Here is a 72,089-nt window from a genome sequence, read left to right on the forward strand (position 1 = left end):
CATTCTTCTTATTCGCCAAATACTTGGGGCAGTTCCGCTTCTAGTGTCTAGTCCCTTTGAAGTAGAAGCACTCAGTTTCAGGCTTAGGTCCAGGCTTGGGCTTCTTCTCGGGAGTGGAAACTTGCTTGCCATTCTTCTTGAAGTTCCCCTTCTTTCCTTTGCCCTTTTTCTTGAAACTAGTGGTCTTGTTAACCATCAACACTTGATGCTCTTTCTTGATTTCTACCTCCGCAGCTTTGAGCATAGCGAAGAGCTCGGGAATTGTCTTATCCATCCCTTGCATATTATAGTTCATCACGAAGCCTTTGTAGCTTGGTGGCAGTGATTGAAGAAATCTGTTAATAACACTATCATCCGGAAGATTAACTCCCAGCTGAGTCAAGTGGTTATGGTACCCAGACATTCTGAGTATGTGTTCACTGACAGAATTGTTCTCCTCCATTTTGCAGCTATAGAACTTGTTGGAGACTTCATATCTCTCAACTCGGGCATTTTCTTGAAACATTAACTTCAACTCCTGGAACATCTCATATGGTCCATGACGTTCAAAACATCTTTGAAGTCCCGATTCTAAGCCGTAGAGTATGGCACACTGAACTATAGAGTAGTCATCAAACCGCGTCTGCCAGACGTTCAAAACATCTACATTAGCGGGAGGGGGCTTTTCACCTAGCGGTGCATCAAGGACATAATTCTTCTGTGCAACAATGAGGATAATCCTGGAGTTACGGACCCAGTCCATGTAGTTGCTACCATCATCTTACAACTTAGCTTTCTCTAGGAACGCATTAAAATTCAAGGGAACGGTAGCACGGGCCATTGATCTACAACATAGATATGCAAAAACTATCATGAGCGTGTTGCATGTAACGTTGGTCCGGGCCGCTTCATCCAACTAGTTGCATGTCTGTCGGTGAAACCGGTCTCATGAACGTGGTCATGTAAGGTTGGTCCGGGCCGCTTCATCCAACAATACCGTCGAATAAAAATAAGACATTGGTGGTAAGCAGTATGACAATCACCACCCACAACTCTTTGTGTTCTACTCGTGCATATCATCTACGCATAGACCTGGCTCATGATGCCACTGTTGGGAAACGTAGCATGCAATTTCAAAAAATTTCCTACGCTCACGCAGGATCTATCTAGGAGATGCATAGCAACAAGAGGGGAGAGTGTGTCTACGTACCCTCATAGACCGTTAAGTGGAAGCGTTTATCACGCGGTTGATGTAGTCGTACTCTTTGCGATCCGATCATGATCCAACGGATCTAGTGCCGAACGGACGGCACCTCCGAGTTTAGCACACGTGTGGCTCGATGACGTCTCCTCCTTCTTGATCCAGCAAGCGGGAGAGGAGAAGTAGATGGGATCATAACCAACACGACGGCATGGTGGTGATGGTGGTGGCGGAACACCGACAGCGCTTCGCTAAGCGTCGCCGGGACGAGGCGGTGGAACTACGGCGTAACGGGAGAGAGAGGGGCGCCAAGGGCTTAGTGTGTTCTCTTGGTGCACCCCTCCACTCTATATATAGGTGGAGGGGCGTGGTAAACAGCCCCTCCAAGCCATAGGGCGCAGCTAAGGGGGAGAGGACTTGGACTCCAAGTCCAATCCTATTCCTACTAGGACTCCTTCCTTTTTTGCCTTCCCTAGCCACATGGGCTTTTGAGGACCTGGTGCGCCTAGCCCAATAAGGCCAGGGCGCCTCCCCGCAGCCCATGCTAGCCCTTGGGTCGTGGTGGAACCACTTGAGGACTTCCGGACCCCTCCGGAATCCTCCGGAACCTTCTAGAAGCTTCCCGATACAATACCAAAAAAACTGCATCTTTTTGCGGAACCCAAAATATGACTTCCCATATACAAATCTTTACCTCTCGACCATTCCGAGACTTCTCGTGACGTCCGGGATCTTATCTGAGACTCCGACAACATTTGGTTACCACCCAGCAAATATCCCAATACTACTCTAGCGTCAATGAACATTAAGCGTGCGACCCGCGGGTTCGGGAATTATGTAGTCATGACCGAGACACCTCTCCGGTCAATAACCAATAGCGGAACCTGGATGCCCATATTGGTTCCTACATATTCCACGAAGATCTTTTATCGGTTGAACCTTTATGACAACATACATAATTCCCTTTGTCTGTCGGTATGTTACTTGCCCGAGATTCGATCGTCGGTATCTTCATACCTAGTTCAATCTCGTTACTGGCAAGTCTCTTTACTCATTCTGTAATACATCATCCCGTAACCAACTCATTAGTCACATTGCTTGCAAGGCTTATCATGATGTGTACTACCGAGAGGGCCCAGAGATACCTCTCTGATACTCAGAGTGACAAATCCTAATCTAGATCTATGCCAACCCAACAAACACCTTCGGAGACATCTGTAGAGCATCTTTATAATCACCCAGTTACGTTGTGATGTTTGATAGCACACAAGGTGTTCCTCCGGTATTCGGGAGTTGCATAATCTCATAATCAAAGGAATGTATAAGTCATGAAAAAAAGCAATAGCAATAAAACTTAATGATCATTATGCTAAGCTAACGGATGGGTCTTGTCCATCACATCATTCTCCTAATGATGTGATCCCGTTGATCAAATGGCAACACATGTCTATGGTCAGGAAACTTAACCATCTTTGATTAACGAGCTAGTCTAGTAGAGGCATACTAGGGACACTTTGTTTTGTCTATGTATTCACACATGTATCAAGTTTCCGGTTAATACAATTCTAGCATGAATAATAAACATTTATCATGAAATAAGGAAATATAAATAACACCTTTATTATTGCCTCTAGGGCATATTTCCTTCAAAAAAATCTTCAAAAAGTTTCGCTGCTTTTGGAATCCGTTTGATAGGGATATTCCGCGAAGTAAAAACAAGGAAAGAACTGTAACTAACACTGGGCACTATGTCAATAGGTTATTCCAAAAAATGATATAAAGTTGCTATAAAATGATTGTAAAACATCCAAGAATGATAATATAATAGCATGGAAAATAAAAAATTATAGATACGTTGGAGACGTGTGAGTCTCCTCGTGTGCTCCACTCGAAGAGAAAGGACAAGTGAATGTGTGAGGACAAGAGAGTGACAAAAGGAATGGACAATGAAAGGTATATATTTCAACGACTAGGCAACACAAACAAACGAAAACGATCCAACAAAATACGGGCCCCAAATCACAAGCGAAACAAATAGACAAAAAAGAGAGACGCACGATGCAAACGGGCCGAGACTGAATGGGCGAACTGGGGCGAGGTCGGGCAAATTGCGCGTCGAAGGTGGACATGCAACTAAGTAAGTGTCGGGCGCAAGTGGCGTGCAAAGACTGGACATGCAACTGGATCAATCGAGCTGCAAGTTAACGATGGATATGCAACTATGTTGGAATCGAGCAAGTTTTGTTTCTGTGATGAATATGTAGCCGTGGTTGGGCAAACCGGCAAAGTCACATGTTTAGCGTGTACATGCAACTATTGATTCGAGCAAATTGTGTGTTAAGAATGAATATGCATATAAGTCAATGTAGATAAACTGTGTGTCGAAAGTGAACATAGTTAGGGTATCGAAAATGAACAAGGAACTTCCATTCACGGAAATAGTTACAACACGCATAAAAAAGAATGTTTGAAAAACAAAATGAAAAAAGAGGATGGCTAAATGGATACTAACTGATTTATTTTTAGTTTTCTAGTGCATTGTTCTTCCAAGTAAAAAAAAAGGACACACCAGCCCACAACTTTGCTTGTGTTACAAACAGTCCAAAGCGACAAGAAGGAGATAGATCGCGAGAGCTATATCTCGCTTATAGCTAGAGGGTAGAATCTCTCGCCTGAAGCGACTACAGTAATGGACCGACCCATTACAACACACTTAAAAAAATAGAGTAAAAAAAGTGCATGCGGGGACTGAGACTAGGATCTAATGGTTGCTACATACCTCTGCTAGCCACTGAGTAACCACCGGGTCCATGTTAAATTAGTAAGGCGCGACAAACCTGAAAGGAAAGAGACAATTTTCATTGGTCTTTCGGTTTCTTTTGTTTTTTCACCGGTTTTCTTCGTTTCTTTCTCTGTTTTTATTGGGTTTTTCTCCTTTCTTTTTTTCTTTGTTTTTCTTCGGTCTTATTTGTTTCTTTCCTGGTATTTGATGCCTTTTTTCCCTCTCCTTTTTACTTATTTTATTCAGTTTTGTTTGTTTCTTTTCTCTTTTTTCATCGGTTTTATTTAGTTTTCTCTCGGGTTTCACTGTTTTTCTATACACAATTTTGGTATACATCTAATTCATTTTTTCTAATACATGATTACATTTTTCAAATACACGATTAATATTTATTAAGTAAATGGTCAATATTTTTTCTATACACATTTAATATTTTTAAATGCTTGATTAAATTTTAAAAATAACATATTAATATTTTTCATACATGGCAACTTTTTTCTATACACATTTAATATTTTAATGAAGTGCTTGATTAACATTTTTGAACACAAGTTTAATATTTTTAATACATGGTTAACATTTTATATACTTATTTAATATTTTTCAAATGCTTGATTTTTTTAAAAATAGATTAATTTTTTTAAATACATGTTCAACAATTTTTCTGTACACATTTAACATCTTTTTTAAATGCTTGATTGCTATTTTTCAAACACAAGCTTAACATTTTTTATACATGTTCAACATTTTTTCTATACACATTTAATAATTTTCAAATGCTTGATTAACATTTTTCAAATACTTGTTTAAATTTTTTTCAAATGCTTACATTAACATTTTTTAAGTACATGATTAACTTTTTTCACACACTTTGTATATATTTTACATACATTTTTTGTATACATCAGAAACATTTTATCTATATACATTAAAAAATTCAAGTGCGTGATTAACCTTTTTTGAAGTGATTTATGTAAAGATTTTTTAAAATTTATTTATTTAGAATAATTGAAAGTATAAATGAAAGTACAAAAAAAGAAAAACCAAAAACGTGAAAAAAAAGACGAGGCTGTGGCCTTCCGTGCGCCTGGGCTGGCCCATCTCGCTCCCTGCTTGACACACAGGCCCACGCTGGGCACACAGGGGGGCGGAAACAGCTGCAACTGCGACACACGACCAAGGGGCCTGACAACGAGACACAGGATGCACGTACGAACACAAACTTTGCTAAAAAAAATGTACGAACACAAACAATTTTTTTGCGCGAATCTTGCAGCTTTAATTGTGTGATGGACAACTTAGATGTGACATAATTAAAAATCATCTAGATGAGATTTAGCAAAATTGTTTTTTCATGCCTACTTGTATGATGATCTGGCATCTTTTTTTAAATATAAATAATTTTATTCCTCATATAATAGCCATGTCATTTATAATATGTGAAAGAATAAAGTCAGGGGGATTGGAGTCCCAAAATTCAGATAAACCAATACTAAAGCAGTGCTTTGCTAAACAATCAACAACAAGATTGGTTTCCCTTCCGGAAAGAACAAAGCTGACATTTGAAAAGTCCATCACGAGCAGACTAAATAAATTATATAGAATCACCTATTTAATTATATAGGAATTCATTCAATGGAATGTTTATTTCTTGGCAAAACAAAATAGAATAATTGTTTTTTGTTCATAGGTAAATAGCTTATTTCAACATTGATTATTTTTTGTAGAGAATGGTATGGGTGCTATTACACGACATCATCAGTTGTAGTCATTTGTTCTCCTGCGGTGCGGTGTACACGAACGGTTCTACAACGCCATCTTCCATGGCAAGCAACGGCTCCAGGGCCTCCAAGACGGCGGACATTTGAGGGCGAGACTTTGGGCTGACGCTTAGGCATCGATATGCCATGGCTGCAGCCTTCTGGGCGGCCAGAGCCGAGTACTGCCCGTCCAGGTTTCGGTCTATGGCACGGTCTAGCCGACGGGGTGAGTCATGGAGGAAGTACGGCCGCGCCCACTCGACGAGGCTCTGTTCCCGTGTCGGCCGATTCTTGTCCACCACCTTTCGCCCCGTCAAAAGCTCCAGTAGCACCACACCAAAACTATACACATCGCTCTTCGTTGTTAGATGACCTAGTAAGAGAAAATAAGACCATTCCCCATGTTAAAAATAATGTATATTAACACACAACTTTGGACAACTTCTACTTAATTTATCAAGTCTATGTACCAGTCATGATATACTCTGGTGCAGCATAGCCCTGTGTGCCCATGACTCGAGTGGAGACATGTGTCTCGTCTCCGTCGGGCCCATCCTTGGCTAGCCCAAAATCAGAAAGCTTCGCTAGGTAATCCTAAAAAAATTTAAGTAAGCCGATTAACCACTAGTTTGTTGCAATAGAAAGTAATAATAATAGTAGTTTGTCACAATCGAAAAAAGAAACTATAGCAAGAGTTTGCCATGAATGTTGTGATGGTAATGCCCTTCTTGCTATAGTCAACTAACTATAGTCGTAGTTTGTGACATGACTACATGAGAACCAAGTGTGTACCGAGTCGAGTAGTATGTTGGAGGTCTTGAAGTCACGATAGATGATGGGCTTGGCAGCGTCATGGAGAAAGGCCAGACCTTTGGCAGCTCCAATGGCGATCTTCAGCCTTGTTGACCACGACAATGATGCTGTGTACCCTGCAGTTTCCCCATTCGCAGAAGCTCGTTAATTAACCACATGATCTAAGCTATGGGTCGGTGTTAGTATCACTATGTATATTGTTGTTACAAACACATTAACATTTGACTTTGTTTCGGTGTTAGTCTTCTTATTTGTATACATGTAATAAACAACTACTAGAAAGATTATTTAGACGAAGAAAAAAAGAATATGAGGCTGTAGAATTTGGCATACTCTTGTAGAGATGCTTCTCTAGACTGCCTCTCGCCATGAACTCGTAAACGAGAAGCCTGTGCTCATCCTCGCAGCAGTAGCCAATCAGCTTGACCAGGTGTGGATGCCTCAGTTGTCCGAGAAGAACGACTTCAGCCTGCATCACTCCGCCAAAATCATGTGTCCACATTCAGGTCAAATGCAACATTTGTATATTCATTGTACTGGGATAAGAGCTTTTGATTTAAAAAAGTCTCGCTGTTTAACATGATTAGTTGACGAAGTTGTTAGAATTTACACGATTCAAACATTGAAGAAAGTAGATGGAGAGACGATATTTATTAACGAGGTTCAACGAACATTAGATTCCCTGAGCATGATTATGGGCGCTCCCATGTACTAAATCAACATAGTACAGATCGACAATAAGTCTATCGAGGCCATGAGACGCATATCGATCATCACACTACGGCCGGTCCAAACACCGCTGCCACAGGTATCCGGATCATCGGTTTCGTGATCTTGTGTCTTCCGGATCAACTTGGTGTAATCTATTTTGCTTATCCCGCGATGACTTTATATGATAGGCATGGTTTACACCTAGCCTTCCATATACATAGAAGTTTAATTTTCTCAAAAAAAGGTTAGAATGGCGGGCCTCTATATCATTGCAATGCACACACCCATCTTTTATTAAAGTTGATGCAAGGCAACAATGCCAAAAACCTCAACAAGTTTAGTACAAGACTTACACAATTATAGCAGACACATCGTAAGATATGAAATTGACAACTACGACTAAGTCGACTTCTTCCACAACAATGCCTTCATGAAGGGATACCCGCCCTCATATGCGGCTAGAGACGGCAAGGTTAAAGATTTTCATCTTGATTGCTGAGACCAACCAATGAAATTCATTATAACAGGAAGTACCACGCCTTCAACAAGGTAATGACGCAAGTTTGTGGTGGTTAAGTTTGGACAATGAAGCCTAGAACAGGAGTTCACACCCAGGGCAAGAAGCGTGCTCCAATTACCATCTTAAACTCGGATATGTAGCCCTATACATGTATTCGACAATAATTCCAACAAACGCCACCTGGCGAATATGTCCTTAACCGTCTTGAACTTGTTGTCTTCACTCGAACAAATGTGTATGATTAGACTTCGGTCCTCTCTTGTTTGTTCGCTTGCTCGAGCCGGTTGCTAAGTTCTCCACCTCGGACTTGGTAAACTCGACTGATAATATCGCCACACATGGTTTCTCCTTAGCTCCACCTTCAACGATGGTTAAATTGTTCTTGATCCTCTTTCCCTTTATCACAAGGTACTTGTCCTTCTTACTCCTCATAGTCTTCTTGTCTCTGTCCGCCTTGTAGATATAACCATCACAATGAAGTTCGCCAAGCAAAATTAGATTTCTCCTAACCTTTGGCACGTGTCTAACATCCTTGAGCACATGTTCAACACTATTTTTGACTTTGTTCTTGATATCTTCAATGCCCATAATGCACCGAGGCACATCTGCCTTGATAAACAACTCCAAAATAACTAGACTTGTAGGAAGTGAAACACTCTTTGTTAAGCGTCACGTGATAAGAGCTCACTTTGTCTAATATCCACGCTTCAATTGACTGTTCTTTTGAGAGGCTAACTAGGTCATCACCAAAATCGTTGTGTTTAGATGTTGCCAGACGACGGTACCTTCCATGTTTTCCCATGTTGGACACTCCCTCCTTTTGTGCCCCCACTCATAGTGATAACACTTTAGACTTTCTTATTTTTCTTCTTCGCCTTCTCCTTTTTCCCACCTTGATTGCATCTAACTACCATGCCCATACCTTCAATGCTTCAAGCACCATATCCATGCCATTTCTTCTCGCATTGATCATATGATAGCAATGACACAGTAATGTCGCTTCGAGTGATGGTATTCGGGCCATGTATCAGAGTAGTGATGAAGTTTGCGTAGGACCATGGTAACAAAGTGAGTAGAAATAATGCCACGTCTTCATCCTCCGCTTTGGCATCTACCCGAGATAGACCTGTGAATACCTAGTTGAAGACATTGATGCTCTTTGTACAGTCTACCACTCCCGCATCTTCAACCCAAATAATTAATGTTTCAAGCTCACTGAGAAGAAGGTGTGACTTGGTATCGTGTTGTGCTTTGTCAGGCCACCACCTCTCAAATGGAGACTAGCCCTCCCCCCCCCCCCCAAAGAAGTGTCGAGGATAAATCTTTGTCTCCGTGTCTTCAGTTAATTCTACCGTTTCTCTTTATTGCGCTAAAGCTAATTACCTTGCGAGTTGTTCTTCATATAGGGTTCTCACTTAGTTGCATATCTAAAGATCTTCCTTTATCCGCGCTACCATTAATTTCCAAGGAAAATTACTAAAATTTGTAGTCGCTTAATTTACCCCCCTGTAGATCCTTCAAGATTAATGAATTTGAAGAAAGGAGAAGACTCTATCTCCTGAAAGGTACTACCGAACTGAAAAAGAATTTTGTATCGTTTATCACCCTCATCATAACGTGAAAGAATAAAATTACTATGGGCACTGGAAGTTTGAATTGTGAGAGTTATAACTACAATGCAATTTTCTCACCTTTAAACTACGACTCTGTTATAGGAGATGTAACCATCGGAAATACCTGGATTAGCCCACATACTATTTGATGCAGTAATTTTCATCTACATTAACCCTAGTGCTTGTTTGGATGAAGCCTATTTCATACAAAAGTTATAGTAATACAAACTTCAAGGTATTTGGGGTTAAGAAGTAATGCAGTGACTAAAGTGAAAGTTGTGGTATACCAACATTTCAAAAATATAATCAAAAAACATGTTTTTAGAGAAAAGACATTAAACTAATTCTGAAATAATGAATCTCAAATTGGCTACCGAAAGAAGCCGAGTAACCAAGTTCCAAGGCAGGAAAGAAGACCAGGTGTGAAAGAATAGAATATAAGCTCAACTTGAAACACCAATAGCCTCAACGGATGCATGTCACATATGCTGAATTAAAGTGGTAAGGGCGAGGGAAATAAACATATTTTTTAAAAGGAATACTATCATTTTTTTGTGTGAAATAAATATTCTTCGTCTATGCAAAGGTGCTAGCCAGCCAAAACATGACCCCACTCCAACACGGAGGGCGCCAACCTATGTTAGTAAGAGAAAAAACATGTGCAAAATACTGAGCGAAAATATATGATGAACCACCAAATAATAGAAGCACTTGTTGCCGCTGCCCCAAAGATGAAGACACGCGGGGTTCTCTGGCGGGCGCCCACCATGCAGCAAGAGCACGATCCACACCCAAAAAGTTCTGTTTTTGAAAAAACTGGCACTTTAAAAAATTGTAGTACCAGTTTTCTAAATTTTTTGCTGCAACTTTTAGAATTTGAAACTTTCAAGATTTTAGAACTTCCAGAATTCCAACTTTTGGTATTTTGAACTTTCTGATTTCGGAACTCGAAGTTTAATTTTTTTTACTTCCAAAAGTTTGAAGTTTTGAAAAAAAATAAACTTCAATTTTTTTGAAAAGAAATTACACAAAAGGAAGCTTAACAAAATAGAAAACTCATCCCGCACACATGCATCACGTGGGTGACCCCCAACACCAGATTGTGAAAGCCAACATGTCGACAACCCGCACACAAGAGCACTCCACGCGTGCTTTGCCCACGCAACCATGTAGGAGTCTGTTCAGATGGAGAGACCATTCCACAGGACAATACTCCTACTAACTGGCAAGATCCAGAGGAGAGAAACAAGGTATCGTAATGATGCCTCCGTGGAAGGGAACATGTCCCAAGGATGTTATCGTCATTAGCCCCGACAATACACCTTCCTCGTGCACCACGACGGCTAGGTTGCCACAACATGTTAAATCAGCCAAGGAGAACCAAGAGGAGTAGACGAATCCTTGACGACACATACAAAGTGGGGACATCGCTTAGGGGTGCCACTCTTAATGGACCAATAATACCGGCAAAGGCATTTGCGCAGACATCCCGAGCACCCTCGGACAAATGCCACCTCACTTGCTCTCAACCCTAGTTGTAACCAATGGAGGACAACCAATGCACTCCATTGAAAGCATTAGGTTCTGCTTCATATTTTTCCACCAGACACATCAGGTTTTCTTCTTGTTAAAAATATGCATGAGACTTGAGTGCCTTTTGTATTAAGATAGGAGAAGGTTTAACATGAGAAACATGCCAGAAGGTCACAAGCTAGCATCAACCTCCCCCCCCCCCCCACCACCACCACCACACACACACACAACTCCTAAGATATATGGCGCAAATCCACGTTTTCTGCATATGCTTCTAGGAGGAGAACTCAGTGTACTAATCCAATACCAGAGACCGTGCAACAACCAAAGATGGCAGAAAAGCGATCTTCTCAAACACGGGTTTGTTACGTTCTAATCAAATGAAGCAGAGAGTAACCAAGGAATTCACCTCCTTACAACAGTGGGGGCAGCGTCATGGTACTTCTGAGTCCGCACGTAGAGAGAATACAAGGCACCGTCGTTTGATAGGAAGTAAGATACGGTACCAAATCTCTCACGCAAACACGCACTTCAGAAGCACATGATCAACATCCTCTGACGCCTAACAACAAAGAGCATAGCATGCAGGGTTCGGCAGCGGCCTCCTTCCCAGGTAATCCGAAAAAGACGATTCTTGAGCGCAAGCCTCACCAATACTTTGATGCCGAGTGGCGTCCAAGACCCCCATAACTTCATTGCACACTGCCCGAACTCCGCGTCAAAGAGGGAGACACTCTAGAACAAATGCCCTCACTACTTATCATTCTTCGCGAGCCGCCATAGGAAGGAGTCCGGGCAGTGTCAAAATTGATGAAAGTTTCACATTAGAAGCAAAATTTACACTAAGTGCCAAGCAGGGTAGATTTTTAGGGCTAAATAGGGAAGCACAATTTAAAAGACTGTCAAATACGGAATAATTCTCTCATATATGCTTTCAAGTTGCTACTCCTCTAGGCAGATGGACCCATATATATTATATGAACCAAAAAAATAAAAGTAAAATGATCGACTTACCAGCCACTCTTTGTGTCCTTGCGAGCCCTCGAGGTCGAGCAGCTTGACGGCGACTGCCTGCGCGCGCACGCCGGGCTTGAGCCGCTCGTCGACATAGCCCTTGTACACCGGCCCGAACCCGCCCTCGCCGACGAAGTTGCTGGTCGAGAAATCCCGCGTCGCCGTCTGGAGCTCGTCCACCGTGAACGCCTCCACGCCGGACCCCGCAAGCGACACGGACAGATCCTCCGGTGACGGCGTCACGCCGTTGCCTGTCTTAAGGCCGTCGTCGTTAGGCAGCGGCGCCGGCCTGGGCGGTCGGGAGTCGTCGCTGGCGTGGTCGCGGTGGGAGCTGAAGCAGCCGAGGCCGAACAATGCGCCCCACGATGTCTTCCCCATGCGCTGTGCGTGCGTGTGCCCGTGGCCAACGGCTTAGAATACATTGTTGGCTGGGGCGGGTTAATAATAATACTCCAGTCAAGGGAATTGTAGGAGTGGTTGTTGTTGTCATCGACATCAATCAAGGGAATTGTTTGGTTTGGTTCGGTTGGGGGAGAGTAGAGTATAGTAGCTAGCCAGGTTGGCCTTTTGACCCCCGGGGGGAGAATGAATGATCCAGCTTGCACACATGACCGCAGGTCGGCATGCACATCCCAAACTAAGCTAGAAGCCTATTGTTACATTGGTTGTTTTTCTTTTGAGACTACAACGATGACTAATTCTTCATTGAGCGGACGAGGAAGAGTCAATGTGCAAGGATTGCAAACTTGAGGGATGGTGATGCAACCATCAAATTCTTCGGCATGAGGACTATCTAATTCTTTAGTTCAGTATATGCACCTCCAATATTCAGTGGCTCAACTCCGCCAACGTCGTGTTCTTGCCAAAAAAGAGGGTGCGGAGGGCATCTCGGACTATAGGCCCATCAGCCTTATCCATGACATCGATAAAATAATCGCCTATGTCCTCTTCATACGCTTGCTCCCCACATGGATGACGTTGTCTCCAACGGCCAAAGTGCCTTCATCAAGAGGAGAAGCATCGACGGCAATTTCATGTATGTCCGAAATTTTGCCGGCAGGCTCCACAAATGCAAGACCCCTGCCCTCCTTTTCAAGCTTGACATCAAGAAGGCTTTTGACTCGGTCAAGTAGGAGTACTTCTTGACCTCCTTCAGCAACTCGGAAAGGTCTTCCTCATAAGATTTGCGGGTGTGGGGCAATGGTGCGAACCTCTCTATATGCGGATGACGCTGCGGTCTTTGTGGCTCCTATTAGGAGGGAAATTGTCAACCTTTCCTCCATCTTGGGTGGAATCGGGGAGGTGACGGGGTTATGCACCAATTTCAAAAGATCTCGGTTGTGCCAATTCAATGCAATCTTCCAAATCTTGACCATATACTACAAGGGGTGCCGGCAACGAGAGCTTCTTTCCCAATAAAATACCTAGGCCTGCCACTTTCGGTATGGCAACTCAAGATGGTTGATTTCCAATATCTTGAAGATAAAGCGGTCGACAAAATGGTCACTCGAGAAGGTTAAAAAATCACCACCATTGAGCGTACGGCCCTAGCCAAATCGGTCGTCTCCTCTCAAGCACTGTACTCCACCAGGGAGAGCTGTCTCGCGGTGGTAGATCTGGACTCAGCTAAGACCATTCTGAGATCGGAAACCTTGAACCCCCATGGATCTGGAGGTGGATGCCGGGGACAACCCACATATGTGATCCCGTGACTGCTGGCCACAACCGAAGGCTACTCATCCTCCCGGTGCATGAGTGTCGTGCCGCTGATCCTTTGATGTCACGATGTAGCCACCAGCTGCCACCCGACTGCGGCCAAGCAACAACGGGATCGATCTGTCGTTCGATGAGCCTCGAGGAATAGGCCACCATGGGAGAGGAGCGCCGCGTACAGGTGGGCAAGTCCCACCACCACCGCGGCAGGCATTACAGCGGCACAGGTGGCACGATGAGGCGCCGCTCTGGATTCCCCGGGTCGCTCCTCCCGAGTGACACATGAGTTAGTTAAAAAAATTGTGCATGCGTGGGTATTCCCCTCTTTACGAAAAACTAAAATCAAACTTTAAAATGGCAAGTGGGGTGTTAAAAATTAGGGGGAGAATTTCACTTCCCTAGCCTGTGCACCAACTACTGATGTACACAACCTTTTAAAAATATCATTGAATTTAAAAAAAAGGTCGTCAATTTTGAAAAAGTTCATCAATTTTGAATAAGTCATCGAATTTTAAAAAGTTCACCAATTTTGAAAAATAGTTTATTGATTTTGAAAAAAAGTTCATCAAATTTTTAAAAAGTTCATAGACTTTTGAAAAAATGTTCATCAATTTTGAAGAATGGTTCATCGAATTTGAAAAAAGTGCACCAATTTTTTAAAAATTCATCGATTTTAGAAAAAACTTCACCAATTATGAAAAAAGTGCAACAAATTTGAAAAAAGTGCAGTGCATTTGAAAAAAATTCATCAAATTTGGAAAAACGTTCATCAAATTTGAAAAAGTTTATCGAACACGAAAAAAAGTTCATTGATTTTGCAAAAAAAATCACAAATTAAAGAAAAAAGCACATTTAAGAAAAAGAAAAAAAGTAAAAGAACAAGAACAAAAAAAAGAACAAACCGAATTGAAGAACGAAATAAAAGGAAGAAATGAAGCACCATTCTCAGAAGAGGAGGTACGAGCTGCGGTGTTCCAAATGGAACATAACAAAGCTCCAGGCCCTGATGGTTTCCCCGCAGAATTCTATCCGAATTTCTGGGATATCATCAAGTCTGACCTTTTGGAGTTGTTCAATTGTTTTCATGCCGACCGACTTGACCTATTCAGACTTAATTTTGGCGAGATTGTCTTGTTGCCGAATATTAAGGAGGCCGAAGGATTCAACAATTCAGACCCATATGCCTCCTTAATGTCAGCTTCAAGATTTTCACCAAAGTGGTGACGAATAGATTAAACTCGGCACCTGACCATGTTGTTCGGCCATCTCAAACAGCTTTCATGCAAGGAAGGAACATACTCGATGGCGTAGTAATCCTGCATGAGACCGTCCATGAGATGCACCGGAAAAACATGAGTGGAGTAGTATTCAAAATAGACTTTGAAAAAGCCTATGACAAGGTCAAATGGTCTTTCCTCCAACAGGCCCTAAGGATGAAAGGCTTCTCCGATAAATGGTGCAAGTGGATCCACAATTTTGTAACTGGAGGTAGTGTGGCCATCAAAGTCAATGATGATGTCGGCCATTACTTTTAGACAAAAAAGGACTACGACAGGGTGATGCCATATCCCCAATGTTATTTAACATTGTGGCTGACATGTTGGCTATTCTAATTGAGCGCGCCAAGCAGGACGGGCAGATTACAGGAGTAGTGCCACATCTAGTGGATGGTGGTCTCTCTATTCTACAATATGCCGTTGACACAATTCTCTTTATGGAACATGACCTAGACAAGGCTAGAAACCTGAAACTTCTGCTGTCAGCGTTTGAGCAAATGTCGGATCTTAAGATTAACTTCCATAAAAGTGAATTGTTCTGCTTTGGAGAAGCCGTTGAGGCAGCGGCCGATTATGCTGACGTTTTTGGTTGTGCACATGGACAATTCCCAATTAAATATTTGGGAATACCAATACATTATCGGCGTCTCACCATTGCGGAGTGGAAGCATGTAGAGGAGCGGCTAGAGAACCGCTTTAGCAGCTGGAAAGGCAAGTTGCTCTTGGTTGGAGGACGATTGGTTTTAATAAACTCTGTCCTTACAAATATGGTTCTCTATATGCTTTCATTCTTCCAGCTCCCAAAAGGGGTCTTGCAAAGACTAGACTATTTTAGGTCCAGGTTCTTTTGGCAAGGAGATGGTGAAAAGAAAAAATATAGGCTGGCCAAATGGAGTGTGGTTTGTAGGCCGAAAGACCAGGGCGGCCTCGGTATTCATGACCTGCAGGTCAAGAATGAGGCCCTGTTGGAAATATGCCCTAGAGGCAATAATAAAATTGTTATTATTATATTTCCTTGTTCATGATAATTGTCTATTGTTCATGCTTTAATTGTGTTATCCGGAAATCGTAATACATATGTGAATACATAGACCATAACATGTCCCTAGTGAGCCTCTAGTTGACTAGCTCGTTGATCAATAGATGGTTACGGTTTCCTGACCATGGACATTGGATGTCATTGATAACGGGATCACATCATTAGGAGAATGATGTGATGGACAAGACCCAATCCTAAGCATAGCACTGGATCGTGTAGTTCGTTTGCTAAAGCTTTTCTAATGTCAAGTATCATTTCCTTAGACCATGAGATCGTGCAACTCCCGGATACCGTAGGAATGCTTTGGGTGTACCAAACGTCACAACGTAACTGGGTGGCTATAAAGGTGCACTACATGTATCTCCGAAAGTGTCTGTTGGGTTGGCTCGGATCGAGACTGGGATTTGTCACTCCGTATGACGGAGAGGTATCTCTGGGCCCACTCGGTATTGCATCATCATAATGAGCTCAATGTGACTAAGTAGTTAGTCACGGGATCATGCATTACAGAATGAGTAAAGTGACTTGTCGGTAACGAGATTGAACGAGGTATTGGGATACCGACGATCGAATCTCGGGCAAGTAAAGTACCGATTGACAAAGGGAATTGTATACGGGATTGCTTGAATCCTCGACATCGTGGTTCATCCGATGAGATCATCGTGGAACATGTGGGAGCCAACATGGGTATCCAGATCCCACTGTTGGTTATTGGCTAGAGAGGTGTCTCGGTCATGTCTGCATGATTCCCGAACCCGTAGGGTCTACACACTTAAGGTTCGATGACGCTAGGGTTATAAGGAAGGTTTGTATGTGATTACCGAATGTTGTTCGTAGTCCCGGATAAGATCCCAGACGTCACGAGGAGTTCCGGAATGGTCCGGAGGTAAAGATTTATATATAGGAAGTCACCATACGGTCACCGGAAATATTCGGGGATATACCGATATTGTACCGGGACCACCGGAGGGGTTCCGGGGGTCCACCGGGAGGGTCCACCTGCCCCGGAGGGCCTTATGGGCTGTAGGTGGAAGGGAACCAGCCCTTAGTGGGCTGGGCGCCAATCCCCTAGGGCCCATGCGCCTAGGGTTTGGGGGAAACCCTAAAGGGGGGGCGCCCCCCTTGCTTGGGGGCAGGCCACCTCCCCCTTGGCCGCCGCCCCCCTCTAGATCCCATCTAGAGGGGCCGGCCCCCTTCCTCCTTCTCCCTATAAATAGAGGGGTGAGGGGAGGGCTGCAAGACTACATCCAAGGCGCAACCCCTCCCCTCCCCAACACCTCTCCTCCTCCGCTTGTGCTTGGCGAAGCCCTGCCGGAGAACTGTCACTCCACCACCACCACGCCGTCGTGCTGCTGTTGGAGCCTTCTTCCTCAACCTCTCCCTCCTCCTTGCTGGATCAAGGCGTGGGAGACGTCACCGCTCCGTACGTGTGTTGAACGCGGAGGTGCCGTCCGTTCGGCGCTTGGATCATCGGTGATTTGGATCACGACGAGTACGACTCCATCAACCCCGTTCTCTTGAACGCTTCCGCTCGCGATCTACAAGGGTATGTAGATGCACTCCTCCCCTCTCGTTGCTAGTAAACTCCATAGATTGATCTTGGTGATGCGTAGAAAATTTTAATTTCTGCTACGATCCCCAACAGGCCCTACTTAGTAAATGGTTGTTCAAACTTCTTACTGAGAATGGTGTTTGGCAAACCATGTTGCGCAATAAGTATATAGGCCAAAAGGCAGTTTCTCAGGTATATTGGAAACCTGGAGACTCACACTTTTGGGCCGGCCTAATGGCGGCAAAGAAGCATCTCTTTCGCTTTCGGTCTTTCGTGATAAAGGACGGGTCGGAAAATCGTTTTTGGGAAGACATCTGGCTAGGCAATGCTAGCCTCCGAGAACAATACCCAGCCTTATACAACATTGCACGCGATAAGAATAATACTATTGCGCAAGTGTTCAGCTCATCCCCGCCAAATATTTTGTTCAGGCGGGATTTGATTGGAACCCGACTTATGTCATGGAATAATCTATTGTCCCGTCTGGATTCGATTATCCTGACACAAGGTCGCGATGTGTTTCGCTGGAACCTTACTACATCGGGGTCTTTCACAGTAGACTCTATGTATCGTGCACTCACGCATTCTGAGGTACCGGTGAGTAATAACAAAAAAAAATTGGAAAGCGAAGGTACCACTTAAAGTCAAAATATTCATGTGGTATCTCTGTAGGGGAGTTGTGCTAACAAAAGATAACCTCGCACGACGCAACTGGTCGGGAAGTAAGAAGTGTTGTTTTTGTACTCACGACGAAACAATTAAACACCTCTTTTTTCACTGTAAGTTTGCGCGTTCTACGTGGTCAGCCATTCAAATAGCGTCAAATTTGTATCCGCCCACAAGTGTTGCCAATATTTTTGGTCATTGGCTGGACGGTATTCCAAATAGATACAAAACGCTAATAAGGGTGGGAGCGTATGCCTTACTATGGCCGCTTTGGCTATGTAGAAATGATGTTGTTTTTAATGACAAATCTGTTTTTCCTCTGCGGGTTATTTTCTGTTGTACGGACTCGCTTCGTACGTGGTATACGCTACAACGAGCGGAGTACCAACTGCTGTTCAAGGCGGCGTGTACGCTGTTGGAGCAGGTGGCTACAGAGGTTTTTACCCAACATGGATGGCAGCATAATCTCCGGCTCGGTCCACCATCTCTTTCGACATAGGCATAGTGTCGGTCTATGGACTCTACTGTTGCCGAATTGTCGGTCTTTTATCTTTCTATTTATCAAACTAGTGGTGTTGGCTGTGTGCATCCTAGTTATGCAGAGGCCGGGTGATACTCTTAATGCTTTATATCACTTTGATGCTACATTTTGAGATAATAAAAGCGCCCTTTATAAAAAAAAACCGGTGAGAGAGCCCGATGGTTGTTGCACTTCCTTCGAACGATGAGGGCGCCCGCAGCAGCGGCTTCATGGGCCGGCCCACGATCGCAGAAGGCGCGACGCGGAAAAAGACAGTCAAAAATAGCAAGAAACTAGGAACCGATCTCGCGCCATCAACCTTCCACACAGACAGCCTCACCACTGGACCAGCTAACTATTAGTAAATATTATCAGCGCGAAATGTTTTAAGAATAGAAATGTATACGCGCTATTTATTTCGTATTACACTGCAGCATTTGTATTTTCTAGTTATTTGAAAACATGTTCACATATTACAGTTGACGTTCATGGGCATGCAAAGAAAGTTCGCGTATTCGAAAAATAGCTCACCAAATCAAAAAGGTTCACGAATTCAAAAGAAGTTCGTCGAATTTGAAAAAAAGTTCATCGAATTTGGAAAAAGTTCATCTAAATTTAACAAAGTTCATCGAATTTAGAAAAAAGTTCATCGATTTGGAACAAGTTCATCTACATTGAACAAAGTTCATCGATTTTGAAAAAAAGTTCATCGATTTTGAAAAAAGTTCATCAATTTTGAAAAAATATTCATTGATTTTGAAAAAAGTACATAGAGTTTCACAAAAAGTTCAAAAAATTTCAGAAAAAGTTCAAAAATTTGTAAAAAGCTCATCAAATTTGAAAAATAAGTTCCTTGATTTTGAAAAAAGTACATGAGTTTCGAAAAAATCAGTTCATGGATTTAGAAAAGAAGTTCATCTATTTGAAGAAAAAAGTTCACCAAATTTGAAAAAAGCTCGTCGATTTCAAAAAAGTTCATCGGATTTCAAAAAAAGTTTGTTGATTCGGGAAAAAGTTCATTGATTCTCAAAAGGAGTTCACGAATTTAAAGAAAAAGTTCACGGATTTTAAAAAAGCGGGCAATAAAATAACAAAAAAATGAGAAAAAAATATACAGGATTAAACCGAAGTGTAGGACGAATAAAAAGAATAAAACGAACTAGCCTGGATGGCTTGGTGGCTACAGCCCAGCGCTTCCAACGAATGGGTTGCGAGATCGAACCCCTGTGCCAGCACTCTTTTTGACGTATACTGTAACGGGCGCCTGCAGCGCCAAATAGGAAATGCCCTAGTTTCTTGCATATTAAAATAGGTAGAAGAAAAAAAATAGATGGGTCAGCCCAGTTCACAGGAACGAGCGCGTGAAGTGCCAGGTAAGATCTGCCGGCAAAATAAATCTACAATCTACTAGATAATGTACTTTGCACTATGAATATGATAACATAGACCAGTGTCATATGCATGACACTGGTCCAAATTAATCCCACTATGAGTCTATGACTAACCTAGCGACCACATGAATGTGAAGATGGTGCTAAATGAAGGATCGTTACCAGTAGGGAGTAGCCAACCGTGTTACCATGCGTGTACCGGTGTACGTACAGGAGAAGGCACATCACAAATCAAACATGCGCTGGTGTTCTTTTATACTCCCCCGTAAAGAAATATAGAAGCTATTTCGCAAAAAATAAAATAAAATAGAAGCTAGTGATCTAAACGCTCATATATTTCTTTATAGAGGGATTAACTTTTTTTGCATTCCTGAAAACAAAACACTCGTGATAGCAAAAGCTCGGAGGATTTTATCATCTGTACATCACGCGTGCATGCAAACTACCACCGAGAGCGAGATTGCATACCAAAGAGAGGACTCCACGTGGATGCCGCAAAAATGCCATCCGGTTTGCAGACTACCACGGCATTTTTTAGAACACAGTACAATCAAAGTCACTCATATACACGAGCAAACACTCATCCCTATGAACACACATGCACACTCTATCCCTATAAACATCTTCGAAAAACTGAACCGACACATCATCTTGAGATTGATGAATTTACTACACATGCCTTCGTACTCGACAGAAACATCTCCTCCCTCTGAACGTACATCACCAAAAGGGCTGAAATAAATCCAAAAAAATGCGAGCACCAATGTCAAGTGTAGGACTTGAACTCTGGTGGGCTGGGGATACCAATGTCCTCATGTCCAGTTCATTCAGAAGAAGAAAACAACTAAATGAGCAGCCTTGCACGCACCAACAAACGTTTCCAGGAGGGCAAACCAAATTAAGCACCTCCATCTGTTACATACAAAGTCAGATTTAATAATCAAAAGACATGCTTTCACACCTAAAAGGGGCCTCCGGCAGGGCGACCCCTTATACCCATATTTGTTCTTGATCTGTGTAGAAGAACTGTTTAGTCTTCTGGCACATAGAGAGGAGGTTCGTGACATTGAAGGTGTTAGGGTTTGCAGAAAATGCACCATCAGTTTCGCATTTACTATTTGCTGATGATTCCATTATCTTATATATGAAAGCTAATATGAGCGATGCAACCTCGTTGAGACATGTTCTGGACTAATACTATGCAAGTTTTGGACTGTTGGTAAGTGAAGCAAAGCGCATCATCTATTTCATCCGAATGTAAGTGTTGAAACAAAAGCTAATATTTGTACGAAGCTTAACATCATGTTTAAAGCATTGTCTGATACATACTTAGGATTACCTGCCGAGCTTGAAAACACAGGAATATATTGTATAATTCTCTCTTGGAATTTGTGAAAGTTTGATAAACAGATTGACAAGTTTTGTTCATCTCTTGGAGAGAATTATAAACAGATTGAAAAGTTTGAAGGAAAAGTTTTTGTCTATGGGAGGGAAGAAATCTTACTAAAGGCAATTATACAATCTATTCATGTGTTTGCTAAGTCAGTCTTTAACATTCCCAAAAGACTTTGTAAGGCAAGGACTGATGCAATGGTTGAGTTTTGGTGGGGTGATATAGCTATAATTAAATGCATGCATTGGATGGCGTGGTGGAGAATACGTATCCCTAAGAAATATGGAGGTATGGGATTCCGTGACTTACATTCTTTTAGTTTGGCTATGTTGGCAAAGCAATCCTGGAGATTGATCTCTACTTCAGATTCTCTGCGTGCACAAGTTCTTAAGCCAAATATTATCCAAACTGCAATTTACTGAAGGCAGGTCCGAAGAAGGGTTCCTCTTTTGGCAAAGTATTGTGGTTGGTCTGAACACATTTCGAAGAGGTCACATTTGGAGAGTGGCTCAGGTCATATGATCAATATCTGCGAGGACCATTGGATCCCACAAGCCCATCACATATGGTACTAACCCCGAAGTGACAAATACTACTGCAAACAGTAATGAGCTCCTTGATCCGATGACATGTAACTGGGATGAGGTGATAATTCGAGATATTTTTATGGGATTAATGTGGATAGAATTCTTCGAATACCTCTCAGTGAACATCAAGAAGAAGATTTCGTGGCTTGGCATTACACTAGATCATATTTTTTTCTCTGTCCATTCAGCTTACTATGTTTAATGGGATCATTCTCACCGACACAGACTTACTCGGGTTGATAGTGAAGGAGCATCAACACGCAATTCTGTTTGGAAAATTTTATGGAAGCCAAGTGCCTAGTAAAGTTAATTTTTTGCATGGAATAGTACCGGCATTAGCAGTTCTAGCAAATAGACATATCGCTACTACATCACAATGTCCGGTTTAATCTATGGGTCCTGTTGAGGATGTAACCGTTGGAGTCACCCGCCCAGGAGGGGCCGGGTTACCTATGATGGTTACTACGTGAGGCCCAGTACGAAAGATGAAGACGACGGGTCAATAACGGGCCCAAGACCCGGCGATGGCTTAAGGCCCGTAGCATTAGCCGCCGTTAGGGTAAAACTTGTAGTGTAAGGCAAGAATAGTTGAGAGTTTGAGCCAGACACTCTTATGAGCCGGCCGGGACTCTGAGGGCCGCAGGGCGTCAACCTCTCTATATAAAGGGACGACCCGGCGGCGGTTTAGGGACAAGGAAGATCTCGTCGAAAGCCAGGCATAGCAATCAAGCTCCCTGGTCATCGAAACCCTAATCAATACCACCTCAACTGGACGTAGGCTTTTACCTTCACCGTAAGGGGCCGAACCAGTATAACCCTCGTGTTCCTTGTCCCGTTTAACCACTTTAAGCTTCCTAGCTGCGATGGCTCCACGACTAAGTCCTAGCTCGAGGACATCTGCCGTGAAAATTCCACGACAGTTGGCGCCCACCGTGGGGCCAGTGCACGGTGGATTTGAGTTCTTGAAGGGCAGCTTCGAAGGGCTCAAGGGATACGCTGTGGGCCGGATGACCAAGAGTCGTCGCGGCAAGCTTTACATCGACGATGCAAACTGGGGCCCCGATGCCGGCTCAATTGAGTACGGGTACCGGGTCCCCTTCGGCGGAATTCATGTCTTCATTGGCAAGATTGGTGAGCCGGGCCCTGAGCCGGATCTCTGCGCCGATCTCATCGAGACGGCTCAGCGTGCACGACCCGCCCGGGCTCTACCTGCCTTGAAGCATGCTTTTGTGGGATGTGTTCATGGAGGACTCTCTGTAGGGTCTGGATCTGGTGATGAGACGGCCGCCGGCTCTGACGGCGAGTCGTCCACAGATGAGTCAAACTCGTTGTATCAACTTCAAGATGGCAGGCTCAGGGGTTGTTCCGATGGCGACAGTATTCCGGACCCTCTTGAGCCGCCGAGCCGGGTTGGAATCTTCATGGCCGGTGCACAGCCCATTCAAAACTCTACCGCCGGGTCAGGAAACCCGGTACCCTCGCCGGCTCAGGTGCTGATGGATCTCACGGACAAGATGACGGCCCTGTTGACCGCCACGGTTGACCCGGCGGATCAAGCTCAGCATGACGCGGAGGTGGCACAGTTCAAGTTAGATCTAGGAAAAGCCAAGGAGGATCTGGCAGCGGAGGGGATCAGGATGGCTGCAGAGAGGGCGGCTCTCGACGCTCAGACTCAGTTCATTCAGGCGCAGTCCTTCCGGCTCACGATGGATCAGAACGCGTCCAATGAGGTCATGAGAAGGAGGCATCAAAAGGCCCAATCTCGGCTCCCTCCGGTCTACGATCCTCAAAACCTCTTCAACACGCCAGGTGCAGGGTCTAGTAACCCGCCGGAGATCATAGTACCCGGGGCTGGGACACTAATTCAGCCCCAAGTAATGGGACCGCCCCGGGTGAACCCTGCCCCGCCTCAGTACGTGCCAATACCACCGGGTCATTATGCCAACCCGCTGGAAAACATGGTCGCCGCGGCGGCACGGCTGGCGGCTCTCCCAATCGATGGCGACTCTCCAACGGCGGTTGAAACCCGCCGGGTCAGGGAGCTCCTTCAGACAGCTCTGGCGCAGCAGGAGGCATACTCTTACAGCCGGGACAGGATCCATTCAACCCCTCGTCCAGGCCGGAGCCCGAGTTATAGCAGACACCTAGTTTCAGCGACCGGCTCAAGTAATGTCCGACGCCATGACTTGCCCCCTGGCCCTGGCCCGGCTCATAACGGAGCCTTTCACGCAGCAGACCAAGACAGAGCACGGCAAGAGGCGGAGCAGGTGCCTCAGTTGACGGCTTACCAGACACCCCCGGCTTATCCGACGACTTCCGTCGACGTGGGTATCCCTACGAGGACTGGAGTTGTCCCTTGTTTAGTGCCGGCTCTCCACAATGAACGTCTACCCAAGGACTTCAAAGGGCCTAGGAAGGTGCCTAATTACACGGCTGATTTACAACCCGGAGCCTGGATCGAGAGCTATGAGATGGCCATGGAATTGCTGGAGGTCAGTGAAGCGGCGATGGCCAAGTACTTCACCATGATGTTAGATGGGACTGCCCGCACTTGGCTGGAAGGGCTACCACCGAATTCCATCGGGTCTTGGGCTGAGCTGAAAGCCCGATTCATCCAAAACTTCAAAGATACTTGTAGGCAGTCTATGTCAATTGTGGATTTGACTAACTGTAAACAGCAGGAGGGTGAGTCTACGACACATTGGGTTCGCCGGGTCAAGGAGATAATACATTCATCTGATAAGATGGATGCCGGCTCTGCAGTCTTGATGTTGGAGCAGAATTGTCGCTTCCTGCCCCTGAAGATGAAACTCGGGCGGCTCAAACGCGACTGCAATGACATGGGTACGCTGATGGCGGCTCTCGTCAAGTACGCCGACTCTGATAGTACCAAGGACCCCGCTTCAGATGATGAAAGGACAGGGAAGGGAAAGAAGAACGGCAATGGCAAGGGCCCTCAGCATAACCCGGCAAATCAAGGAGGTAACAAGCGTAAGGCTGATGGCAGCATGGAGTTTGTGGCCAATGCCAGCTCACAGGGTAACAACCAGCGACGTAAAGGGAGGCCACCTCCCCGAGCCGGCGGTTCAGGCCCGACGCTTGAGCAGTTGTTGAATGAGCCTTGTCCAAGGCATGGCTCCAGGGAGAAGCCAACTACTCATCTATGGAAATATTGCGCAATTATGAAGGCCTTTAAGAATTCCAACGCCTTTAATGGCAACAATGGCCCGGGCGGCGGCTCAGGCGCCGGCGGCTTTCATGGCCCGGGCGGTGGCTCAAATTCCAATCCTCAGAATGTTCAAGGGGGCTTTAATCAGCAGTCCGGCCAGGGTCATCAACAGCAACAGGGGGGATACCAGACCAATCCAAAACAGCTCAATGGTGGACAGTACCATGTGTTTACCACCAGTCTGTGTAAGCGAGATCAGAAGCTTCACAAGAGGGCCGTGAATGCTGTTGAGCCGGCGGTTCCACGCTATTTAAGATGGTCTGAGCAGCCTATCGTGTGGAGTAGGGAGGATCACCCTCCCCGGGTTGATAATCCGGGTCATTTGGCCTTGGTGGTGGCTCCTCAGGTGGGAGGATATAACTTCACTAAGGTGCTCATGGATGGAGGCAGCAGCATCAACATCCTCTATTACGAGACTTTCTGTCATATGGGGTTGATTGATAAGAACCTCAGCCAGTCCAACACTATTTTCCATGGTGTGGTGCCTGGTAAGTCGGCTTATCCAGTTGGCAAGATCGAGTTGGAAGTGGCCTTTGGAGACGAGTACAACTACAGGGTGGAAAAATTGACCTTTGAGGTGGTCAAGATAAGAAGTCCGTATCATGCCATATTTGGGCGGCCGGCTTACGCCAAGTTCATGGCACGGCCGTGTTACGTGTATTTGCAGCTTAAGATGCCGGGTCACAATGGGACCATCATGGTTCATGGCAGCCGGAAGGTGGCCTTGGAGTGTGAGGAAGGCGATGCGGCTTATGCAGAATCTGTTTGTGCAACAGAGGAGTTGAATTTTTACAAGGACAATGTTGACCCAACAGATATGACCTCTCTGAAAAACCCGACCACGGAGCATGAGCCGGCAATGAAATTTAAGTCAGCTGATGAGACTAAACTTGTTGATTTCGTGCCAGGTGACTCATCTCAGCAGTTCAGTATCAGTGCCAATTTGGATCCGAAATAGGAAAGCGCGCTCATCGAGTTCATCTGTGAGAACATGTACATCTTTGCATGGAAACCTTCTGACATGCCAGGTGTACCTAGAGAACTCGCTGAGCACACACTCAATGTTGATCCGAAATTCAAGCCGGTCAGGCAATTCCTTCGGCGGTTTAATGAGGAAAGGCGGAAAGCCATTGGTGAGGAGGTGGCCCGGCTCTTGGCGGCCGGGTTTATTGTTGAAGTCTTTCACCCAGAGTGGTTAGCTAACCCAGTGCTCGTGCTCAAGAAGAATGGCACCTGGCGGATGTGTGTGGATTACACGGACTTAAACAAGGCATGTCCGGCTGATCCTTTTGCCCTTCCCCGTATTGATCAAATCATTGATGCTACGGCGGGTTGTGAGCGCTTAAGTTTCTTGGATGCTTATTCTGGATACCATCAGATTAAAATGGCAGTTAAGGACCAGGAGAAGACGGCGTTCATCACTCCCTTTGGAGCCTTCTGTTATGTGTCTATGCCTTTTAGACTCAAGAGTGCACAGGCGACTTATCAGCGTTGCGTGCAGAACTGTCTTCATAACCAGATTGGGCGCAATGTTCATGCTTATGTGGATGATATTGTGGTTAAGTCCAGGGAGAAGGAAACCTTGATAGATGATCTGAGGGAAACCTTTGATAATCTCCGGGTCTACAAGATGATGCTTAACCCGGCCAAGTGTGTTTTTGGTGTTCCTGCAGGCAAGCTCTTGGGTTTCTTGGTTTCTAACAGAGGCATTGAAGCTAACCCGGAGAAGATCAAGGCAATCACCTCTCTGGCTAAGCCGGCGTGTATAAACGACGTCCAGCGCCTGGCGGGTCGTATCGCTGCTTTAAGCCGGTTTATAAGCCGTTTGGGTGAGAAGGCCATGCCATTGTACCAGTTGATGAAGAAAACTGATGACTTTGTCTGGAATGATGCTGCTAATACTGCTTTTGAGGATTTGAAGAGACAGCTGGCGGAGCCCCCAGTCCTTGCTGCTCCGGTTGACAAGGAGCCTTTATTGCTGTATGTAGCTGCTAACACACGGGCCGTCAGTGTGGCTGTGGTGGTGGAGCGCAAGGAAGAGGGTAAGGAGCATCCGGTTCAGCGGCCGGTTTATTACGTCAGCGAAGTGCTCATCGAGTCCAAACAGCGGTATCCACATTGGCAGAAGCTTATTTATGGTGTGTTCATGGCAAGCCGGAAGCTTAAGCATTATTTCCAGGGTCACCCTATCACCGTGGTTAGTTCTGCTCCCCTTGGAGATATCATCCAAAATAGAGAAGCCACAGGAAGAGTGGCTAAGTGGGCTATAGAGCTCGGGCCTCATGGTCTAAAATACGTACCACGCACTGCTGTTAAATCTCAAGCTTTGGTGGATTTCATCAACGATTGGACAGAGCTACAGGTGCCTGAAGAAAAGCCGGATAATACATATTGGACTATTCACTTTGATGGGTCTAGGCAATTGGAGGGCTCGGGGGTTGGAGTTGTATTGGCTTCCCCTAAAGGTGACAAGTTTCATTATGTGCTGCGGTTGATGTTTCCTTGCACTAACAATGCGGCTGAGTACGAGGCCTTGCTCCATGGTCTTCGGACGGCTAAGGAGATGAGCTTGAGCCGGGTAAGATGCTTCGGTGACTCAGACTTAGTGGCTCAACAAGTATCAGGCAAGTGGGACTCCAAGGACCCTCTCATGGCGGCTTATCGCCGTGAAGTTGATGCCATTGCTGGACACTTTCAGGGTTACCAAGTAGAGCACATTGATCGCAGGAAGAACGAGGCGGCTGATGCATTAAGCCGGCTGGGCTCTCAGCGAAAACCGGTGCCGCCTAATACTTTCTTGGACATCCTACATAACCCTTCTGTTAAGGTACCTACAGAGGAAGACTTGGCTGTCCCTGACCCGGAGGCACAGTTGGTGGCGGCTCTCCACATCACCCCGGACTGGACAGTGCCATACTTGGCTTACATGACCCGGGGAGATTTGCCTGAGGATGAAACTTTGGCCAGACAAATAACCCGACGGTCTAAGTCAATGGTTGTTATCAATGGTGAACTGCATCGCCGCAGTGTTACGGTAGCGTTTCAGCATTGTGTCTCCCCTGAGGAAGGTCAAGAAATCTTGCGTGAGATTCATGAAGGGGATTGTGGCCATCATGCCGGCTCAAAATCCCTTGTGGCCAAAGCTTTTCGTCATGTTTTTTATTGGCTGACGGCTCATGCTGATGCGGAGGACTTGGTCAGTAAATGTGATGGTTGCCAGAGGTTCTCGCGACGGGCTCATGTGCCGGCTCAGGAGCTGAGGATGATACCAATCACTTGGCCATTTGCGGTCTGGGGGCTTGATATGGTTGGGCCTTTTAAAAGGTCCAAGGACAAGAAGACCCACCTCTTGGTGGCAGTTGACAAATTCACAAAGTGGGTTGAAGCAGAGCCAGTTAGCAAGTGTGATGCAGCCACGGCGGTTTAGTTCATGAAAAGGGTGATATTTCGTTTTGGCTTTCCACACAGCATTATAACTGACAATGGTACCAATCTGTCCAAGGGCGCCATGGAGGAGTTTTGTCAACGAGAGCATATTCGACTTGATGTTTCATCAGTGGCTCACCCTCAATCCAATGGTCAAGCTGAGAGAGCTAATCAGGAGATTCTGAAAGGTATCAAGCCCCGGCTTTTGGTCCCTTCGCAACGGACGCCGGGTTGTTGGGTGGAGGAGTTACCCTCCGTGTTATGGAGCATCAATACTACTCCTAACATATCTACGGGTTATACGCCTTTCTTCATGGTTTACGGAGCGGAAGCAGTCCTCCCTAGCGACATCCGTCATGACTCACCTCGAGTGGCGGCTTACGTCGAGGCGGATAATGAACAGGCGCGCCAAGATGCTCTTGACTTGTTGGACGAACAGCGTGATGTGGCGGCAGCTCGCTCAGCAATTTACCAACAAGACCTGCGCCGTTATCACAGTTGCCGGGTTAAGTCCCGGGTCTTCCAGGAAGGTGATTTGGTGCTCCGGCTCATCCAAGATCAAACAGATGCGCACAAGCTATCCCCGCCCTGGGAAGGACCCTTTGTGGTCAGCAAGAACTTGCACAACGGGTCATATTACCTCATTGACATTCGGGAGCACAAAGATTCACGCAAGTCGGAGGAGGAGACCCGTCGGCCGTGGAACATAGCTCAGCTTCAGCCTTATTACACTTGAGCCACCGGCTCTCATAATGTACATATTTCTATAGCCATGTATATATTATGATAATCAATAAAGCAGGACCTCTGTCCTTTTTTCTCCTCCAAAGGTAAATGTGTTGTTTCCATTACAAGATCACATGGTAACTTGGAGGTGGATCCGGCTTATGATCATATTCGAATCTAGCCGTACGCAATATAATCGCTTGGGGGCTTCCTGTTCAAACATAGGTCGTATTCGAACCAAAGAGAACATAGCTGTCGATACCCATTTGATTGGCAAAGTGCCGAGCTCATTGGGGAGTTTTCTTTGATCATATTTGAATCATAGCTCAACCCCCTTTGGGAACCGACGTGGATCGTATTCGAATCAGCGTCGTTAAACAACTCTTAAGGTCATTTGGGGGCTTCCTGTTCAAACATGGGTCGTATTCGAACCAAGGAGAACATAGCTGTCGGTACCCTCTTGATCGGCATTGCCAAACCCACTGGGGGCTATATGATCGCATTCGAATCTTAGCTTATCCCCTTTGGGACGGGTCTCTGGTCGTATTCGAACCGGAAGCCCCTAAGTTTTGATTTTCTGATTTACAACAAGTTCTTCTGGTTGTATGAACAGTGTACACGGCGGTTCTTATTCCCCCGACTTAACTTTGATCCACAGTGTTAGTCACACACAATCAGCATTATCAAGACTGGTAAACCGGAGTTGAGGTACCAACCTTATTATCCGGGTTACATAAACCGGAAGCATACTTGAAGACCTGTAAGTATGCTATTATGGTTACATCAAGGACATAATTGAGGACCAGTCTTTGGTGACTTAGATTCATATTCCGAGTTATATGTATGAGACTATGATTCTCAGTGCGGTAAGCCGCCTAGAGACTTGTGACTTGTTTTTCCATGCAGGATGGTTAAAGACAGCTATTTGAGCTTGAGGAAAATAAATGATCAATTATGACCCGGAAGAATATAAGGAAGCAACTTCAATGGAGTTAAGCATTCAACACGTGCACGATGGCACGACAAAGTTAAAATGTTGGTCCTACTCTATTACAAGACTCCCCGAGTCCAAAAGGGTGAATCATTGTTTAACAAGCATAATCATGGGCCGTCTAAAGAGTCAAGATGCTTGCCGGGTCGAAGCTCCCGGCTCATCCCTCTCCGCTCCTCCGGCTGTTCCCATGACCTGGAAGGTTGACGATTTCCAGTCAATGCCGCTCAAAGCTTCAAATTGAGCCTCGTCGTCAATTAACCCGGCCGGGTCAATTTCTGGGGCAAAGGTGTGCTTACGAGTCGGCGGGACCAAGCTGACGGCTTCATAACGCGGAGTAGGGATCCTCTGATTCTCTGCGTCGTAGCCCGGCTGGTACTTGGTCAGATCGGTGTCATTCCCAATCAGGGTGGCCACCGGGCGCACGATCTTCACACAAGCAGCAAAGTCTTTTTGGTCGAAGGGGGTGCCGTCTTCCTTCAGGCTGGGGTAACCAAGTGCAATGTCAGCCGGGTCTAGCTCTGGAAGGAAAGCCTTGGCCCGGCTCAGAGCAGCTATGGCTCCGGCTCTTGCAGAGGCCCGTCGCAGCTCTTGGAAACGCTGAGGAAGAACGGCAAGCCGGCGAAGTATGTCCGCCAGGTGAGTCGGAACCTCATTGGATAGGGCCACCACGGCCAGAGCACGCTGTGACCCGGTGTAGAGTTGCTCCACCAGGGTGTACACGGCCTTCAGCTTGGTCAGCACGTTCTGATTGAGGTTGGCGCTTCTGGGACCTGTTTAACAAAGTAAGATAATCCGTTATCAATGATGGGAGTTATGAGACATAAAGATTGTAAACTTGTCGAGAGCCGGCAGAATGACTTACCGAAGATTGCGGCGACCATCTGTGACACATGGTGCTTTAAGCCGGAGAGTTCGGCGGTTCTCTCCGTCAGAGCCTTCTCTGCCTGTTCGGCCCGGCTTACCAGAGCAGCTTTTTCTTCGACCCAAGTTTTCCTTTCAGCCTCAAACTTCTTCTTCAGTTTCTCTTGAGCATCAATACTGGATTCAAATTTGGCGTTGGCCTTCCGGGTCTCAGTTTCCTGAGTCTTCAGGCGGTTCTTCAGCTCAGAGATATCAGCCTCTAATTTCTTGCAAGCAGCCTGTGCAATTTCCGGGTTATAGTATGAATAACTATTATGCAACTTTAAAGTCCCAAGCACTTTCCAAGCAAAGACACTTGGCACTTGGGGGCTAATGCACATCGAAAGTTTCTATCTACAAATTACCGGTTCATGAAAGTAAGCCGGAAGTTAAGTCTACAACATATTCTATCATAAGTAGTAGACTTGGGGGCTAGAGTATGGTAAAGAGGACTATGCAGTAAGCAATAGAGTTGTACCTCAAACTTCTGCTGTATCTGCTTCACCATGTCAATCTCCAGGTCCCGGCCGCTGTGCACCTGATTGACATAGCCGGAGATGATATCTCCAATGCTCAGGTTGGCGTAGTTGGTGATGTCCAGCTTGGCCCTGCGGCGCTCTAGCAACTCTTCCTTCGCAGAGCACTTAGCCAGTGCAGTGGGTCTCCCCGGCTCGACAAACTCCGTCCGGGTGATTACCACATCCGGGTCATCAGCCGGCTGAGCCGGGCTGGAGATGTCCGGGTTGGTGGAACTCTCCATGGCTGGCTCGTCGGTTGGAGCGGTGGCTTCAGGAGCAAAGGCAGCTGGCGGCTCTTGAGCTGAAACCTCCGGCTCAGTCAAGACCGGCTCTTCGACCGGTTTATTCTTCTTCGCCCTTTTGCTGAGCTTTGCCTGGGCACTGAAAGGACAAAAGGTTAGTACAAAAGTATGAGTAAAGATAAGCACAACAAGAGATGATCATCATTACCCGGGTACGGTCTTGAAAGCCGGTAGGTTCGATTGCATAGAGTCACCAGAGGAAGGTGAAGTTTCCTGATAATTTGAATCAGAAGAATTGAGCGGTTGACGTATAACGCCCGCCAAAGGATGAAAAGGATATAAGTTGGAGATAACCTCGGTCCGGCGCTTCCTTGACGCTTCAGGTAAGCCGGAGGAGAGGTCTGCATCCTTGTTGGTCCGGGTGTGCGCCGGCTCTCATGAATCTGTTGCTTCAAAAGAAATTGAGGATCTTGATAAGCTAAAGGATGTGAAAATCTTACTTTCCGGGTTACTCTTCGGACTTTCAGCCTTGGCAAGGGCTCCGAGTCGGAGGAAAGTGTCATTACCTCTTCAGTCACCGGGTTACTTGCTCCGGTGTCATCCTGCTGATGATCAGTATCAATAAGGTGGATAGGAATAAACAAGAAACAAAACAAGAGCTTACAGGTTCAGGGGTTACCTCTGACTCGGAGCTGTCACTTAGTTGAAGCAGCTCTGAGGCAGTAGGCCTGCTTCCCTTCTTGCGGGGAGCGGCTCTCCTTGCGGCTTTCTTAGCCTTTCTGGGTTTTTTAGCCGCCTCATGGTCATACTTGACCTTCCAGAATTTATCATCAGCCTGAAAAATACAATGAAGACTTCTTAAGGTTCAGACGAAAACTATCTAAGGAGAAAATAAGGTGTTCAGATCAGTGGCTTACCGCTGGGGCCGGGTTAGTCTTGCAGAAGGGGCTTAAGCCGGTCCTCCCACAGTCGGCTAAGCTCTCATTCAGGAGAGCCTTGGTCATGTCATCCACAACGTCCTCAGGAAGATCATTGGGGCTGTGCCGCAGAGGGTCATCCTTCCGGCCCGTGTAAGCACACATTAAGCCGGGGCGCCGGCTTAAGGGGATCACCCGCCAAGAGATCCAGACCCGGACCAAATCAATGCCGTTGAGGCCATTTACCAGGAGAGCTTAATTTTGTTGATGGTGGGGATCAGAGGTTGACGCTCGGCTTGAGTCAGCTTATCCGGCAGAGAGTGATTTGGCTCCAGACGCAGGGCACGAAAGCCGGGCAGAGGGCTCTCGTCAGCCGGAGAAGTGTCCTGGCAATAAAACCACGTCTGGTTCCAGTCCTTCGGATGGCTTGGCGGCTCAGCATAAGGAAAGAGGCAGTCTCTCCGGCGTTGAATGGAGATTCCACCAAGTTCCATACTCGGCCCGTTGGCACACTCGTTCTAGCGGTTTAGATAAAAGAGCTCTCTAAAGAGCAGCAGGCTGGGCTCTTCTCCAAGATAGACTTCGCAGAATACTTGGAAGTTGCATATATTTGACACGGAATTGGGTCCTATGTCTTGCGGCCGCAGATCAAAGAAATTCAGCACGTCTCTAAAGAATTTTGAGCCGGGCGGTGCGAAGCCCCGGCTCATGTGGTCAGTAAAAATCACTACCTCACCCTCCCTTGGTTGCGGTCTCTCCTCCGACGGGTCAGGGGCACGATAAGACATGATCTCTTTCTTGGGCAAATAACCCGTCTTTACAAAATCAGCTAAGGTATCGTCGGTGACGTTGGACCTCATCCAGTTGCATGTGATGGGTGCCTTGGGAGCTTTGGGAGGCATTGTGAAAGAGGACGCCTATGACAAAAGGAAAATGTCCAGTTTAATTATAAGCCGGCAGACGTCTACAGTTTAAATACTCAATGGCGGCTTATGAGAGGGGCCTAATGACATATGGTTAAGTGCGTCGGGTTATCTAAGCCGCTGAAGGTATCAAGAGTAATTCAAATTGTCTACAGCTTTATCATAAATGAGCCGGAACATTTTACGGCGCGTGGCTTCTTTGAGCCGGAAATGTAAGCCGCCATAGCTCAGCAGATGCAGTTTTTTGCTAAGTGTGGTGAAAACAAGTTTCACAGATCACAGTAATTATTTTGGATCAAAACGGTCGGCTAAAGAGAAAATTTTCTAGACCTAGCACTGACGCAGAAGAAGTTCATGGATTCAGAATGGGGCCTTATTTCAAACAAAAGGGATCTACTAGTGTCAAAATGGATGTGCAACAACTACCGCAGGAGCTCTGTGCTACTCTTGGATCGAAACATGACCATAGTGGCAGAACTGCAGGGACTCGCGAAGAACAGCGAAGAACAGTGGAACCCTAATGTGGATCTACGGTGGAGAGGTGCAGGGACTTACAGGCGCGGAGTTACGGCGGAGGTTCGTCGTGTTTCTCTGGTCACGTCAGGTTGATGCAGCGGCCTGAGTTGGTGAAGACGAGAAGACCCGCGGCGGCGGCGGAGCTCGAGCGGGAGCACAGTGGCGAGAGGAAGAAGAAGATGGAGGCGACGAGTGACTGGAGGCTCATCGGGCCGGGCTATTTATAAAGAGAGGCTCATAAGTGGGCGCGAGAAACAAGGAGGCCGCGGCGTGATTATCTCACCACAAAGGCGCCTCGATTTTCGGGATGACCATTAAAGATAAGATCCGTTGGAGATGCGACAGAATAAAAAATTAACTTAATGGAAGATGACGTCACGGCGGGTTACCCGGAATCCAGAAGATGACGTCACGCCGGGTTATAGCCTTCACACAATTGTAAGCCGGAAGATTTTCTATCGAAAGGATTGAAGATTGACATGAGCCGGCTCAAATCAATCTGGGGCCTAATGTTGAGGACATAACCATTGGAGTCACCCGCCCAGGAGGGGCCGGGTTACCTATGATGGTTACTACGCGAAGCCCAGTACCAAAGATGAAGACGGTGGGTCAATAACGGGCCCAAGACCCGGCGATGGCTTAAGGCCCGTAGCATTAGCCGCCGTTAGGGTAAACTTGTAGTGTAAGGCAAGAATAGTTGAGAGTCCGAGCCGGACACTCTTATGAGCTGGCCGGGACTCTGAGGGCCGCAGGGCGTCAACCTCTCTATATAAAGGGACGACCCGACGGCGGTTTAGGGACAAGGAAGATCTCGTCGAAAGCCAGGCATAGCAATCAAGCTCCCTGGTCATCGAAACCCTAATCAATACCACCTCAACTGGACATAGGCTTTTACCTTCACCGTAAGGGGCCGAACCAGTATAACCCTCGTGTTCCTTGTCCCGTTTAACCCCTTTAAGCTTCCTAGCTGCGATGGCTCCACGACTAAGTCCTAGCTCGAGGACATCTGCCGTGACAATTCCACGACAGGTCCTGAAGATGTCAAACACTTGATGTTTTCATGTGCTCGAGCGAAACAAGTATGGAGTTCTTTGGGCCTTTTGGATGTAATTCAAGATGCTGCAAACATTGATAGATCATGATCTATTGTGTTGGAGGAGCTTTTGCGACAACCAAGTAATAAATCCCTGTCCTCGGTCATGTTGGTCTGAAAGAATTAGTTATCGTCGGAGGTTGGTATATTTGGTGGCAATGGAGGGAGTTTGTGAAAGGAAATCAAGTGGCTAAGCCACCGTGCACAAGTTTTGCCGTTCAGGCCTTGACGAGTAATTTTGGGGCAGCATGTTCACATATTGTTCCAAAGGAAACCAAATGGTGTAAACCTCCAAAGAACACTTATTAATTGAATATTGTTGCTGCATACATGGGTGATGGTCTGGGTGGAGTAGAAGCAGTGGCGCGAAACTGCAATGGAGAAGCTATAGCTGGAGCGTGCATGCCTTTAAAGAACTTGTTTGATGCAACAATGGCTGAAGCAAAAACATTACAGTATGGTCTAAATCTTGCTGACAACTTGGGACGTGTTCCAGTCATTATAGAAACGGACTCGTTGGAGATTGTTCATGCGTTTACTGGAACACTCCAAGTTTGGAGCTCCTACTCAGCGATTCTTGCAGATTGCTTTCAGATAGCTCACAGGATTGGTGCAATTTCTATACAACAGTGCAACCAGGAGGCAAATTACGTGTCACACAATTTAGCTACACATGTTGTTACTTCAAACTCTTATGTTTTTTGGGATGACAATCCCCCTAGTTTTATTATTTCGGATGAAATACGCGCTGTAACTATTTTGAAGCATCGATAAAATGCACCATTGAGGCTTTCCCTGACATGAAAGAAAAAATTAAGCACCTCCGACCTGAGAATTAAGACCACCACTTTCACATGAAATGCCTCTCGGATGCACCGCTATACCCAACACTTTGCTAATCGACTAAAAGAGAAGACACACAACTGCACCTAGGTAGTCATTGATAGAAGGTGATACAAATTAGCGGGCTCGTTTTAGGCCTTGGCCATTTAAATCACAAGTAGATGGGAATAGAATTTTGTTTCAACTACACACTGAAGGAAGCTCGTCAGTGGAGGCGGTTGAGCGAATTTTGCTCACATATTCTAATGGAGCTACTGATCTTGCTGATCAAGTGCTCTCTCCTTCACACCACGACCATATATAATGATGCCATGAGGTGGCCACTCAATTCATCGTGTGACATAGCTAGCTAGCTCACTCTCCAGTTTCCAAGTGCGCAGATGGATGATACGTCTCTAACGTATCTATAATTTTTTATTATTTCATACTGTTATATTTTCATTCTTGGATGTTTTACAATCATTTTATAGCAATTTTATATCATTTTTGGGACTAACCTATTGACATAGTGCCCAGTGCCAGTCGTAGTTTTTTGCTTGTTTTTTACTTCGCAGAAAATCAATACCAAACGGAGTCCAAATGCAGCGAAACTTTTTGGTGATTTTTTCTGGACCAGAAGACACAAGTTGGGTCAAGGAAGTACTAGAGGGGTGCCCCGAGGGGGGCACAACCCACCTGGGTGCGCCTGGGGGGCCCAGGCGCGCCCTGGTGGGTTGTGCCCACCTCGGTGGCCTCCCGCACCGCCTCTTTGCTCTATAAATACCCCGATAATCCAGAAACCCTAGGGGAGTCGACGAAAAACAATTCCAGCCGCTGTAAGTTCCAGAAACCACAGATCCAGTCTAGACACCATCACGGAGGGGTTCATCATCCTCGTTGGAGCCTCTCCGATGATGCGTGAGTAGTTCATTGTAGACCTACGGGTCCGTAGTTAGTAGCTAGATGGCTTCCTCTCTCTCTCTCTCTTTCGATTCTCAATACAATGGTCTCTTGGAGATCTATTTGATGTAACTCTTTTTGCGGTGTGTTTGTTGGGATCCGATGAACATTGAGTTTATGATCAGATCTATGTTTTTATCCATGCAAGTTATTTGAGTCTTTTGATATCTTACATGCATGATTACTTATAGCCTAGTATTTCTTCTTCGAATCTTTGGTTTAGTTAGGCTGACTAGATCGATTTTCTTGCCATGGGAAGAGGTGCTTTGTGATGGGTTTGATCTTACGATGCTCAATCCTAGTGACAGAAGGGGAAATGGCACGTATGTATCGTTGCTATTAAGGATAACAAGATGGGGTCTATTCCTACATGAGTAGATCTTGTCTACATCATGTCATCGTTCTTATTGCATTACTCTGTTTCTCCATGAACTTGTAATTTGTTTATCCCCCGAATGCTATTTTTCTCGAGAGAAGCCACTAGTGAAATCTACGGCCCCCGGGTCTCTTCTTTATCATATTTGCCTTCTAGATCTATTTTTATTTGCTTTTATTTCCAGATCTATTAATCCAAAACCCAAAAATACCTTGCTGCAATTTTCTTATTTATTTTATCTTGCGTTCCCGCGAGATCTATTTATCCGATCTACTACAAATCTATTTATCTTTTTACCCGGGAGAGATTGACAACCCCTTTTTTACGTTGGGTTGCAAGTATTTGTTCTTTGTGTGCAGGTGCCGTTCACGTAGTGTTGCGTGGTTCTCCTACTGGTTCGATAACCTTGGTCTCATCACTGAGCGAAATACCTACAGTAGATGTGTTGCATCATCCCTTCCTCTTAGGGGGAAATACCGACGTAGTTCAAGCTGCATCAACATAGGTTTTCAACCTTCGATCGACCTTGTTATTGTTGGCGTCCTGGGAACGAGGGTACCCAGGCCTGCCTGCCTGCCTGCGGCCCGCGACATGGCTCCACCAGCGGCCCGGTACGACCCGCTTTCGTCAGCAACCACTCAAGACCCTCGCGAGGGGCCAAGCCTCGCGAGGCGGACGACACAAGACCTCCTCAGGGGCAGCCTCGCTAGGCTGGCTCGCGAGGAGCGGAGATATCAAGGCGGCGGGCACCTCGCGAGGTTCGCGTGACGTGAGCCATGACGACCAAAGCCAGGCAGGCGCCAGCGGGCCCAGAGTGCCAGTTTCCTCTTTGGTGCTAAAGAGGCAGGCGCAGGCGAGGAGTCCCGAGGCATCAGGCAAAGGTTTCCATATCGGTGCAACAAGATCAAGACCAACATGATGGCAGGACGGAGGTCACCGCGAAGCCCACAGCTACATCACCACCAGAGCCTTTGACAGGCGAAGACCACCTTTTGTCAGGATTGTTGGAAATATGCCCTAGAGGCAATAATAAAATGGTTATTATTATATTTCCTTGTTCATGATAATTGTCTATTGTTCATGCTACAATTGTATTATCCGGAAATCATAATACATGTGTGAATACATAGACCACAACATGTCCCTAGTGAGCCTCTAGTTGACTAGCTCGTTGATCAATAGATGGTTACGGTTTCCTGACCATGGACATTGGATGTCAATGATAACGGGATCACATCATTAGGAGAATGATGTGATGGACAAGACCCAATCCTAAGCGTAGCGCAAGATCGTGTAGTTCGTCTGCTAAAGCTTTTCTAATGTCAAGTATATTTTCCTTAGACCATGAGATTGTGCAACTCCCGGATACCATAGGAGTACTTTGGGTGTGCCAAACATCACAACGTAACTGGGTGGCTATAAAGGTACACTACGGGTATCCCCAAAAATATCTATTGGGTTGGCAGGAATCGAGACTGGGATTTGTCACTCCGTATGACGGAGAGGTATCTTTGGGCCCACTCGGTAAGACATCATCGTAATGAGCTCAATGTGACTAAGGGGTTGGTCACAAGATGATGTGTCATGAAATGAGTAAAGAGACTTGCCGTAACGAGATTGAACAAGGTATCGGTATACCGATGATCGAATCTCGGGCAAGTGCTATACCGGTAGACAAAGGGAATCGTATACGGGATTGATTGAATCCTTGACATCATGGTTCATCCGATGAGATCATCGTGGAACATGTGGGAGCCAACATGGCTATCCAGATCCCGCTGTTGGTTATTGGCCGGAGAAATGTCTTGGTCATGTCTGCATAGTTCCCGAACCCGTAGGGTCTACACACTTAAGGTTCGATGACGCTAGGGTTATAGGGAATAGATGTACGTGGTTACCGAATGTTGTTCGGAGTCCTGGATGAGATCCCGGACGTCACGATGAGTTCCGGAATGGTCCGGAGGTAAAGATTTATATATGGGAAGTCCCGTTTTGGACACCGGAAGAGTTCTGGGCGTTATCGGTAACGTACCGGGACCACCGGAAGGGTTCGGGGGTCCACCGGGAGGGGCCACCAGCCCCGGAGGCCTGCGTTGGCCAAATGTGGGAAGGGACCAGCCCCTAGGTGGGCTGGTGCGCCTCCCACAAGAGGCCCAAGGCGCAGGGAAGGGGAGAGAGGGAAACCCTAGGCACAGATGGGCCTAAGGCCCACCTAGGGTGCGTCCCCCCTCTCCCCCTCTGGCCGCCCCCTAGATGCATCTAGGGCTGGCCGCCACCCCTAGGGGGGAACCCTAGATGGGGGCGCAGCCCCTCCCCTCCCCCGATATATAGTGGGGGTTTTGGGGCTGCCAGAGACACGAGTCTCCCTCTCTCTTAGCACAGCCCTACCCCTCTCCCTCCTCGTCTCTCGCAGTGCTTGGCGAAGCCCTGCTGGAGTGCCACGCTCCTCCACCACCACCACGCCGTCGTGCTGCTGCTGGACGGAGTCTTCCCCAACCTCTCCCTCTCTCCTTGCTGGATCAAGGCGCGGGAGACGTCACCGGGCTGCACGTGTGTTGAACGCGGAGGCACCGTTGTTCGGTGCTTAGATCGGATTCGGCCGTGATCTGAATCGCTTCGTGTACGACTCCACTGACCGCGTTCTTGCAATGCTTCCGCATCGCGATCCTCAAAGGTATGAATATGCACTCCCCTCTCGTTGCTAGTAAACTCCATAGATTGATCTTGGTGATGCGTAGAAATTTTTTAATTTTTGCAACGATCCCCAACAGTGGCATCATGAGCTAGGTCTATGCGTAGTTTCTATGCACGAGTAGAACACAAGTTGTTGTGGGCGTCGATTTTGTCAATTTACTTGCCGTTACTAGTCTTATCTTGATTCGGCGGCATCGTGGGATGAAGCGGCCCGGACCGACCTTACACGTACACTTACGTGAGACAGGTTCCACCGACTGACATGCACTAGTTGCATAAGGTGGCTAGCGGGTGTCTGTCTCTCCCACTTTAGTCGGATCGGATTCGATGAAAAGGGTGCTTCTGAAGGGTAAATAGAAATTGGCATATCACGTTGTGGTTTTGGCGTAGGTAAGAAACGTTCTTGCTAAGAAACCTATATCAGCCACGTAAAAATTTGCAACAACAATTAGAGGACGTCTAACTTGTTTTTGCAGCATATGCCATGTGATGTGATATGGCCAAAAGGATGTGATGAATGATATATGTGATGTATGAGGTTGATCATGTTCTTGTAATAGGAATCACGATTTGCATGTCGATGAGTATGACAACCGGCAGGAGCCATAGGAGTTGTCTTAATTTATTTATGACCTGCGTGTCAACATAAACGTCATGTAATTACTTTACTTTATTGCTAAACCGTTAGCCATAGTAGTAGAAGTAATGGTTGGCGAGACAACTTCATGAAGACACGATGATGGAGATCATGGTGTCATGCCGGTGATGATAATGATCATGGCGCCCCGAAGATGGAGATCAAAAGGAGCAAAATGATATTGACCATATCATGTCACTATTTGATTGCATGTGATGTTTATCATGTTTTTACATCTTATTTGCTTAGAACGACGGTAGCTTAAATAAGATGATCCCTCGCAATAATTTCAAGAAAGTGTCCCCCCTAACTGTGCACCATTGCGAAGGTTCGTTGTTTCGAAGCACCACGTGATGATCGGGTGTGATAGATTCTAACGTTCGAATACAACGGGTGTAAGCCAGATTTACACACGCAATACACTTAGGTTGACTTGACGAGCCTAGCATGTACAAACATGGCCTCGGAACACGGAAGACCGAAAGGTCGAACATGAGTCGTATAGAAGATACGATCAACATGAAGATGTTCACCGATGATGACTAGTCCGTCTCACGTGATGATCGGACACGACCTAGTTGACTCGGATCATGTATCACTTAGATGACTAGAGGGATGTCTATCTGAGTGGGAGTTCATTAAATAATTTGATTAGATGAACTTAATTATCATGAACATAGTCTAAAACTTTGCAATATGTCTTGTAGATCAAATGGCCCACGCTAATGTTGCCCTCAAATTCAACGCGTTCCTAGAGAAAACCAAGCTGAAAGACGATGGTAGCAACTACACGGACTGGGTCCGTAACCTGAGGATTATCCTCATAGCTGCCAAGAAAGCGTATGTCCTTGAAGCACCACTAGGTGATGCACCTGTTTTCCCAGCAACTCAAGACGTTATGAACGCCTGGCAGTCGCGTAGTGATGATTAGTCCCTGGTTCAGTGCGGCATGCTTTACAGCTTAGAACCGGGGCTCCAAAAGCGTTTTGAGCAGCACGGAGCATATGAGATGTTCCAAGAGCTGAAAATGGTTTTCCAAGCTCATGCCCGGGTCGAGAGATATGAAGTGTCCGACAAGTTCTATAGTTGTAAGATGGACGAGAATAGTTCTGTCAGCGAGCACATACTCAAAATGTCTGGGTTGCACAACCGCTTATCTCTGCTGAGAGTTAATCTCCCGGATGATGCGGTCGTTGAAAGAATCCTTCAGTCGCTCCCACCTAGCTACAAGAGCTTTGTGATGAACTTCAATATGCAGGGGATGGAAAAGACCATTCCTGAGGTATATTCAATGCTAAAATCAGCAGAGGTGGAGATAAAAAAGGAACATCAAGTGTTGATGGTGAATAAAACCACTAAGTTCAAGAAAGGCAAGGGTAAGAAGAACTTCAAGAAGGACGGCAAGGGAGTTGCCGCGCCCGGTAAGCCAGTTGCCGGGAAGAAGCCAAAGCATGGACCCAAGCCTGAGATTGAGTGCTTTTATTGCAAGGGAAACGGTCACTGGAAGCGGAACTGCCCCAAGTACTTAGCGGATAAGAAGGCCGGCAATACCAAAGGTATATGTGATATACATGTTATTGATGTGTACCTAACCAGCGCTCGTAGTAGCTCCTGGGTATTTGATACCGGTGCGGTTGCTCATATTTGTAACTCAAAACAGGAGCTGCGGAATAAGCGGAGACTGGCGAAGGATGAGGTGACGATGCGCGTCGGGAATGGTTCCAAGGTCGATGTGATCGTCGTCGGCACGCTACCTCTACATTTACCTATGGGATTAGTTTTAAACCTCAATAATTGTTATTTAGTGCCAGCTTTGAGCATGAACATTGTATCTGGATCACGTTTAATGCGAGATGGTTCCTCATTTAAATCTGAGAATAATGGTTGTTCTATTTATATGAGAGATATGTTTTATGGTCATGCCCCGCTGGTCAATGGTTTATTCTTATTGAATCTCGAACGTGATGTTACACATATTCATAGTGTGAATGCCACAAGATGTAAGGTTGATAATGATAGTCCCACATACTTGTGGCACTGCCGCCTTGGTCACATTGGTGTCAAACGCATGAAGAAACTCCATGCAGATGGACTTTTGGAGTCTCTTGATTATGAATCATTTGACACGTGCGAACCATGCCTCATGGGCGAAATGACCAAGACTCCGTTCTCCGGAACAATGGAGCGAGCAACCAACTTATTGGAAATCATACATACTGATGTGTGCGGTCCAATGAGCGTTGAGGCTCGCGGTGGTTATCGTTATGTTCTCACCCTCACTGATGACTTAGGTAGATATGGGTATGTCTACTTAATGAAACACAAGTCTGAGACCTTCGAAAAGTTCAAGGAATTTCAGAGTGAGGTTGAGAATCAATGTGACATGAAAATAAAGTTCTTACGATCAAATCGTGGGGGAGAATATTTGAGTCACGAATTTGGCACGCACTTAAGGAAATGTGGAATTGTTTCACAACTCACGCCGCCTGGAACACCTCAGCGTAATGGTGTGTCCGAACGTCATAATCGCACTTTGTTGGACATGGTGCGATCTATGATGTCTCTTACCGACCTACCGCTATCATTTTGGGGATATGCTTTAGAGACTGACGCATTCACTTTAAATTATGGTTTGGGAAGAAACCTAAGCTGGCGTTTCTAAAAGTTTGGGGATGCGATGCTTATGTCAAGAAACTTCAACCTGAAAAGCTCGAACCCAAGTCGGAAAAATGCGTCTTCATAGGATACCCTAAGGAAACTATTGGGTATACCTTCTACCTCAGATCCGAAGGCAAGTTCTTTGTTGCCAAGAATGGATCCTTTCTGGAGAAAGAGTTTCTCTCGAAAGAAGTAAGTGGGAGGAAAGTGGAACTTGATGAAGTACTGCCTCTTGAACCGGAGAGTAGCGCAGCTCGAGAAAATGTTTCTGTGGTGCCTGCACCGACTAGAGAGGAAGTTAATGATGATGATCAAGGAACTTCGGATCAAGTTACTACTGAACTTCGTAGGTCCACAAGGACATGTTCCACACCAGAATGGTATGGCAACCCTGTCCTAGAAATAATGTTGTTAGACAACGGTGAACCTTCGAACTATGAAGAAGCGATGGCGGGCCCAGATTCCAATAAATGGCTTGAAGCCATGAAATCTGAGATAGGATCCATGTATGAAAACAAAGTATGGACTTTGACGGACTTGCCCGATGATCGGCGAGCCATAGAAAATAAATAGATCTTTAAGAAGAAGACGGACGCGGATGGCAATGTGACCATCTATAAAGCTCGGCTTGTCGCTAAGGGTTATCGACAAGTTCAAGGGGTTGACTACGATGAGACCTTCTCACCCGTAGCGAAGCTGAAGTCTGTCCGAATCATGTTAGCAATTGCAGCATTCTATGATTATGAGATATGGCAAATGGACGTCAAGACGGCATTCCTTAATGGTTTCCTTAAGGAAGAATTGTATATGATGCAGCCGGAAGGTTTTGTCGATCCTAAGAGTGCTGACAAGGTATGCAAGCTCCAACGCTCGATCTATGGGCTGGTGCAATCATCTCGGAGTTGGAACATTCGTTTTGATGAGATGATCAAAGCGTTTGGGTTTACGCAGATTTATGGAGAAGCCTGTGTTTACAAGAAAGTAAGTGGGAGCTCTGTAGCATTTCTCATATTGTATGTGGATGACATACTGTTGATGGGAAATGATATAGAACTCTTGGAAAGCATAAAGGCCTACTTGAATAAGTGTTTTTCAATGAAGGACCTTGGAGAAGCTGGTTATATATATTAGGCATCAAGATCTATAGAGATAGATCGAGACGCCTCATTGGTCTTTCACAAAGCACATACCTTGACAAGATATTGAAGAAGTTCAATATGGATCAGTCCAAGAAGGGGTTCTTGCCAGTATTGCAAGGTGTGAGATTGAGCGTGGCTCAATGCCCGACCACGACAGAAGATAGAGAAAAGATGAGTGTCATCCCCTATGCCTCGGCCATAGGGTCTATTATGTATGCCATGCTGTGTACCAGACCTGATGTAAACCTTGCCGTAAGTTTGGTAGGAAGGTACCAAAGTAATCCCGGCATGGAACACTGGACAGCGGTCAAGAATATCCTGAAGTACCTGAAAAGGACTAAGGATATGTTTCTCGTTTATGGAGGTGACGAAGAGCTCATCGTAAAAGGTTATGTCGATGCTAGCTTCGACACAGATCTGGATGACTCCAAGTCACAAACCGGATACGTGTATATTTTGAATGGTGGGGCAGTCAGCTGGTGCAGTTGCAAGCAAAGCGTCGTGGCGGGATCTACATGTGAAGCGGAGTACATGGCAGCCTCGGAGGCAGCACATGAAGCAATCTGGATGAAGGAGTTCATTACCGACCTAGGAGTTATTCCCAATGCGTCGGGCCCGATGACTCTCTTCTGTGACAACACTGGAGCTATTGCCCTTGCCAAGGAGCCCAGGTTTCACAAGAAGACCAGGCATATCAAGTGTTGCTTCAACTCCATTCGTGAAAATGTTCAAGATGGAGACATAGAGATTTGTAAAGTGCATATGGACCTGAATGTCGCAGATCCGTTGACTAAACCTCTTCCACGTGCAAAACATGATCAACACCAGAACTCTATGGGTGTTCGATTCATCACAATGTAACTAGGTTATTGACTCTAGTGCAAGTGGGAGACTGTTGGAAATATGCCCTAGAGGCAATAATAAAATGGTTATTATTATATTTCCTTGTTCATGATAATTGTCTATTGTTCATGCTGTAATTGTATTATCCGGAAATCGTAATACATGTGTGAATACATAGACCACAACATGTCCCTAGTGAGCCTCTAGTTGACTAGCTCGTTGATCAATAGATGGTTACGGTTTCCTGACCATGGACATTGGATGTCATTGATAACGGGATCACATCATTAGGAGAATGATGTGATGGACAAGACCCAATCCTAAGCGTAGCGCAAGATCGTGTAGTTCGTCTACTAAAGCTTTTCTAATGTCAAGTATCTTTTCCTTAGACCATGAGATTGTGCAACTCCCGGATACCGTAGGAGTACTTTGGGTGTGCCAAACGTCACAACGTAACTGGGTGGCTATAAAGGTACACTACGGGTATCCCCGAAAGTATCTGTTGGGTTGGCACGAATCGAGGATGGGCCCACTCGGTAAGACATCATCGTAATGAGCTCAATGTGACTAAGGGGTTGGTCACAAGATGATGTGTTACGGAATGAGTAAAGAGACTTGCTGTAACAAGATTGAACAAGGTATCGGTATACCGATGATCGAATCTCGGGCAAGTGCTATACCGGTAGACAAAGGGAATCGTATACGGGATTGATTGAATCCTTGACATCATGGTTCATCCGATGAGATCATCGTGGAACATGTGGGAGCCAACATGGGTATCCAGATCCCGCTGTTTGTTATTGGCCGGAGAAATGTCTTGGTCATGTCTGCATAGTTCCCGAACCCGTAGGGTCTACACACTTAAGGTTTGATGACGCTAGGGTTATAGGGAATAGATGTACGTGGTTACCGAATGTTGTTCGGAGTCCCGGATGAGATCCCGTACGTCACGAGGAGTTCTGGAATGGTCCGGAGGTAAAGATTTATATATGGGAAGTCCCGTTTTGGACACCGGAAGAGTTCTGGGCGTTATCGGTAACGTACCGGGACCACCGGAAGGGTTCGGGGGTCCACCGGGAGGGGCCACCAGCCCCGGAGGCCTGCGTTGGCCAAATGTGGGAAGGGACCAGCCCCTAGGTGGGCTGGTGCGCCTCCCACAAGAGGCCCAAGGCGCAGCGAAGGGGAGAGGGGGAAACCCTAGGCACAGATGGGCCTAAGGCCCACCTAGGGTGCGCCCCCCCTCTGGACGCCCCCCTAGATGCATCTAGGGCTGGCCGCCACCCCTAGGGGGGACCCCTAGATGGGGGCGCAGCCCCTCCCCTCCCCCTATATATAGTGGGGGTTTTGGGGCTGCCAGAGACACGAGTCTCCCTCTCTCTTGGCGCAGCCCTACCCCTCTCCCTCCTCGTCTCTCGCAGTGCTTGGCGAAGCCCTGCTGGAGTGCCACGCTCCTCCACCACCACCACGTCATCGTGCTACTGCTGGACGGAGTCTTCCCCAACCTCTCCCTCTCTCCTTGCTGGATCAAGGTGCGGGAGACGTCACCGGGCTGCACGTGTGTTGAACGCGGAGGCACCGTTGTTCGGTGCTTAGATCGGATTCGGCCGCGATCTGAATCGCTTCGTGTACGACTCCACCGACCGCGTTCTTGCAACGCTTCCACATCGCGATCTTCAAAGGTATGAAGATGCACTCCCCTCTCGTTGCTAGTAAACTCCATAGATTGATCTTGGTGATGCGTAGAAATTTGTTAATTTCTACAACGATCCCCAACAAGGATGACTTGTACTAGTTGTCTCCCTTCAAAATTGGCCGTTGTGGGATCCCTTCCCGCCTAACATTTGGGAAGAGGACCAGGGCCTCTATAAATAGGACTAGCCACCACCGTAGGAAGGACGGATCATGGATCGGAGCCATTCCATCCAAAGCCACCACACCAGCTCACCGAGCTCAAGAACACCTCTCCTCAGGAGGCTGTTCATACCTTGTACTTGTTCATCCTCAGCCTACAAGGCAATCCACCACACCACACTGGAGTAGGGTATTACACCACAACGGTGGCCCGAACCAGTATAAACTCTCGTGTCTCTTATTCCTTGGGTTCGGCGAGCTAGGCCTTAAGATCGTTGTGCGGGTGTGCTAGGGAGAGTGGGTTCTTCGTGCGCACCCAAGAGTTCAAACCTTAAGGGTTTGCCGGAACCCAGAATCCAACATTTGGCGCGTCAGGTAGGGGTGCGCCGAAGCTTTCTTCTCCATCGACCGACCCGCCGTTGCCTCGCGGCTCCGATGTCTAATAATCCAGGCACTCAAGCTGACCATTGGGCGGCCTGGCCGGCTCGGGCGCTGCCATCTGCTCCAGAAGACCTCAACTCCGCGCTCCAGGAGGCCCGCGCACCGCCCAACACCTGCGGACGCGGGCAGCGCGGGCCGGCGCCTGCCGCCCTCGCACCGCGGCGCACGTGCGCCGCCGCGCGATCCTCAGGTTACACCGCGGCAACGGCACCACACACCCGATAGGAGTAGGCGAACATGCGAGCCGCACTCATCGTGGCACCAGAGCTGATGCGGTGCAGGCTGGTGGAGAGCGGCCGCGATGCACTACTGGAGCGAGTCACCGAACTGCTGGACGACCCCTGTAGGGGTACGCCGCCCTTCTACTCTTTGGCCACACCCCAGGTTGCAGCGGAAGCGCGCGCGAGGCCCCAGCGAGCCCGCGCACCCCTTGGGGCATCAGGGGGATCCGACGACACAGGCGCGGGTCCTGGCGCAGGCCGTCCTGCCGCGACCGCGCCATCGCCAGGAGGGAAAAGTGCTGGTTTCCGGACTCCCCAATGTAGGTCGAGGGTGGCACATGGCGGGGCCCTCGCCTGGCGATCTGAAGCAAGGCTCGCGCCTGTGAAGGTCTCCGCTCGTGACACTCTCACGTAATAATGAGTGGGGCTGTACACGCCCCGGAGTCTCCAGAGTGCCGCCCTCGGGCCTCGGGGGCTCCCGCCCACGTCCTAGTGGAAGCACCATGCTCCGCGCTGGCCGTCGACACTGTCCCCCAATGACTATGCTCACAGCCAGTGAAAGCACTTAGATCTACGCTGGTGGGAAGACAAGAAGACTAGCCAGGTGTCGGACGCGGCCATTTGCTTTCAACCCCTTTTCTGTAGCTCAATTTGCCGCCTTTTGGATTTGAATTTGAAGTCATATTTTCATTGGCAAGTGCGGGGGGTGTCTTTTCTCGTTCGTGTTGATTCCCTGAGTTTTGTAGTTTTGTGCCTTGTTTTGAGGCTCGCGCCTGCTACCTCTCCCCTTGCGAGTACCTCGCGAGCGGGGTCTGGGTGTCGAATGTGCGCTATGCGCACAACCTGCCATGGACTGGCGCTCGTTTCTCGCGAGGCCCTCTTGGGCGAACTAGTAGGCTCCTCAGAAGCCCAAAACCTCGCGAGCCCGCGAGGGACTCCCCTCGGGAGAAATGCGCATCGGCAACTACAAAACCAGTTCGAAGCCTGCTTGGACTAAGGTAAGTTGCAGCAGCAAGCCCGCGAAGGGACTCGTGAGCTCGCAAAAGCACGTTTGGCCTAAGAAATAAAATTGTAGTCTGTTTACATGAGGGGCTCCCCCTCCCCAAAATGCTCTTACACCTTGAGGGGCCGTGCCCAAGCCTTTGCGTGCAGGTTCAAAACAAAGGAGCGCGGGCTCAGTCGGACATGTCGCTTGCCGCATCTTCCAGATCGCTCTCAGACACGCTGCTGGCGCTGTCGCTGGCACTATCTTCACCATCATCAACCGCGCCGCCCTTATCCGCCACGACCACCATCGCGTCGTCCTCGGAAGCGAAGGCCCTGACCAGAGCATGCACATGTCGTCCACCCAATGTGCCACGTTGTCCCGGATGGCTCCAGGCACTGGGGCGATGGCGGCGTCGAAGTCGAAGTGGGGATCAATGTGCTGGAGATGACTGAAAACGCGGGAAAACGCGCGCTCGAGGAGGCCTTGGCTCTTTTCTTCAACAAGCTCGCGAGCCCTCTCGGCCCGGTCCTCCAGGCGCGTCACGACGTCGGTGAAGAAGTGGAGATGGCTGGCATAGTCTTCTGCATGGGGATGAGGGGCGTGTTCGTTGCAGATGGCGCCAAGCACCTGGTTGGCCCTCGACCTGAGGGCCCGACGCATGGGAGTGTGCTCGCGCTGTAACGTCTGCCAGCGGAGCGCCTCCTCCCTGCTCTACTGCGTGAGGGACTTGGCATCGGTAACTCTCCGCTGAAGCGGGAGCAGCTCAGCACGGGCGGAGGCCAACTCGGCCTGGACAGAGATCAGGGCCGCCACCGCGACCTTCTCGCGCTGCTCTGCTTCATCCAGCCTTGACCTGAGGGCGGTGGTTCTGCCCTCAGCTTCGGCTTCCAAGAGCTTCAGCTTCAGGTCGTACCTGTTGACAAGATTTGCACGAGCCTCCGCCACCCTACGGTCAACTTCCTCCTGGATCCTGGCCTCGCGCGCAGTTGCGGCGTCCTCCGCCTGGGCGACCTGGCGCTCCCTCATCCCCAACCGTTCAAGCTCGAGGCTGCGCTTCGTGGCCTCCAGCATCAGCGCCTCCTCGCGCCTCAAGATCTCTGTAACGCCCACGATGCGGCTATATCTCCCACGTGTCGAGGCACGACTTAGAGGCATAACCGCATTGTGGTTTTGTCGCAAGAAGGGTCATCTTCACACAATCCCATGTAATGAACAAGAATGGGATAACGAGAGTTGGCTTACAATCGCCACTTCACACAATACATAAATATTTCATACATCATCCAAAAACCACACATAGACCGACTACGGTCAAATCGAAATGAAATAAGATAACCCCAAATGCTAGATCCCCGATCGTCCCAACTGGGCTCCACTACTGATCATCTGGAAAAGAAACATAGTAACGACCACGTTCCTCATCGAACTCCCACTTGAGCTCGGTTGCGTCACCTGCACTGGCATCGTGGGCACCTGCAACTGTTTTGGTAGAATCTGTGAGTCACGAGGACTCAGCAATCTCACACCCGCGAGATCAAGACTAATTAAGCTTATAGGAAAGGATGGTGTAAAGGTGGAGCTGCAGCAGGCACTAAGCATATATGGTGGCTAACATACGTAAATGAGAGCGAGAAGAGAGGCAACGCAACGGTCGCGAAGCTAGAAATGATCAAGAAGTGATCCTGAAACTACTTACGTTCATGCATAACTCAAACCGTGTTCACTTCCCGGACTCCGCCGAGAAGAGACCATCACGGCTACACACACGGTTGATGTATTTTAATTAAGTCGAGTGACAAGTTCTCTACAACCGGACATTAACAAATTCCCATCTGCCTCATAACCGCGGGCACGGCTTTCGAAAGATAATACCCTGCAGTGGTGTCCCAACTTAGCCCATTATAAGCTCTCACGGTCAACGAAGGATAAACCTTCTCCCAGGAAGACCTGATCAGTCTCGGAATCCCGGTCTACAAGACATTTCGACAATGGTAAAACAAGACCAGCAAAGCCGCCCGAATGTGCCGACAAATCCCGATAGGAGCTGCACATATCTCGTTCTCAGGGCACATCAGATGAGCCAGACGTCGGGTTGGCATAGACCCTGGTTGCCCAGGGGGCGCCGGACATCGCTCGGTTTGGGCTAGCACTCGAAGGTGTACTGGTCCGGGGGTTTAAATAAAGATGACCCTCGGGCTCGCGAAAACCCAAGGGAAAAGGCTTAGGTGGCAAATGGTAAAACCAAGATTGGGCCTTGCTGGAGGAGTTTTATTCAAGGCGAACTGTCAAGGGGGTCCCATAAATCACCCAACCGCGTAAGGAACGCAAACTCAAGGAACATAATACCGGTATGACGGAAACTAGGGCGGCAAGAGTGGAACAAAACACCAGGCATAAGGCCAAGCCTTCCACCCTTTACCAAATATATAGATGCATTAATTAAATAAGAGATATTGTGATATTCCAAAATTTCCATGTTCCAACATGGAACCAACTTCAACTTCACCTGCAACTAGCAACGCTATAAGAAGGGCTGAGCAAAAGCGGTAACTTAGCCAAACAACGGTTTGCTAGGAAAAGGATGGTTAGAGGCTTGGCATGGCAATATGGGAGGCATGATATAGCAAGTGGTAGGTAGCACAGCATGGCAATAGAGCGAGCAACTAGCAAAGCAAAGATAGAAGTGATTTCGAGGGTATGGTCATCTTGCCTACAAGGTTCTCAGAGTTGTCGAAAGCTTGATCCTCGTAAGCATACTCAACAGGTTCCTCATTCACGAACTCGTCTCCCGGCTCTACCCAAAATAAGCAATGGAACCACAATCAATCACGGGAAATGCACAAGCAGCATGATGCAAAACATGTATGATATGCGAGATGTGATATGCGATGCATATGCGCGCTCCGGAAGGAAAATGATGAACAAGGCAGTAACTTGGCAAACCAAGCATGCCACTGGAAAGATGAGATGATTTCGGTCGAAATCGATATAAAGATCACCGGAAACGGATGCACGGTTTGCAAATGGCAAGCAAAACAAGAATGACACGAATCTGTGATTAACAGCATGATAGCACTTAAAATACATCAAGTAACAATGCTACAACACTCCAACATAGCAACAAAGCATATGACAGTAATCTACAGGAGATTCTTGACAAAATATGAACACTGAGCTATGGCTAGATCAAAACATAACAGGTTCAAACAAGCATGGCAGAAGTGCAAAAGATATCAGGTTCACAGACATGGTGAAATTACTGGACATGCCTGAAACAGCATCAGGTAGCAATGTTCAGAGCAAGCAATCAACATGCTACAGGAACTTAACATAGCAAAACAAGGCATGGCATAAATCTACTAAATGCATACGACAAAAGTCCCTTACTGACCATAAGTGAAAAAGGACCCGAAGATATGATGGTAACCATGTAAACATAGAAAGTTTCGTTATCGGTTTCAGACTTTGCAGAAAACAGAGCATGGCAGAAACAGACATTATGAAGGCATCTTGGTGAGCTTGATGCACTCACCACAAAGCAATGCATGACAAAACAAGCATACCTACAGCAAGATGGCATGTTTATGAAGCTATCCATGGAAAGAGCAAGTACATTGCATGTATAGATCAACTACAACAAGCTTGGCAAAGTTGCATGACACGTAAACAATCTGCCAGAAACATTTTATAGCAAAATTAGAGCAATATTGAGTCATGCTATGGCACTCCATAATTGCAAACAAGGGCATTTATGGATAGAGCATAACCATATCTACGAAATATCCTTAATTAACATCTCCAAAAGGAGCATGGATCGCTCTGTAGCCACATGGATACATAGCAATAAAATAACAGCAGGCACATACTTTGTAAAATTACTGTCCCTGAAATCAGAAACATCACGAAGCCTAGTTTGCATGCTTGTGCTAGTCACCACAGAGATCACAATAATACATGGCATACACCTCTGTACAGATGGCATGGCATACATCAAAACACATGTAGAACTCATGCCCATGCACACATCAATAGCAACAAAAATAACAAATCACCAAGATCTGATAAGTAACAGCAGTTAACAGCAACTAGCACTCTTGCACCAGAGATTTGGGCATCAAGATGGACTCAAATGAACATGGTACAATGGAACAAAAAGAAGAGCATCTCGAGACGAACATTTCGATATATTACACGCGCGAAACAGAGCTATATGTAGAGAGTTATGATGCGATGAACATGGCAAGATATTGTAAAATCTTCAGGACTTGGAGATTTCGGGGGAGGAGAAGAAAAGTCAACCGTCGTTTCTCAGATCGGATCGGGCCGAGCTCGGGGACGAGGATGCCGGAGTGGAGGAGGGAGACGCCGGCGGGGAGGAGGAAGAAGGGGCGCGGCGGCGCGGCAGTCGGCGAGGAGGAGTACGGCGGGCGCGGGGCGCGGTCGCCAGCGGGTGCGGCGGCGGCGGCCAGTGGCGGGGCCGGCGGAGCTCGCCGGCTCGGGCGGCGATGGCGGCGGAGGGCGGCGGCGGCGCGGGGCCCGGCGGGCGGAGGTGGAGGCGCGCGGGGGCGCGGGATCTGGGCCGGGAGGGCCTCCTGCGGGCCCTGCGGGCTGCTGCGGTAGGCGGCGAAGTGGGCGCAGGCACAGTGACGTGGCACGCTGTGATTGGCCGGTCGCGGCGGCGGGTTTTGTCCGGCGGCGGCGGACGCGTCCGGCCGCGGAGAGGGGAAGGGGACTAGGGTTTTGCACCGCGAATATTTCGGAGGGGGAGGTGTTTTTATAGGTAGAGGGAGCTAGGAGACTCCAAATGGAGCACGGTTTTCGCCCACACGATCGTGATCGAACGACCTAGAGCATGGAAGTGACTTAGAGGGGTTTTGGGCTGTTTGGAGGGGGGTTTTGCTGCAACACACAAAAGGACTATGCGGTTGCCCGGTTAACCGTTGGAGTACCAAACGACCTCCAAATGGCACGAAACTTGACCGGTGGTCTACCGGTGGTATACCAAGGCCACTTGACAAGACTCGGTCCATTCCGAGAACGTTCAACACCCGCTCACGAAAAGAAAACAAGAGGGGTGCGCCGGAGGAGGTGGGAGTGCCGGATTGCAAAACGGATAACGGGGAAATGCTCGGGTGCATGAGACGAACACGTATGCAAAATGAGATGCACATGATGACATGATATGAGATGCATGACATGAACAAAATGCAACACGAAAAAAAAACCCGACCACGAAGGGAATATCATAACACATAGCCGAAAATGGCAAGAGTTGGAGTTACAAATATGGAAAGTTACATCCGGGGTGTTACAACACTCCACCACTACGAGAGGATCTCGTCCCGAGATCTAGGACTGAAAGAACTCCGGATATTCGGAACGGAGGTGGTCCTCGCGTTCCCAGGTGGCTTCTCGGTCGGAATGGTGCGACCACTTCACTTTTAGGAATTTGATTGACTTGTTGTGAGTCTTGCGCTCAGTTTCTTCAAGAATAGCAACGGGGTGCTCATGATAAGACAGATCTTCTTGGAGGTCAATCTCTTCGAAGTTGATGGTGCGCTCAGGAGTCTTGAAGCACTTGCGAAGCTGTGACACGTGGAACACATCGTGCACATTCGCGAAGTTGGAGGGAAGCTCGAGTTGATAGGCGAGGTCGCCTCTTTTGCCAATGATCTTGAAAGGACCCACGTATCTAGGGGCAAGCTTCCCTTTGATACCGAATCGACGAGTGCCTTTCATTGGAGAGACGCGGAGGTAGACATGGTCTCCGATCTCGAAAGCCACATCACGGTGCTTACTATCGTAGTAACTCTTCTGTCGTGATTGCGCGGCTTTGAGATTTTCACGGATGACTTTACACATTTCTTCAGTCTTTGTGATTAAGTCATTGCCAAGAAGTTGGCGTTCACCAGTCTCTGACCAATTGAGAGGAGTACGGCACTTTCTGCCATAGAGGATCTCGAATGGGGCCTTGCCCGAACTCGCTTGGAAGCTGTTGTTGTAGGAGAATTCGGCATATGGAAGACAATCTTCCCATTTCATGCCAAAGGAAATGACACAAGCCCTGAGCATATCTTCAAGGATTTGATTGACTCGCTCGACTTGGCCACTAGTTTGAGGATGGAAAGCTGTGCTGAAGCGAATGTTGGTGCCTATGGCCTTCTGGAAGGAGTCCCAGAACTTAGAAGTGAAGATGCTTCCACGATCTGAAGATATCAATTGTGGAATGCCGTGTAAGGAGGCAATCCTGGAGGTCTATAGCTCTGCCAACTGAGCTGCTGTGATAGATTCTTTGATTGGAAGGAAATGAGCCACTTTAGAAAGCTTGTCGATGACAACGAAGATAACATCATTTCCGCGTTTGGACTTGGGAAAACCAGTCACGAAGTCCATTTCGATATGATCAAACTTCCATTCTGGGATAGCAAGAGGTTGGAGGAGACCAGCTGGTCGTTGGTGTTCTGCTTTAACCCTTCGACAGACATCACATTCATTCACGAATTGAGCGATTTCTCGCTTTATTCGAGTCCACCAATACGACTGCTTGAGGTCATGGTACATCTTCGTACTTCCAGGATGAATGGAAAGAAGAGAATTGTGTGCCTCGTTCATAATGACTTTCCTTAGATCACCTTTAGGAACCACAATCTGGTCCTCAAAGAATAAAGTGTCTCTGTCATCAATGCGATAGCACTTGTATTTGGAAAGACCCTTGTCGATACCACGTTTCACCTTCTTCACCATGGTATCCAGGAGTTGTGCCTCACGAATCTGATCTTCCAAAGTAGGAGAGACTATGAGGTTGGAAAGAAATCCTTGAGGAACAACTTGGAGATTCAGCTTGCGGAAAGCTTCACAAAGATCCGGTTGGAATGGCTTGAGAATTAAGCTGTTGCAATAAGCCTTCCTGCTTAAAGCATCTGCAATGACATTGGCTTTGCCTGGAGTATATTCAATACTCGGATTGTACTCTTGAATCATTTCGACCCATCGAGTTTGTCTGAGGTTGAGGTTGGGCTGAGTGAAGATGTACTTGAGACTCTTGTGATCGGTGAATATGTTCACTTTTCTTCCCAACAAGAGATGTCTCCACGTTATTAATGCATGGACAACTGCCGCCAACTCAAGATCGTGAGCGGGGTAGTTCTTTTCGTTGGGCTTCAATTGACGAGAGGTATAGGCCACAACTTTCTTCTCTTGCATTAACACAACACCGAGACCTTGAAGAGAAGCATCACAGAAAACTTCAAATGGCTTGGATTCGTCAGGAGGAGTTAAGACAGGAGCTGTGACGAGTCTCTCTTTGAGAGTGTTGAAAGAAACGTCACACTCAGGAGACCAGACATACTTCACATGCTTCTGGAGGAGGTTGGAAAGAGGCTTTGCAATCATAGAGAAATTCTCAACGAATCTTCGGCAATAGCTTGCAAGACCCAGAAAACTGCGAAGCTGCTTGACATTCTGAGGAGGTTCCCAATTCACAATTGCGGACACCTTCTCGGGATTAACAGCGATGCCCTTGGCAGAGATGATGTGACCAAGGTAAAGAACTTCATCAAGCCAAAACTCACATTTGGAAAACTTTGCATAAAATTGATACTCTCTGAGCTTGTCGAGCACCAATCGCAAATGTTTGGCATGATCCTTCTTATTCTTGGAGAAGACCAAGATATCATCGAGATACACCAGGACGAATTCATTGGTATAGGGGTTGAAGATGAAATTCATCATCCGAGAGAATGTTGGAGGAGCATTGACAAGGCCGAAAGACATGACAGTATATTCATAAGAACCAAAACTTGTTCTGAATGCTGTCTTGGGAATATCTTCTTCACGAATGCGAATCTGATGATAACCCATACGAAGGTCAAGCTTGGAGAAAACTTTAGCACCTTTGAGTTGCTCGAATAGCTCATTGATGTTGGGAAGTGGGTACTTGTTCTTGATTGTCTTCTTGTTCAATGGACGGTAGTCGACACAAAGTCGGTCCGTGCCATCCTTCTTCTGGACAAAAAGAACACCACAACCCCATGGAGATGAACTCGGTCTGATCAAACCCGGACGCTCTTGTTCATCGAGCTGTTTCTTCAATTCCTTCAGCTCCTTGGGTCCAAGCTTGTAAGGATGCTTGCAAACGGGTTCCGTGCCAGGCTCAAGATCGATAACGAACTCAACTGGCCGGTGAGGAGGCATACCCGGTTGCTCTTCTGGAAAGACATCTTGGTACTCACAAACGACTGGAATTTGAGAAATAGCATCCAATTCGCCCTTCTCATTGAGAGAAAACAACCGAATGGTTTCATCACGAGCGGCATAGATAATCACATCCTCAGAAGAGTGTGTCAATTGAATTTCCCTGGCAGCACAATCAAGTTGAGCCTTGTGCTTAGAAAGCCAGTCCATCCCGAGAATTAGATCAATATCCGAGTCACCAAGAACAATTGGTTTGGCCAGAAATTTATAATCGCCCATCTTGATAACGGAATCCCGAACGAATACTCGAGAAGTCATTTGTCGAGCCGGGGAAACAATAGACAAAGGACTCGGCAATACTTCAGTAACCAGATCATGCATAGCCACAAAAGGTCTTGAAATGAAAGAATGCGATGCACCAGTATCAAATAAAACTTTTGCAGGAATATCATTAACTGAGAGATTACCCATTATCACATCAGTAGATTCCTCCGCTTGAGCTGCATTCATCATGTTCACCTTAGCAGACTTTGGATTATGCTTGACCACTGCATTGCTAGAAGATCTCACGGGAGGAGGAGGCGGAAGGCGCCTTTGGTTGAAACATTTGTTAGCATAGTGACCTTTCTGCTGACACTTGTTGCAAGTCACCTCTGAGAGTGGACAATGATAAGGAGCATTGGACTTTGGAGCTTGATTCTGAGACTTGTTCTGATAGCCAGGGTTGGAAGAGTGGGAAGATCCATGGCCACCTTTGTTCTTCTGCTGGTAAGGCTGGCGAAACGGAGGAGGAGGCAACCAGAACTTCTGTTGCTTAGCAGCCACTAGTGAGGAAGAAGAAGACTGAACTGCGTCCCTGAGTCTCTTCTTAGAAGCCTCACACTTGAGCTGAGCAGCTTCTTGCTTCAGTGCCATATTGTATAATTGATCAAACTGAGTAGGCTCAACAAGAACGAGAGCTAACTGCAGATCCTCTCTAAGGCCACCTCTGAAGTGATAGATCATGCTCTTTTCATCAGGAACGTCTTGTTTAGCGAAGCGAGCAAGTTTCTGAAACTGGATGTTGAATTGATACACAGACATGTTGCCTTGCTTGAGATTGCGGAACTCCTCACGCTTGCTCTCAACAACACTTTGTGGAATGTGGTGCGCTTTGAAGTCCCGACAGAAGTCAGTCCAAGTGATCACACGACCTCCTCTGGAATCTTTGTATTGTTGATACCACTCGGCAGCTTGATCCTTGAGTTGAAAAGAAGCGAACTTGACAAAGTCCTCAGGCCTGACATTGCTACATTCAAAATGCTTGTTGATGTCCACGAGCCAATCATCGGCATCCGTGGCCTTGGCACAGTAGCTGAAAGACTTGGGCTGATTTGCGAGAAACTGGTTGAGGGTAGCGAAGTGAGGCTGATTGTTGCCTTGACCTTGATTTCCTTGATTGCCTTGCCCTTGGGTGCGTTCTTGCAAGAGTTGCAGAATCATCTGAGCATTGGCGTTGGTGGCTGCCATGATAGCTTGCCATGCCTCCGGAGGCGGAGGTGGTGGCGGAGGGTTCGCCTGACTCCCTTCATTGCGATCCGGATTCTGACGCGTTGGCGGAGCCATCCTGAAGAGGGTGACATCCGTTAGCATCTTGATAGACAGATATGCAAATTGAATCAACGGATAGAAATTGCAACATATAGTCTTCACAATAAACATTCGAACGAGGATGAACGAATGAATTCCATAGTAAATCATCACACTTCCATAAGTTGAGAAGCCACTTAGAAAAAAGATATGGAATCAACATTTGACTTCGAAGCAACTCGAATACCACAATTCAAAACAAAACAAAGTATTGGCTTGCAGAATAAGCCGGAACAAACATATGATAGAGATTTCGTCCGAAGTTTTCGTGGTGGGGCCCACATGGGCTCGATCGTACAGCACCATCATGTACAAGGCAGTGCACATGACATACGAAGCGTCCCCGAGTCGGCATAGCCAAGGACTCTTTAAGACACTACGAGACCACTGTAAAACCAACCGTGGAAAGGCGGACCACTAGACGTCGAACCCCAATCTCATATCATGCGTCTGTCGGAAAGATATCCTAGGAGCTACTTGAATTCGCACTTATAAACTCCTGAAACATTCTGGTTATGCAATCTGGTGTTGGGGATATAGGGGACACAAAATATATCACCCAAACTAGCAATCCCTAGATCCAGCTGTATCCATCCGTCAACACATAACCAAGAAACCTTCGGAAATCGTGTACCTCAACCTTCGAAAAGCATCCGTCATACGAGTTATGGCAATACTCCCAAACTCCTGCCCCAGTACTGGGTGGCGTCGAGGTGATCTCACCAACAACTGCATAAAAGAGATTTCGATGTCGGCGAAACTCAGGTATTCCAGAACTGCAACGATAAAATTGTGACGACAACACCTCAGAGCTCAACTCCCCGGGACACTGCCACAACCCCTAAATGTCAGGAGGCACCAAGAACAATGTTCTCGTCACAAAACCATCAGAACGATTCTAAGATACCCGCGTGATCCTAAATTTTTTTTAGTGAAATTTGAGGAGAGAAGAGTCAAAACTTCTACGTCAGGAGACCTCACCAGAGCGACGAAGGGACTGAGGAGTAAAAAGAATCCTACTCTCCGATATATATAATCCTAAGACTCAAAACATTTTTTTCTAGACTCAACAACGCCAGCGATTCGATCAAGCAGGGGCTCCTAAGTCGGGGATGGCTCTGATTACCAACTTGTAACGCCCATGATGCGTCTATATCTCCCACGTGTTGAGGCATGACTTAGAGGCATAACCGCATTGTGGTTTTGTCGCAAGAAGGGTCATCTTCACACAATCCCATGTAATGAACAAGAATGGGATAACGAGAGTTGGCTTACAATCGCCACTTCACACAATACATAAATATTTCATACATCATCCAAAAACCACACATAGACCGACTACGGTCAAATCCAAATGAAATAAGATAACCCCAAATGCTAGATCCCCGATCGTCCCAACTGGGCTCCACTACTGATCATCAGGAAAAGAAACATAGTAACGACCACGTTCCTCATCGAACTCCCACTTGAGCTCGGTTGCGTCATCTGCACTGGCATCGTGGGCACCTGCAACTGTTTTGGTAGAATCTGTGAGTCACGAGGACTCAGCAATCTCACACCCGCGAGATCAAGACTAATTAAGCTTATAGGAAAGGATGGTGTAAAGGTGGAGCTGCAGCAGGCACTAAGCATATATGGTGGCTAACATACGTAAATGAGAGCGAGAAGAGAGGCAACGCAACGGTCGCGAAGCTAGAAATGATCAAGAAGTGATCCTGAAACTACTTACGTTCATGCATAACTCAAACCGTGTTCACTTCCCGGACTCCGCCGAGAAGAGACCATCATGGCTACACACACGGTTGATGTATTTTAGTTAAGTCGAGTGACAAGTTCTCTACAACCGGACATTAACAAATTCCCATCTGCCTCATAACCGCGGGCACGGCTTTCAAAAGATAATACCCTGCAGGGGTGTCCCAACTTAGCCCATTATAAGCTCTCACGGTCAACGAAGGATAAACCTTCTCCCAGGAAGACCTGATCAGTCTCGGAATCCCGGTCTACAAGACATTTCGACAATGGTAAAACAAGACCAGCAAAGCCGCCCGAATGTGCCGACAAATCTCGATAGGAGCTGCACATATCTCGTTCTCAGGGCACATCGGATGAGCCAGACGTCGGGTTGGCATAGACCCTGGTTGCCCAGGGGGCGCCGGACATCGCTCGGTTTGGGCCAGCACTCGAAGGAGTACTGGTCCGGGGGTTTAAATAAAGATGACCCTCGGGCTCGCGAAAACCCAAGGGAAAAGGCTTAGGTGGCAAATGGTAAAACCAAGATTGGGCCTTGCTGGAGGAGTTTTATTCAAGGCGAACTGTCAAGGGGGTCCCATAAATCACCCAACCGCGTAAGGAACGCAAACTCAAGGAACATAATACCGGTATGACGGAAACTAGGGCGGCAAGAGTGGAACAAAACACCAGGCATAAGGCCAAGCCTTCCACCCTTTACCAAATATATAGATGCATTAATTAAATAAGAGATATTGTGATATTCCAAAATTTCCATGTTCCAACATGGAACCAACTTCAACTTCACCTGCAACTAGCAACGCTATAAGAAGGGCTGAGCAAAAGCGGTAACTTAGCCAAACAACGGTTTGCTAGGAAAAGGATGGTTAGAGGCTTGGCATGGCAATATGGGAGGCATGATATAGCAAGTGGTAGGTAGCACAGCATGGCAATAGAGCGAGCAACTAGCAAAGCAAAGATAGAAGTGATTTCGAGGGTATGGTCATCTTGCCTGCAAGGTTCTCAGAGTTGTCGAAAGCTTGATCCTCGTAAGCGTACTCAACAGGTTCCTCGTTCACAAACTCGTCTCCCGGCTCTACCCAAAACAAGCAATGGAACCACAATCAATCACGGGAAATGCATAAGCAGCATGATGCAAAACATGTATGATATGCGAGATGTGATATGCGATGCATATGCGCGCTCCGGAAGGAAAATGATGAACAAGGCAGTAACTTGGCAAACCAAGCATGCCACTGGAAAGATGAGATGATTTCGGTCGAAATCGATATAAAGATCACCGGAAACGGATGCACGGTTTGCAAATGGCAAGCAAAACAAGAATGACACGAATCTGTGATTAACAGCATGATAGCACTTAGAATACATCAAGTAACACTGCTACAGCACTCCTACATAGCAACAAAGTATATGACAGTAACCTATAGGAGATGCTTGACAAAAGATGAACACTGAGCTACGACTAGATCACAATATAACAGGTTCAAACAAGCATGGCAAAAGTGCAAAAGATATCAGGTTCACAGACATGGTGAAATTACTGGACATGCCTGAAACAGCATCAGGTAGCAATGTTCAGAGCAAGCAATCAACATGCTACAGACACTTAACATAGCAAAGCAAGGCATGGCATGAATCTACTGAATGCATACCACAAAAGTCCCTTACTGACCATAAGTGAAAAAGGACCCGAAGATATGATGGTAACCATGTAAACATAGAAAGTTTCGTTATCGGTTTCAGACTAAGCAGAAAACAGAGCATGGCAGAAACAGACATTATGAAGGCATCTTGGTGAGCTTGATGCACTCACCACAAAGCAATGCATGACAAAACAAGCATACCTACAGCAAGATGGCATATTTATGAAGCTATCCATGGAAAGAGCAAGTACATTGCATGTATAGATCAACTACAACAAGCTTGGCAAAGTTGCATGACACGTAAACAATCTGCCAGAAACATTTTATAGCAAAATTAGAGCAAGATTGAGTCATGCTATGGCACTCCATAATTACAAACAAGGGCATTTATGGATAGAGCATAACCATATCTACGAAATATCCTTAATTAACATCTCCAAAAGGAGCATGGATCGCTCTGTAGCCACATGGATACATAGCAATAAAATAACAGCAGGCACAGACTTTGTAAAATTACTGTCCCTGAAATCAGAAACATCACGAAGCCTTGTTTGCATGCTTGTGCTAGTCACCACAGAGATCACAAAAATACATGGGATACACCTCTGTAAAGATGGCATGGCATACATCAAAACACATGTAGAACTCATGCCCATAAGATGCACACATCAATAGCAACAAAAATAACAAATCACCAAGATCTGCTAAGTAACAGCAGTTAACAGCAACTAGCACTCTTGCACCAGAGATTTGGGCATCAAGATGGACTCAAATGAACATGGTGCAATGCATCTCGAGGCGAACATTTTGATATATAACACGCGCGAAATGGAGCTATATGTACAGAGTTATGATGCGATGAACATGGCAAGATATTGTAAAATCTTCAGGACTTAGAGATTTCGGGGGAGGAGAAGAAAAGTCAACCGTCGTTTCTCAGATCGGATCGGGCCGAGCTCGGGGACGAGGATGCCGGAGTGCAGGAGGGAGACGCCGGCGGGGAGGAGGAAGAAGGGGCGCGGCGGCGCGGCAGTCGGCGAGGAGGAGCGCGGCGGGCGCGGGGCGCGGTCGCCGGCGGGTGCGGCGGCGGCGGCCAGTGGCGGGGCCGGCCGAGCTCGCCGGCTCGGGCGGCGATGGCGGCGGAGGGCGGCGGAGGCGCGGGGCCCGGCGGGCGGAGGTGGAGGCGCGCGCGGGGGCGCGGGATCTGGGCCGGGAGGGCCTCCTGCGGGCCCTACGGGCAGTGGCAGTGGGCGGCGAAGTGGGCGCAGGCACGGTGACGTGGCACGCTATGATTGGCCGGTCGTGGCGGCGGGTTTTGTCCGGTGGCGGCGGACGCGTCCGGCCGCGGAGAGGTGAAGGGGACTAGGGTTTTGCACCGCGAATATTTCGGAGGGGGAGGTGTTTTTATAGGTAGAGGGAGCTAGGAGACTCCAAATGGAGCACGGTTTCGCCCACACGATCGTGATCGAACGACCTAGAGCATGGAAGTGACTTAGAGGGGTTTTGGGCTGTTTGGAGGGGGTTTTTGCTGCAACACACAAAAGGACTATGCGGTTGCCCGGTTAACCATTGGAGTACCAAACGACCTCCAAATGGCAGGAAACTTGACCGGTGGTCTACCGGTGGTATACCAAGGCCACTTGACAAGACTCGGTCCATTCCGAGAACGTTCAACACCTGCTCACGAAAAGAAAACAAGAGGGGTGCGCCGGAGGAGGTGGGAGTGCCGGATTGCAAAACGGACAACGGGGAAAATGCTCGGATGCATGAGACGAACACGTATGCAAAATGAGATGCACATGATGACATGATATGAGATGCATGACATGAACAAAATGCAACACGGAAAACAAAACCCGATCACGAAGGGAATATCATAACACATAGCCGAAAATGGCAAGAGTTGGAGCTACAAATATGGAAAGTTACATCCGGGGTGTTACAATCTCCTCCTCTTCGGAAGGCGCCCCCTTCATCGACGCCAAGGCAGCTCTGCGTGCCTCAACTTGTTGTTCTAGGGAGGCATTCAGGGCCTGGAGCTCCTGCTTATGCTTCTCTGCGACCTCACGGCGGTGATCAGCCTCCCTGGCATCCTCCAAGGCTCGGGCGCTAGCATCGCGCGAGGTTGCAAGGTATGCCTCGGCCTTCGCATTGGCGCGCTCGTGCTGGAGACGCCCGAGGTTGATGGCCACCTTCAGTTGATGCCATTCGTCTACCAGCCGAAGGCCCTCGGTTTCAAGGCGGGTGTCGTGGAATTGTCACGGCAGATGTCCTCGTGATAGGACTTAGTCGTGGAGCCATCGCAATTAGGAAGCTTGAAGGGGTTAATGCGGGACAAGGAACACGAGGGTTTATACTGGTTCGGCCCCTTACGGTGAAGGTAAAAGCCTACGTCCAGTTTGAGGTGGTATTGATTAGGGTTACGATCACCAGGAGCTAAACTGCTATGCCCGGCTCTCGATGAGATTGTTCTTGTCCCTAAACCGCTGCCGGGTCCTCCTTTTATATAGGGAGGCTGACGCCCAGCAGCTCTCAGAGTCCCGGCCGGCTCATAAGAGTGTCCGGCTCGGACTCTCAACTATTCTTGCCTTACACTACAAGTTCTACCATAATAATGATTATAACTATGGGCTTTTAAGCCATATCCGGGTCTTAAGCCCATCTTCGGCCCACCGTCTTTAAGCTTGGCGCCGGACTTCTGGCAATGACCATATGAGTAACCCGGCCCCTCCTGGCGGGTGACTCTAAGGTCTATATCCTCAACAGCGGGCGTCAACATCCACGAGCTCTTCCCCGAGCCGGCTCAGCGCACCCATCGCCTCCCGGAAGAGCTCGTGACGGATAGCACCCCGCTTGCGTGCATGCTCGAACGCACGGCGAGGTCCGTCCTCCGCGCCGGGGGTCGTTGAAGAGGTTCGAAGTGGCTCGCCTCCTCCCAGTAAGGGGCTGGAGGCCGGCACCTTTCCAGCCACCCTTCAGGCCTCGGGGAGGGCCCGGAGGGGCGGAGTCTCATTGCTCGAGGAAGAGGCCAAGGCCGAGGTCACCTAGTGTCAGTGTCAAAACCGGCGGATCTCGGGTAGGGGGTCCCAAACTGTGCGTCTAAGGATGATGGTAAGAGGAGACGGGGGACACAATGTTTACCCAGGTTCGGGCCCTCTCTATGGAGGTAATAACCTACTTCCTTCTTGATTGATCTTGATGAATATGAGTATTGCAAGAGTTGATCTACCACGAGATCGTAATGGCTAAACCCTAGAAGTCTAGCCTGTATGACTATGATTGTATATATCCTTTTCCAGACTAAGCCCTCTGGTTTATATAGACACCGGAGGGATCTAGGGTTACACAAAGTTGGTTACAGAGAAAGGAATCTTCATATTTGGTCGCCAAGCTTGCCTTCCACGCCAAGGAGAGTCCCATCCGGACACGGGTAGAGTCTTTGGTCTTTGTATCTTCATAGCCCATCAGTCCGGCCCATGGCTAACAGGCCAGACGCCCGAGGACCCCTTAGTCCAGGACTCCCTCAGTAGTCCCTAAACCAGGCTTCAATGACGTGGTGTCCGGCGCGCTGATTGTCTTCGGCATTACAAGGCGGGTTCCCTTTCCCGAACACTCCAAGATAATCTTCAGATGCAACGACCGTGTCCGGAGCTACAACACATGTATCACACACACAGCCGCAGAGAGTATACTATTTCACGAGTCCCATCCGCTACACGTCCGCCCGGTCATTATTTTGAACCGTTTTCGTCTGCCGTTCCGCGTTTCGAGATGCGGTTTCCATTGGCACGTCTTGTCACGGCAGAGATCGTGTCCCCTTATTGCGGGATTCTCATCAATACGGGCGTGGGTAATCCAACCGTGTTGTTTGCACAGCCCTTGGGAATAGGCGAGCTTTAAGGCGAGTGGGGAGGCGTTCGATATTCACTGCCTTTATAAGGAGATAAGGACTCCTTTCTTCACCCACGCCTTCCTTCTCCCTCTGCCCTTCCATTCTCGAGCTCCAGCGCCCAAGTTCTCGTTTCTTTCACCCCGAGCAAGTTCTCAACCATGTCCAGCTCTGGAGGGCAAGGCAAGTGGATGGCCTCCTCTGTCAAGGAGAAGGACATCGCCGAGCTTCGGGAGGCCGGGTATCTGGCGAAGAAGATCGCCCACCGGCTTCCGGCTAAGGGACAAGTCGTCCCCACACCGAAACCCAATGAGAGGGTTGTATTCTTCCCTCATTTCGTCCGCGGGGTAGGGTTTCCACTCCACCCTTTCGTCCGCGGACTTATGTTCTATTATGGGCTAGATTTCCATGATCTATCCCCGAACTCTTTCCTCAACATCTCGGCATTCATTATCGTGTGTGAGGCTTTCCTCCGCATCCAACCTCACTTCGGCTTGTGGGCCAAGATCTTCAACGTGAAGCCGAAGGTGGTGGACGGCCAACACGCGGAGTGCGGAGGAGCCATGGTGAGCAAGATGCCCAACGTCATATGGCCCAAGGGCACATTTGTAGAGACTGTCAAGGAGTGGCAGAAGTTGTGGTTTTATATCACAGAACCCCGTGATGCCACCTGGGCCGCGGCTTCCGAATTCAAGTCCGGAGCTCCAATGCGGCTGACCTCCTGGATGGAGAAAGGCCCAAATTGGTGTTCGTCGGCGAGCTGATTGCGCTGCAAACGCGCATCCAAAGCATGGTGGACAAAAACATCAAGCTCGTCGACGTGATCCAGGTGATGTTAGTTCGCCGGATCCTCCCCTGCCAAAGCCGAACTTCCCCTTTATGGGAATTCGATCTGGAGAAGCACCAAACCCTGACGGGGCTCTTTGGAACCACTCACGAAGATGCCTGGAAGCTGCTCTTCAAGGGCAACGAGAAGCCGCCGGCCATAGACTCGGACCGTGGGCACGATCTTGCCCATTCCGCGAATGTGGTAAGTCCTTCACGTCTCAAAGCGTACCCTCTACTTGCTTGTTCAAGGAGGGCAACTGAACTTTACTGATTTGTTCTTTTAGGTATAGACAGGGAGAGCGGAGGAGATTCGAAGTTCGGCTCCGCTGCCCGAAGAACCAGTCCTCCCGCTCCTGGCGAAGATGCTGGTCCTGGCGCCCTATCAGCTGCCGGAGAAGAAGGCCAAGGGGGGCCGGGGCGGCCCCCGCCGGAAGGGCGCTTCAGACGTGATGTCCGAAGCCAAAACTCACTCCTCCGCCGCCGAAGATGAAAAGGAGGAGGAGGAGGAAAGCAACCATCCCCCTGATGGGGGGAGGAAGAAGAGGGCGGCCTCCACAAATCTGGAGGCGGAGGCGCCCAAGAAGGGAAAAGGCTCCCTTGCGGGTAACACCGCGTGGGACGTCGATAGCAGTCCGGAGCGATGCCTCCGGGACAAGCCCCTGGTTGCCTCGTAAGTACTGATAAACTCGTATTCGTATATCCGGCCTCTTCTCTTCATTGTATTAACATGGTTAGTTATGCTATTGCAGTCCGGCCCACGACAGCTCCCTGCGAACCTCATCGGGAGGTTCGCTGGATTCAAAGGCGACGGCCAGCGAGTCACCGCCGGCTGCTCACTCTCCCCCGGCCAAGGGCGACACCGAGGAGTCGTCCCAAAGGACCCTCCCTGGCCAGGGAGAGGTTCAGGAGGTCGCCAGGGCGGCGCCAGAGGGTGAGACCTCGGCCGCCGGACACATGGGGAACAGGTCCCCATGGGGACTGATGATGGGGGCCAGGTTCGATTCGGCCCCCACCGAATACGGTTCCGGAGACCCACAAGGTTCCGGAATCCGACAAGCAGCCTCCCTCGAAAGAAGGAGGCGTGCCCATCCCGCCGGTGACCTCTGTCAAGCCAGAGGCACCGGACAAACTGCTGGAAGCGCTACGAGGCGCTTCCATTGTGGATGAACACCGTATCCTTATGGGTACGGTGATTGAGAAGGTTCAGTCCATCAAAAGCGGACTGACCGAAGCCTGTAGCGGCCTGCTGACAGGTTTTGAGGTAAGCGATGCAAAAAGAGAAAAGTCCCAATATAGACAGTAGCCCCTGAGACACTGTCCGGTGTTCGGAAAGAAAAGCCGGACAGGGGATCAATTAATTTTCGCAGGGAACTAACTAAATGTGTCTTATATGAATAAGCAGGCATCGTTGCTGGCCGCGACCTCACACACTGCCAAAGTCTCCGGACTAAAGCAGAGGCTAGAGCGGGCCGAGGGAGAGCTCGGCCAAGGGAGGAAGCAGCTGGAAGAGCAGCAAGGTATGCAATGATATTCGGAAGGAATAAATGATGTGTATTGACTATAATATCATGATTTGTGTAGGAGCGATGACCGAGGTCGAGGCCCTTAAAAAGGCCCCGGCCGAAGCCGAGGAGAAAGCTGCCAAGGAGCAAGCCGCCCGCAAAAAGCTCAAGGCCAGGCTCAACGAGGTCTAGCAAGAGCTCCAGGATGCGGTGAAAAAGTGTGATGCCTTGGAGGGCGATGTTTCGGCTCGAGAGACCGAACTTGCCAAGGCTCGCCAAAGTGGGGAAGAGGCCCGGGTTGAAGCCTAGGGCGCCCTCCAGGAGATCCAGGAGGCCAAGAATATCGCGGCGGGTAAGGCGTTTAGTATGCAAAGCAAGTATGTGAAGAAGAATTATTTCTTACTAACCCGAATTCAGAGTTGCCCAGGGGCGTTTGCGGACCTGCCGCGCAGCGTGTCAGAGGCTGCGGAGTTCTTGCGTGCCGAAGAAGGGAGCTCGACGGAGAAGCTGTTCTGGTCGCAGTACCTTGCGCCAGGACATCCAGTGCCCTTCACCGATCAGCTCAAACAGCTGGTCGAGCGGCATAGGGTGGCCGAACTGGCCATGAAGGATTTGATAATCCGGCTGTGGCCTACCAAAGCTATACTATCGTGGAATTAACACGTCAGATGTCCTAGGTGTAAGGACTTAGTCGTGAGGCCAACGCATCTTTGTAGTAGCTTGAGAGGGGTTGAGCGGAATCGAGAGACGCAACACAAGACAAGGATTTAGACAGCTTCGGGCCCCGGGAAACATCATCCGGTAACAACCCTACATGCTGTTTGAGGCTAGGTCTCATTATGATCATGGGAGAGTTGCCGGGAACCGGCGATCGGTGTCTAGCCCTAGAGATTGTTTCTTGTTACCTTGTCCCTCTTGGGGAGCCCTGCCCCTCCTTATATAAGCTAGAGGGGCGGGTTACATGTGGAGTCCCAGTAGGACTACGACTAGTCTATCTTCTCTTACAAGTTAATTATAAGTCCGGGTCTTGCTTCCTCGTGAAGGAAATATTCGTCATCCCTTCCCTCTTAATCCGGCCCATCATAACATGAGCCGGCCTTCTGGGCCCTGGGCCTAATCTTCTATCTGACCCGTCATCGAGGTCATCAGTGAGCCGCCAGACCCGTGAGTCGCCAGTCCTCCGGCGGGTCACGGTGAAGCACCAAGTCCGGCCGGGTCATACTTCCGGCCGGGTCATACCGCGGGGTATATCCCCGACATTAGCCCCCAGCTTAATTTGGATTTATCCATGTTAAACTAATCTGCAATATAATCACAAGAACAAATTTGAGAGGTTGTGTATCCATAATCTCATAGCAAATCTCTTTAGCAGATATGTTCAAATTTTGCCATGCAAAAAATCCAAATACTTCCTTTGAAAAATCTGGGTCAACAGGCCAGCTTCAGAATCAATTTGCTGACATTGGTCTTTTGTTGAGAAATATTGTAAGAGACAATCCACTTGAGTCGGCTTTCAAATGCTCTGACTTGACAAAAATATTGGTCTTCAAATATTCAATTTATATTCAGCCGGCTTAAAGATATAAAACTTGCCGGTTTATGAGTACCAAAATTGCCGGGTTATAAACAGATGATGCCAAGTCATAATTGTCGCTGACGCCGGTTTGTGATTTTTGCAGACACCAGGTCAATCTGATTTACTCAAAACTGAGAATTTGAAGATATTTCTCCCTTATATCCATATTACCTGTAGCCCCCAAGGGCCGGTTTAATCAGCATGAATAAGCCGGGACTTATCACCATGGCTTTAAATAAAATCTAGTTGTGTAGCCCCCATGAGTCGGCTATAGTCATAGTAGTGTAGCCGGGTCATCCTAGAATTGTCTTGAATTGTTGCCAGGAGCAATTGGTAGCCCCCAAGGGCCGGCTCATTACGATGTGATGATTCGGGTCTTCAATGAAGTGAGCAAAAAATGACTTTGCATTAGCCCCCAAGTGCCATGGTGCATGCTGGCAGTGACATGGGACTTGCATATTTGATGTAATCTCAACTTGAATAATGTAGCCCCCAAGTGCCGGGTTGTAAGCCTGCAGCGACTCGGGACTATTCCTATCATTGTAGAATAAATCATATCCATTGATAAAATAATAGCCATTACGCTGAAGCGACTTTGAAAACCTCAATCATAACATTAGTTTCTGATAACCATAGTAAAAATCCAGCCATGTTGGCTATTAAAGATTTGACTAACCCGATTTGAAAACCTCAATCATTCAAATCATAATGAAAATCCAGCCAAGTTTGGCTATTTAAACATTTCAAATACCTTATCTGTTGACAAGTAAATCCGGAGTTTAAATACCCGGCGGCTCTTGGCCGATGGCGATTTATTACGCCTTCACTGTAAGCCGGAATTTTTATAACCCGGCTGTTTATAGCCTTTGAGAAAATCAAGAGTTGATAACCCTTTTGAGACACCAATGTCAATCTTTCGATGATGGTCTTGAACTGAATCATTTATGTAAGTCATAGCTCTGTAAATCCTGCACAGAGTTTAAACAACATATGCCCTGGCGACTTAACGTCAAAAACCAGGGCGGGTAACCACCCAAATGTAGTCTTACCCTGCACACAAGTAGATCACAAGATCCCTATAATCCCTTGAAGGATACCACCGGTTTATGTGACCCGGACAGTGAGGGTGATAACCTAATCTTTGATACGCGCATGATTCCAATGGCGCAATTCAAAACATACCGGCGGCTTAAAGTCCATAGCTAGGGCTAGTTTAAACATAATTATGTATAAACAATATCATACCTGTGATATTGAACTGTACCGTCGGCTTATGATACCTGTGCAGTAAGTGTGATAACCCAATCCTTAGAAGCCAATGCTTCCACATAGATGATGATTGTCATAAGCCGGCGACTTATCATCGAAAATCAAGCCGGGTTTAAATAGAAACCACTCATATACACTTTAGATGTGTTCAAAAGAGCTTCAAATAAAATCCCAAAAATTATTTGCAAAAAGAAACTTCAAAAAAATCTTGAGGCTTCTGATTCGAATACGATCAGAAAACCGTCCCAAAGGGGTTAAGCTAAGATTCAAATACGATCATATAGCCCCCAGTGGCTTTGGCGTTGCCGATCAAGAGGGTACCGACAGTTATGTTCTCTTTGGTTCGAATACGACCTATGTTTGAACAGGAAGCCCCCAAATGACCTTGAGAGTTGTTTAACGACGCTGATTCGAATAAGATCCACGTCGGTTCCCAAAGGGGGTTTAGCTATGGTTCAAATATGACCAAGAAACTCCCCAATGAGCTCGGCAGTGTGCTGATCAAAAGGGTATCGACAGCTATGTTCTCTTTGGTTCGAATACGACCTATGTTTGAACAGGAAGCCCCCTAGTGATCATGAGAATATTTAACGACTCTGATTCGAATACAATCAGGGTCACACCAAAAGG

General features: G+C 47.5%; 1 protein-coding gene across 1 annotated transcript; it reads right to left on the reverse strand.

The window, feature by feature from the left end:
* Nucleotides 1-5,519: 5,519 nt before the first annotated feature.
* LOC109740253 (serine/threonine-protein kinase RIPK) lies at nt 5,520-12,322 on the reverse strand. The gene is made up of 5 exons (XM_020299291.4): nt 11,927-12,322; nt 6,869-7,004; nt 6,515-6,651; nt 6,193-6,316; nt 5,520-6,095 (listed from the first exon to the last, which is right to left on the reverse strand). The coding sequence occupies exons 1-5, from the start codon at nt 12,302-12,304 to the stop codon at nt 5,731-5,733; spliced, it is 1,140 nt and encodes a 379-aa protein (XP_020154880.1). The 5' UTR covers nt 12,305-12,322; the 3' UTR covers nt 5,520-5,730.
* Nucleotides 12,323-72,089: the final 59,767 nt, after the last annotated feature.

This window comes from Aegilops tauschii, chromosome 4 (genome assembly GCF_002575655.3).
Source record: "Aegilops tauschii subsp. strangulata cultivar AL8/78 chromosome 4, Aet v6.0, whole genome shotgun sequence".
In the NCBI taxonomy this organism is placed as follows: Eukaryota; Viridiplantae; Streptophyta; class Magnoliopsida; order Poales; family Poaceae; genus Aegilops; species Aegilops tauschii.

Bases quoted from the DNA above. Each gene is read 5' to 3' on its own strand.
- LOC109740253 (XM_020299291.4), bottom strand. From the start codon at position 12,304: ATGGGGAAGACATCGTGGGGCGCATTGTTCGGCCTCGGCTGCTTCAGC. The intron at 6,652-6,868 runs GTATGCCAAATT...GGGAAACTGCAG, and splicing joins AGAGAAGCATCTCTACAAGA to GGTACACAGCATCATTGTCG. The intron at 6,317-6,514 runs GTACACACTTGG...AAATTTTTTTAG, and splicing joins CCAACATACTACTCGACTCG to GATTACCTAGCGAAGCTTTC.